Source organism: Panthera pardus, unplaced genomic scaffold, assembly GCF_024362965.1.
Source record: "Panthera pardus isolate Hobbes unplaced genomic scaffold, ASM2436296v1 HiC_scaffold_27, whole genome shotgun sequence".
NCBI lineage: Eukaryota > Metazoa > Chordata > Mammalia > Carnivora > Felidae > Panthera > Panthera pardus.
In genome coordinates, this window is record NW_026526843.1 from 80803659 (window position 1) to 80875747 (window position 72089).

Sequence of the window (72089 nt, forward strand, 5' to 3'; positions counted from 1 at the left end):
GGTGTGCCACGCTTTGCGTGTCCCGAATCGCAATTCCTCTGCTACTCCCAAATAACCCCATTTTGCTGATAAACGAACTGGCTGTTTGACCTTTAAGGTGGACAAACCCGTTGAAGAAATAGAACGGCATGCTATGACTCAGCAAAGATTAGGTACTGTTTTGCCAGGAATACTGAGGGTCATTTAGACAACCCTGGGCCCTCCTAAAACGTAAGGAGGTACCATTTGTTATGGACAGTGATGATGCCCTTTACCTTATCGCGGGTAAAATAAGTGCACGTGTTTCATGCAACCTGCTGGACAGGGTGAGGAGAAACGTCTGGCCGCGCCACGGCCAAGTTCGACTCAAAAGGCACACGTGGAAACGATCCCGGCCCAAGTCACGGTGCAGGGATTGGCGAACCGAAGTCCCGCTGGCAGGAGATTCCCAGCCCGCGAGGTGCGGGGCGCCTGCGCAGTGGGCCCCCGGCGCCGCCGCGCGCGCTGCGGGAGCCACGAGACCCCCGCCCCCGCCCCTCGCCCTCCAACGTGAACGCGCACGTGAATGGGGACACGGACGCGCACGCGAATGCGCCTCACCTCGCTCAACCCCTGCCCGGCGGCTGAGGAGGGAGGGGGGCGCGCGCGGGAGTCGCGGGTGGGCTCTGTGCGGAGTGGCGGACCCGCTGGCGGCGGCGCGGGGCCGGGGTCGCGGGCTCCGGCTCCGGCGCGGGCGCGGGCGCGGGGGCGGCGGCGCCTCGTCCAGTCAGGCGGCGGCGCTCGGGACCCTCTGGCCGCACGGGGGGACGAACTGACTGACGTATCTCGCCCGCCCCCGTCCCCGCCCCCGCCCCTGCCTCATCTACCCGGGGCTCCTGGCCAGAGCGCTTTCTCTCGCTGCTCCTCTCTTCGGCCCTTTCTCTCTCTGGCACCTCGGGCGGCTGCGGTGGCGGCGGCGACAGCGATCCCAGCAGCAGCGAGCGGCGGGAGCGGGCGGCCGTGACGATGAAGTGCAAGCCCAACCAGACGCGCACCTACGACCCGGAGGGGTTCAAGAAGCGGGCGGCGTGCCTGTGCTTCCGGAGCGAGCGCGAGGACGAGGTGCTGTTAGTGAGTAGCAGTCGGTACCCGGACCGCTGGATCGTGCCGGGCGGGGGCATGGAGCCCGAGGAGGAGCCGGGCAGTGCGGCTGTCCGAGAGGTGTTCGAAGAGGCGGGAGTCAAGGGGAAGTTAGGCCGGCTCCTGGGCATTTTCGAACAGAACCAAGACCGCAAGCACAGAACGTACGTGTACGTACTGACCGTCACCGAGATTCTGGAGGATTGGGAAGATTCGGTTAGCATTGGAAGGAAGCGAGAGTGGTTCAAAATCGAAGATGCGATCAAGGTTCTCCAGTGCCACAAGCCCGTGCATGCCGAATATCTGGAGAAACTAAAGCTGGGCGGCTCCCCAACCAATGGAAACTCGGTGGCCCCGTCTCTGCCACAGAGCGATCCCTAGTATGTACCGCTCCTGCACAGACTTCTGCTTTCCGCCTACTTTAGAATAAATAGTGCCCGGAGCACCTCTGCTGCCTAGTGCGGTCTCTCGGGGAGGAGGGGGGCTTCTTTTGTTTCCTTGGCAGACCTCTGAATCACGCTTGCAAACTGTCTCAGTTGCCAGGCACTGTTTTCAGACAATTTGCACGTTTTTCAGATGCCTTGAAAATCGCTGCTTCGTAGGACTGTAACAGATTTCGGTAAGCCTAAACCACGTGGGTTTGTTTGTTTGTTTGTTTTTTTTAAAGGTGCCTTAACTGCTTGCTCAGCTCTTAGTGTGTGTGTGTGTACAAGTGTGTTCACGCTGTGGGTTGTTCTTTTCTTTTACGTTTCCACACACGTGTGTATGTGCACGTGTGCATTTTTGGTACCATAGCCTTGCGGTTTGTTTTGTAGTGAAGGCCTTTTAAATCTGAACATCTTGGTGGTGTGGCATCTTTAATTTTTTTTTTTTTTCTTAACCTCCTTTCTCATTCACAGCATTAACGCCAGCCCTTCTGTGATGGCAATTGGTTTAAAGATCATTGATGGATTTTTTTTTTAAATATTTAAGAAATTTCACATCTTGTGGTCTTTCCTTACTGGGCAATAATTTTGTGTTCAGTGATGTGATCTAATTTGGCCTTTTCAGAAGTTTCTTTACTCATAGGTACATAATTTGATTTTCAAAAAAATTTCACCAGTGGTAATTTTTTGCTGCTTATTTGAAGTGGCCATTTCCCATACAGCCCAAATGTACTTTAACAAATATTACTTTAGACAGTGAATGTCTTCTTGGATAAGTATTGTTAACCAAACACATCCTGATGTGTACATGTTACCATGAAAACTGTGTCCGTAGGGAGTGATTTCGTGTTCAACTTGCAATTTCATTGCCCATTTCTTAATACCCTAGAATAACCATGGTTCTCCCAATATTAACTAGTTTTTGAAAGAAAGTTATTTCACGTATTTGAATTGAGTGGACATTCCAGTTAACCTTCCTGACTACCAATAACCATAGGCATGGAATTTATATGGTTATTACATTCCAATCCAGTGATGTACCTTTCTTGATACTTGGCTGGTACAGACTTCTTAAACCGTCAGGACACCTGAACAATCTCTATTAAAGATTTAGGATAAATGTTTTCTGTCACAAGACAAACTCTTTTGGGTGCCAAACTAAAAACTCATACATTTGCCTTGTTAACTTGCCTAGGACCACGACTCTCAGCTAATTTGGGGGGGATCACTTTTATGTACTCTGTATTAAAAAATTTTGAAAGTCTTGATTCTTCTTAGAACTCCTTATCTTCTCTTAGGAAGGTTGAGAAAAAGTCTATATTGTGAAGAGAGTATAGGTGGGTGATATCTTTTTACATATAATAATTAACAACTAGAAAATATTCTATAGGCTAGTAATAAATATAAGTGGGTAATAACTATAATTCAAATATTTTGTTATTTTGCATAGTAACATTTTAAAAAGAATACAAATGCTGGGTGGTAGTATTGACTATTGTTATATTTTTTAAAACTTTGATGCAATTGTTTTTTTTTAAATCTTTGCCATATATAAATATGTCTGAATAAAGCACATATTTAAGAAAAATTAATATTATCAAAGAATGAGTAGAAAACCAATGGCTTTTAAAAAAACAATTATATAGTTTCATATTGTAAATTATGCAGATCATCTGTTTTTCAAAAATATATTTCTTTATACAGAAAGACATAATTTAAAAAAATCTTTCTAAATCCTACCTCTTGGCCTTTTATTACAATAGTCCAAATCAACTAATAGATATTCCTGGTAACTCGAGATTTTTCAATGTATACACTAATAGCAAAGGAACTGGATCATTGCTTTACACCTGTTTCGTACATAAGACTGCCCTCATCTAAAATGCTGCCACAGGGGCACCTGGGTGGCTCAGTCGGTTGAGCATCCTACTTCAGCTTAGGTCATGCTCTCATGGTTTGTGGGTTCAAGCCCTGCGTTGGGCTCTGTGCTGACAGCTCAGAGCCTGGAGCCTGCTTCGAATTCTGTGTCTCCTCCTCTCTCTGCCCCTCCCATGCTCATGCTCTGCCTCTCTCTGTCTCTTAATAATAAATAAATGTTTAAAAAAAAAAATAAATAAAAATACTGCCACAAATACCTGGGTATAACCTATACATGGAATTCTTAGAATAATGCACAATCTCATGTTTTGACTTTTGAACTATGTATTTGGCAAATGTAGATAGTATAGTGTTGATATTAATCAAATCTTAAGAATTGTTAGCCTGTAAATATTTGCTGTATTTTATTTAGAAACATTTGGATTGAGGTCTATCACTTGCTAGAATTTTCTTCACTGCCAAGGTCTTTAATTTATGTAATTTGTAAAACTTCCAAGGCTTGCACTTCTTTTCTTTTAATGTTTATTTATGAGAGAGAGAGAGTGAGAGTGAAGGAGGGGCAGAGAGAAGCTGGAGACACAGAATCCAAAGTAGGCTACAAGCTGTCAGCACAGAGGCCGACGTGGGGCTCGAACCCACAAACCAGGAGCTCATGACCTGAGCCAAAGTACAACACTTAACTGACTGAGCCATCCAGGTGCCCCCCAAGGCTTGCATTTCTAAGTTGTAGCAGAACATTTTACAGTTATCACAATAAGTTAAGCTTTCAGATTCACATAGGCAGTTCTTGTTATATATGCTTCTGGAGTTCAGTCTAGAAAAATTTAAGTGAAAGAACCCAAGCCTTTCATTTTTTTTTTAATTTTTAAAGGTTTATTTATTTACTTTTTAGAGAGAGACTGTGAGCTGGGAAGGGGCAGAGAGAGGGAGAGAGAGAGAGAATCCCAAGCAGACTACACATTGCCAGCAGGGAGCCCAATGCGGGGCTCAAACTCATGAACCGTGAGATCATGGCTTGAGATCTAGAGTCAGATGCTTAAGTGACTAAGCCACCCGGGCGCCCAAAGAACCCAAAAAGCCTTTCATTTTAAAAGAGAAATCTAAACAATTCAGGCCAAAACAGTTGACACAGAGCTAACAAACCTAATCGTGTCAATGACTTACATCCTCTAAGAGTTTGATGCACAGTTGAAATTTTTTCCCTGGAGAGTCAGTATATAGCACCCATATTATTTATGTGATGATTTCACAAAAAAATGAACAGATGAATCTTTCTGCTCATACCTCCCCCCCAATAAACAGAGCATTGATCAAAGATAATTAAGACTTTCAAATATGAGGTAGAATTTGTTTCTAGCATGTTTTTGTAAAGGCTGGGTTTCCCGCCCCTCCCCCCCAACTGGACAAGTACCTATTATCTTTTTAAAAACATTTTTAAAAGACATGCTGGGAGTAAAGGTAATATCGATATGCTTGATATATAAATTTCCCTGGATGTATAAAGTATTATATTTTCTAAGAAACCTATTTTTTGTGTATCAAATCACTGTTGGAAGAACTAACTCTGAAAGGGATGGGGGTAGCTATAAATATGAATTCCTTTGTAGGGTTTCATAAGAGAATTGTAAAGATTTCAACATTTTTGTATTAAGAAACATCAAATAAGAAAGAGTGTGTGTGTGTGTGTGTGTTTAAGAGCAGGAACAGGCAGTTTTTAAGGTAGCAACATTAGAGGGCCTTTCTGGGACAGATGGTTTAAAGGGCTCTGAAACTGGAGCTGCTCCTCTCACTTCCCATTAAATGGAGTCCAATTGTAAGAAAGACAATTCCTTTATCAAAAGTTGTTAACTGGGAAAAGTGAGGTGAAAAATCTGCCTTAGAGCCTAAGTACGAACAGCTGGCTAGAGTTTTCTTTTTCAGGGTCCCTTTTGTGGAAGCACCAAGAGAAAGAGGAAATATTTTCAGGACCATTCTAATATTGTACTCATCTTTCTGAATGATTGTTGGCCTGTTAGACTACGAACTCTTTGAGGTGTAGGACCCAGCCTGAATCCTGTCCATATTCTCAGAGCCTAGAAGAGTGGCCAGAGTTTGGAGACATTTGTCACTGAACCACAGATTAGAAATGTCTACTACTAGTGTATTCTTGATTTCTTAGCTTCATGTTTTATCTGGACAGTCTCTTATTTTCACCTGGCCTCAGAGTGGAACTGCATTGGATAATTCACTGAAAGCTTTTACAAGAGTCTCAATAAATATTTGTTGACTGGAGGAATTGATGAACCAATAAAACTATTAATAAGATTTTTTTTTAGGTGAATGGCACAGATGTGATTCAGATGTACTTTGAAAGAAATATGTGCACCCAATGATGAATGGAATTGTGAAACACAGATGAGCTCTTTCACACTCCCGAGGACAAGCTCATCCTATGCTTTTGAACACTTCTCTGTTTATTGCAATGACCGTTCTCCAGATTGTTGCACTACCACTATCTCTGTATGGACTTCTAATTTGGCGCCTATGGCCTTTTTTTGTGCTTTTATGATTATCTGTATTTCCCACCAGCTTGGTTATAGTGCAAGGACCTTGTTTCCTTAGTCTTTTTATGTATCTAGCATACAAGACATCACTTGAAATATGGTAGATATTACTGAAGATTTGTCTAAATAATATTTTGTAATGATACAGAGTATCATGTAAAGCATTCACCTTCTAATCTGGTGTTAGCACACTAAATTGCTGTCTAGCATATACATGTTTTTTGTATATTAGGTGTCACATACCGTTTCTAGGCTGTGAAATATTAGAAAGCAAAACTTCTTACTTCTATGTCTCTATCATCCCAGACATGTGCCTCCTAATGGTAGTATACTACACCACCTATGAAATATATTTGCCACAATTTTGAACCTAAATCAACCTGTGCCTCTAGACATTCCTGATCTATAGAAAATACAGGAAATAGAGAAACATTACAGCCCAGAGTTGATGTCTGCAGAATCCAGGCTGTAGGAAACTGTAGGACAAATGATCCAGTTTCTTCAGTAAACGGATCGCCAGGATGAAAGAAAGAAATGGAAGAAGAACCTATAGATTAAAATGGACTTGAGACCTATAAATCAATTGTAATATATGGATATTTTTGGGATCCTGATTTGACCAAACTGTAAAATAAATACATTTATGAGACAATCCAGATAATTATAAAATTGACTTGATATTTGATATTCATTGGGATAATGGAGATTATGTCAAAAACAAGAGTCCTTAACTTTTAGAGATCCATTCTTAAATATTTATGGTTGAAATGATATCTGGAATTTGCTTCATAATAAGTGGATGTTAAGTGCATTAGATCAATATAACAAGATTGGCCTTGACTTGATTTAAAGCTGGGTGATGGTTAAATGATGGTTAATTATATATATATTCTTCTCTACTTTTGTATGTTTGACATTTTCCATAATAAAAAGTTAATGAAAATAGTTTTCAGAGTTCTTGTTAAAGCTAGTATATAAGGCACAGAGAAAAAAGAGGAGGAAGAAAAATTTTAGATTGTGTAGAGAATGTTTGCTCTGAGGTGCCTCTTCTAGGCCAGGAAGTCAAATGCCCAAAAAGAGAGGGCTGACAAACTCTGGAGTGGCTAGTGTTTATCTTGCTACAGACCACTGTCAGGAGGTTTTTTCCCTCTTAATTTGGCTCATTTAAATAGGAAGAGTTAAATTCTTATTTATTGGAAAATGGGAATGGATTCTCCTATTGAGCAGGATATTTGACACAGTGTAGTTCATATCACTGTGAAAGAGCAAAGGGATGGAGTCTCCAGGGAACAAATTTATGGAATTTTATAAAAATCAATAAAATGCCATTTTCAAATAGTATTTTTTTAGGAGAATAGTGGCTGTAAACTTGTTAGTTGCATACTCATTAACTGTATATTTGAAGGTAGGTGACACAGGAAAGTAAGCACACACTCCTGACTGCAGATATTCCTTCTGCTTTGCACTGTGTTTAGAATTCCTGTAAAAGCTAAAGCCTGCTAAGCCAGAGTTAGTGAAGCTGTGCTGAAATCAACAGACACGTGGTCTGTCCCAACTTTTGTGGGTAAAGAAGGAGCAGACAGGAAGAAAAACATTGAAGGTCCCTTCTAAGAAAGATGAATACCTTTGTACGTGTGAAGAACTGTAAAGCTGAAGCTGCTCATTCTGCTGCTCTCAAAGTGTTTCAATTCCAAGAGCAAGCAGTTCCCCAGAAACAGCTGTTTCCTGGAAAAGGAGAGATAAAGGTTTACCTTAGAGTGCACCTTACTCCCCCCACAGCTGGACAGAGCTTTCCCTTCTAGGATTCCTCTGCTAAAAGGAACGGAAAAATTCCATAAAACTTTTCATCCATATTTTCCTGGAAGTCGTTTCTTGAGTTTACTCTGATTTTAGCAGGTTTTTAAAGTTTGGAGGCAGAAAGCACCAGGGGAATGGAACTGTTGGTGGTGGTTGTAAATTAAAACAAACAGTGGCTTGGAATCCAATAGGCCATGGCTCAAAACCGGTTGTGTGCCCTCTTCCAAGTTACTTTACCTCTGTAATCTTCAATTTTCCCTTCCATAAAATGGGGGCAATCATAGATCCTACCTTTGGAAACAGCACTGCTTCTGAGAAGCCCTTCTTGATCTCTTGGGGGTACAGTATATTACTGTGTTTCCAGGTACCCCACTACTTTGTTATTTCATAGTTCTTACCAAAATTACATTATACTTCTTAGCCTAAATGTTTCTGCCTTCTGAACTCTGAAGTCCCCTGGCTTTGGGACTGAGACTAGATTGTCTCTGTGTCCACAGTCTGGCACAGAGCCTGGAACATGGTATCCCACAGGTGCTCATAACACATTTGTTATATAAATGATTGTCATACCTCCTACTTGTCAAAAATATATTGGTGTTATTTTACCAGTTATTTGCTGGAAAATGTGAAAATTGAGATGCCATAAGACTGGTCTATACTCAAATTTCTCTTACTGGGAAAAAAAATTTGTCTATCAATCATGGTTCCATTTTTCAGAATCTTCCAGTAACAATTATTCCTAACTTCTTAGCTTCATAAAGTACTATGGGATAATACAAATGTTTGAAAGACATGGTAAGCCCTTGGTATTTATTCAGCTTAGTAACTATTAAATGAATATAATTATGCCAATTATTTTATGGATAAAAGATAGCAATTAGGATTATATGGTAACAAATTCACATATACAAGACAAGGCAAGTCCAAGGCCTGACTGATTCTACTGGTAAAGATGTAATGAGCTACTTTAAGATTTAGTGTATTACTTAAATATACAATGCAAAGAAGAATGAGCAAATGGTGCCAGCTCCCCAGGTTCTTGTCCCACATACCCTAAATGAAAACAAAGAAATAAAAGGGATTGTATGTGAATAGAAATTTTTCCAAAGAAGACCTACAGATGGCTAACAGACAAATGAAAATATGTTCAACATCACTCATCATCAGGGAAATATAAATCAAAACTACAATGAGATATTACCTCACACCTGTCAGAATGACTAAAATTAACAACACAGGAAACAACAGGTGTAGGCAAGAATGCAGAGAAAAGGGAACCCTCTTGCATGGTTGGTGGGAATGCAAACTGGTGCAGCCACTCTGGAAAAATAGTATGGTTCCTCAAAAAGTTAAAAGTAGAACTATTCTACGGCCCAGCAATTGTACTACTAAGTATTTGCCCAAAGGATACAAAAATATGATTCGAAAGGGTACATGCACCCCAATGTTTATAGCAGCCTTATCAACAATAGCCAAACTATGGAAAAAGCCCACATGTCCATCAACTGGTGAATGGATAAAGATTATATATATGTATGTATATATACATATGTGTGTATATATATATATATATATATATATATATATATATACACATACATCAAACAGAACTTGACTCAGCCATAAAAAACAATGAAATCTTGCCATTTGCAACAATGTGGAGGGAGCTAGAGAGTATTATGCTAAGTGAAATAAGTCATACAAATACTATATGATTTGACCCATATTCAGAATTTAAGAACCAAAACAAATGGGGAAAAAAGAGGCAAACCAAGAAACAGACTCTTAGCTATTGAGAACAAACAGATGGTCACTGGAGGGGAAGTGGGTGGGGGGATGGATTATATAGGTGATAGGTATTAAGGAGTACACCTGTTTTGATGAGCATTGGGTGTTGTATGGAAGTGATGAATCACTAAATTCTATACCAGAAACTAATATTGCACTGTGTTAACAAGCTGGAATTTAAATAAAAACTTGGGGAAAAAAGAGGGGGGTGCGATATGACTGTGTTCTGGGAGGCCACAGGGCATTTAACTTAGATTAGCTGCAGTTCAAACCTATATGAATACATGCAAGTGTGCCAGACACCATGGAGATTCCACAATTCCACTTTCCTTTCACATATCCCACTAGGAATTCTGTCTATAAACAGGCCACCAGTTGTGACTACTCTGCAGATACAGAATGGGCCCCACCCCTATCCAAAATTTAGTTCAGATGTTTAGACTGATGATGTCACTTACACACCAAGAGGATATTCGAAGGTTTATTACTCACATAATGAGGCTTTACAGGGAACGCAGAACAGGCTTCCAAAGCTGGTGTGAAAATGTCTTGAGAAAACAAGGAAAGGAGATTGGCTTGGATTTTTGTTGTGGCTAGAGGGTGACACCGAGGTGAAGGCTCTAATACACAGCCAGGGGCATGAATGGTTTGAAACTCTCTGCCATCAAAGGAGAGCGCACCCAGGGTTTTTATTAGCTTGCCCAGATGTATAGCTGAAAGGGAAGAGTGAGGTGTGATGTTTCAGAGCTGTCAGCAAACATCAAAATAAAATGGAGACATACTTTATTAAAATTCATCCCTGATGTTTTATGACTAAAATGTATTGTTTCTTTAATTGAATCTGAGCAGGTTTAATAAGCCATTAAGGTATTCTGTGAGGTCTGGAGCCTGAGGCCTGTAAGGACAATGAAACGTCTGTCAAATGTCTTGCCCAGCTTGTGTATTCTGAGAAATGAAATGAATACCTTGGTCATAGTCAGCAATGCCAAGAACTCTGAAGGGGATAAGGACTCTATTGATGAGGGCTTGTATTATAGCTTCAGTATATGTAGAGATGTGTGTGGATGTTAATTTATATTTTCTTATTTGTGAAGCAAGAGATTCCCAGAGTCTTTACCCCAAAAGGGACTTTTTTTTCTTTTTTTCCTTTTTTTAAATTTATTTTTTTTAACTTACACCCAAGTTAGTTAGCATAGAGTGCAATAATGATTTCACGAGTAAAATCCAGTGACTCATCCCCTACATATAACACCGAGTGCTCATCCCAACAAGTGTCCTCCTTAATGCCTCTTGCCCATTTAGCCAATCCCCTCACTCACAACCCCTCCAGCAACCCTCACGTTGCTCTCTATATTTAAGACTCTTTTACGTTTTGTCCCCCTCCCTGTTTTTATATTATTTTTTGCTTCCCTTCCCTTATGTTCATCTGTTTTGTATCTTAAATTCCACATATGAGTGAAATCATATGATATTTTTCTTTCTCTGACTAATCTTGCTTAGCATAATACACTCTAGTTCCATCCACATTGTTGCAAATGGCAAGATTTCATTTTGTTTGCCAAGTAATACTCCATTACACACACACACACACACACACACACACACACACACACGCACACACACCACATCTTCCAAAAGGGACAATCTTGAATAAAAAAAAATTATGTTGCTGCCATTGGCCAAACCAGATAACCAGGCCATTGAAAATGGCCTAGGGGTCTAAAAATTTGCAGAAGTGAGGCACCTGGGTGGCTCAGTCAGTAAAGACTCTGACTCTTGATCTCAGCTCAGGTCATGATCTCATGGTTCGTGGGATTAAGCCCCATATTAGGCTCCGTGCTGACAGCATGGAGCCTGCTTGGGATTTTCTCTCTCTCTCTCTCTCTCTCTCTCTCCCCTCTCCTGTTCCCTCTTCCCCCTAGCTCAAAATAAATTAAATAAACATTTTTTTTAAATATTTAAAATTTTCAGAAGGGGCCAATTATTGCCCAGGGCATCCAGTGCTAAAACAACTGCCTGAAGTTTGGCTAATTGTGCTGATCTTTGAGTCTAGTACTTTGTCAGATACATATGGGTTAAGAGATGAAAAGCAGCAATAATCCACTTAGTTCCATCATGTTTGATTATGACAGTATATCCATAAAGTGTACAAACTCCCACAGCTATCCACTACATTGATCCCAAGATGATCTTCAGGTAACCAAGGGGTGACATCTTCCAGTACCATGACATCTGGCAAGAGACTGAAGACAGGGAAGACCATTGCCATGTGCAAGTGTGATATGCTAGAGGACTCAGGTTTGGCCCCATATCATAGCAAAGAGGCTTTGGTGACTGATGAGTCTGCAGGGCACCTCTTCCAAGGCCTAAGGCATAATTAGCTGGATATGGAGGGTCACAAACTCAGGGCCTGTGGGAGCCTCTACTTCCAGGAGATCCCAGTATTCAGCCAGCAATTGCATTCTAATGATACATAGCATGGGAGCTAGTAGTGCAGTTTCTTGTGTCAAAATGCCACAGGCAATTTATGGCTATCATGGTTGGTGCAGAGATTCTAAGATGCTTAAGAGTAGGTTGCTAAGCCTTAAAGTGAAAGTCTCTGGGAGACACTAATAGGAGTGCCAATATTTGTTAGGGGGTGGGGATGCCATTCAAGTTGAACCTATTTGCAGAAAACAGCATAAATAGGCTAAAATAACATTTGAGGAATATGTTACCTCCAGAACCCAAAAAGGATTAAAAGATTTTGGGCCTGTTTTAATGTGAGTGCTGAGAGGGTGAGTTGTGCTTTTTTGGCAGTGTCAAGAATTGGAAGCTCTCAGATTACTAATTTTCAGGAACTTATCTGAAATGGTGAGACATTGCACTTAAGTGTGGGTCAATGGCCCCCACACTTTTTTGTGAACACCTTTTTGAATATTTGAATATCCTGAACGAGTGTTTCTAAGGAATCCCCTCAGAAGAGAATGGCATCAATGCAATGGCATCAATGGCATATTTGTGCCCCTGGAGAAAGCTGTGTTCAGTTAAGGTCTTGCCTGCGAAGACTGTGTGAGATAGAAGAACTGTCGAGGTACCCTATGGGTAGCCAGGTAAATGTGTATCATTTCCCTTTGAAAGGGAAGGAAAACTGGGGTGAGAAGCATTTGAAATAGGCACTAAGCAGAACATATTGGCCAAATCTATAATAGAAAAATATTTATCACTTGCTGATTGTACAAGGTCAGTAAGTTCCATAATATTAATTATGGGGGCTTTTAATGGGTGGTACTATGGCATTAAGACTAGTAATCCATTGTGAAGTCCCATTTGTTCTTCCCAAGTGAAGAACAGGCCAAATTAGGCTGTTAAATGAAGAAGTAGTAAGGCTCAGGGTGCCTGAGTGGCTCAGTAGGTTGAGCATCCGACTTCAGCTAAGGTCATGATCTCGTAGTTGATGAGTTCAAGACCCGCGTTGGGCTCTGTGCTGACAGCTCAGAGCCTGGAACCTGCTTCCGATTCTGTGTCTTCCTCTCTCTCTCTGCCTCTCCCCTGCTCATGCTCTGTCTCTCTCTGTCTCAAAAATAAACATTAAAAAAATTTTTTTAAAGGTAGTGAGGCTCAACCCTTCTCCAAATAGGTCTTGTATAATGGTTTTAAATCCTTGAAAGGCTATGTTTTAATTTACATTGGGACATATTAAGTAGAAAAAGGTGTGGAGGATATCCACAACATTCTGTTTCTTCAAACCAGTTTGCACGTGCCAAAGACTTAATTTAATTTTGGTTTATTAATGGGTCAGAGTGTCCATGCCCACTATTGGATATTTAAAGGCAATGGGTACTATTACCACGGGGAATTTAGTCAAGGAAACAATTATGATGGTTAAAATAAGGCATACCTGTTTTTACTCTATTTAATATTAAGTAACTACTGTAGCCACGCACTGAAGAAAAAGTCCTCAGACACTTAAAATGAGCGGATGTGTAAGGCTGCCTCTGCCAGTGAGACAGCAGCAGCAGCAAACTGCACATAGACTTTATTTCATGTACGCCAGGTATAAATATTGAGGAATGTCAAAGCATGGGAGGAAAACACAAAGAGCCTCCAAACATAGACCAAACACACATCTGATGTTTATGGGAAAGCATGCAGGGAAGATGTGCAGTTTCAAGGACTGCTAGGCAATTGTAGTGGGTCTGTTCCCTACCTGGCTCCTGGAGGATCATGGGGCTCTGGATCTCATAATGCTATCACGTTTGACAGCCTTGAGACCAGAACATCACTGATGTTTCAGCAATTACCCCATTCAATTTCCCAGGGCTTACACTACACTCTCTAGAAATAACTCTACAAACTACCCTAAGATTATAGGCCTTACCATATTTACTGGTCAAGGTTCTCCAGAGAAGCAGCCAGTAGGATATATATACATTTAGAAGGAGACTTACTATACAGAATTGACTTCCAAGATTATGGAGACTAGTAAATCCAAAATTTGCAGTGTGGGCTGACAGCCAAATGAAGAAGAGCTAATGGTGCAGTTCCAACCTGAAGGCTGGTATTACATTATGATGTTTGAATGACATTTGTTGGAGAATTCCCTCTTGCTCAAGGAAGTCAGTCTTGTCCTATTCAGGCTTCAACTGATTAAATGAGGCCCACTCACATCATGGAAGGCAATCTTAAACAAAGTTCACTAATTAAAGTGTTAATCCATCCAAAAACCACCTCCAAATTGACACAAAAAAATTAAGCATCACAGGTCTATGTCTTGTCAATCTGACACCCATACACATATCTTTAAGCCATACTTAATTTCCAAATGAGGTCAATAGCAAGATCATCCTTCCACCTAACATGATACAATGGTCCTGCATATAACCAAAAACACATTAACCCCTTCCCTAGAAGAGGAGGTAAAGTCCTTGAATGATGTTTACTCTTCTCCTTGATATCCCATAACTTAAATACAATAGTTAAATAGTAGGATATAAAGTCTAATATATCTTATATGATAAGGCATTAAAACAGGGAAGAAATATGAGTATTAAATATACACACCCAAACACAAAAACATATTCATAACAAGGAAGAAATACTCATGATAATTAAAGTTCTCATTTCTGTAATAGACCACATGATTATAAATGGTATTTATAAATACCTTCTTCCTCTAACCATCCCATATTTCCTTTGCCTTCAACAAGCACCTCAGCTGGTTGTGGTTCTTTATTTGGGGTTGGAAGATAGTGACCCAAACCTTCTGGACTTTCTGGACTATTAGTGATCCTGCCTGGATTGGGTTGTTGTCGTTTTCCACTGATTTTAATCACAGGGCATAGTAATACTAAGACACTCCCTGAAGGGACCTCCTGTATTCCAAACATGATCTTCCTTACCTCTGTTGTGGAGTAGCAGTCCAATTTCCCCTTGATAGTCAGGATCAGACACCCCAGCCAACACAGTAACTCGTTTTTTTCCTATTGATACAGTGGGATGAGTCCAAAAGGGACAGGTTGCAGTCTTAGTTTCTAGTTCAATGGAATTATTGTTGTGCTTCCTAGAAGAAAAAGAAATCAATTTTTTTGGAACTAAGACCTCTAGGCCAGCAGAGCATAAGGTTGCATGAAGAAGAAGCTAAAGTTTTGCTAGTGGATCACCAGGAGTATAGTGAGTAGTACCACTACCATTCAACCCCTTGATTCCTGGACCTATGAATCCTGGCTATGGGAGAATCAGCATCATATATTGGATGCTGATTCAGAGCATACACAGCCTGTTGGAGAATCTTTCCTAGCTCTTCAAGGTATTACCACCTAGTTTGTGCTATAACTGAATATTCAAAAAGCCATTCCACAGTTTTATCAAGCCAGCTGCTTTAAGATGGTGGGGACCATTTTAAACCAGTGAATTCCATGAGCATGGGCCCATTGCTGCATCTCATTTGCTGTGAAGTGAGTTCCTTGATCAGACACAATACTATATGGAATACAATGATGGTGGTAAAGCATTCTGTAAATCATGGATGATGATTTTGGCAGAAACAACGCATGCAGAGAAGGCAAGTCTATATCCAGAGTAAGTGTCTATTCCAATAAGAACAAAAATACTGCCTATTCCATATGGAAGCTGCCCAGTATAATCAAACTGCCATGAAGTAGCTGGCTAATTGATAACCCTAAGGAATGGTGCCATATCAGGGGCTTAGTGTTGGTCTGTGCTGCTGGCACATTGGGAACTCAGTAGTGATCATAGCCAGGTCAGCTTTGGTGAATGGAACTTCATATTGCAGAGCCCACACATAACCTCCATTCTTGCCACCTTGGCTACTTTGTTCATGAGTGCTTTGCTCATGAGACAGGGATTGGCTGGGGAAAAAGGCTGACTGGTATCTATAGAATGGGCCATCCTCTGCACCTGATTATTAAATTCTCCTCTACCAAGGTCACCCCTTGGTAAGAATTCACATAAGACACAAATATCTTCACTTTTTTTTCCTATAAGAAGGGATATTTCAACATTCCCCATACTATTGGACCCTGAGAAATTTCACTGATGTAGAAAACCTTTTAATTTTTGTCAGATTTATTTCCCATTCCATGGCATGCGAATGTCTTACCAATAAATCTAGAGTAGTTGCTACTTCTTGCTTACTGGGTCCAATCCATACAATGTCATAAATATAAAGGACCAGTGTGATATTTATTGGAAGAGAGAGTTGAACAAGATCCAAGGTAACTAAATTATGACATAGAGCTGAAGAGTTGATATAGTCTTGAGGTAGAACAGTGAAGGTGTATTTCCGGCCTTTCCAACTGAAAGCAAACTGAATCTGGTGAACCTTAGACTGGTATGGAGAAAAAGACTTTTGTAAGATTAATAGCTGGGTACCAGATACCAAGGGATGTGTTAATTTGCTTAAACAATGAAACCACATTTAATACAGCAGCTGCTATTGGAACTACCATCTGGTTAAGCTTATGATAATCAACTGTCATTCTCCAAGATCCATCTGTCCTATGCATAGGCCAAGTGTAGAGTTGAATAAGGATGTGTGGAGAATCACCACCCCTGCATCTTTCAATTCCTTGATGGTGGGACTAAACTCTGCAATACTTCACAAATGCAGTTTTGCTTTTGGTTTACTATTTTCCTAGGTGGAGGTAGTTGTAGTGTCATACACTAGGCCCTTCTCACCATGATAGCCCTCACTCCACAGGTCAGGGAACCAATGTAGGGATTCTGCCAGCTGCAATCCGATTATTTATTCCAGAACTGGCAAAATAACCACAGGATTCTTTTGGAGGCCAACTAGGCCCACTGTGAGACAGACCTGAGCTAAAACTCCACTGATCACCTGACCCCCATAAGCCCTTACTCTCACTGGTGGGTCACAGTGACATTTCAGGTCTCCTGGAATCAGTGTCAGTTCAGAGCCAATGGCCAGTAAATCCTGAAAGATCTAATTTTTTTTTCTTCTTCAATGTTCAGTTACCCTTCAGGTCTCTTTGGAAGCATGGGGAGAAATAGTAACAGTATAATTTATCAGTAGCATACCAGGGTCCTTACTCAAAGGGTCTCAGTCTCCCTGTTGGAAAATGAATAGTTTTACACCATAAGATGGCCAATGGGACTAAAACAAGCTCTGGTCTCTAGCTTAGAGACACCTCTTCCGGGTTCTTCTTGACCCATTTGCCACGTGTGCAAAAACCTGCCACAGATATGGAAGCTGATAACTATAAATTACCCTTCCCCCCTTAATTTGGGGCTCAGATCTTTGGAGAAATGGTCTCCTCTGAACCTGCCGGTGTTACATAAATCTCTGATCCACCAAGATCTCTGAATGCTGCTTGGTTTTTTCGCCAGTGCTCCAGCCTGGTTCTGTAACATATTTGGTTCCCTGACCAGGAAACCCAACCGTGCTGGCCCATTGTTGTCACTGGTTTGGGAGAATGGTGAAGAGGTGATAGAACAAGGAATCACAAGGGAGAAGGCGCGCCCTGCCTGAATTTTGACAGTCTCCCGCTCGGTCGCCTCAGGCTGGCCCCGCTCCTCCGTTCCTGCTGGACTCAAGGAGACTTGGCAGGTGAGGACCTGGACCCAACATTGGAACCGGTAAGGTTAGGGCCCAATCTAGTCAGGCCCACTCACAAGAGTGGAAGGGGGACCTGATCACTCCCCGGAGACCTCAAAGGTCTCACAGGTAGGAATTCTGTGGGAGGGAATGTAATAACTCTGGTATGTATGTGAGTGTGAATGTGCAACTTGGTCTAGCTTGCCTGCCAAGTTTGATTCTGTGTCTCCACAGGTGGGCAACTGTAAGGTCCCCAAAAGCCCACAGAGCCTGAGTGGGCCCGTCTGTGATTCCATGATGAATGGCATACAGTCTATGGTGGCATCGGAATAGTTTCCAATCATAAGTCACAAAGCTCAGACCGCTACAGCTAAGCCTCACCTAAGTTCCTTCAGGACACGGTGAGACGGGCATCTGACTGGTCTCCTCATTAGAGGGGGCACCCCTATCCCTCTGTCTGTCTTTGCAACTCTGCCTCAAGGGAACATTATGGGGTCAGGACAGAGCAAAGAAGGGGTTTTGGGGAGACTATGGAATTAAGATAACCCCCGGCAAGTTAAGGACCCTATGTGAGTTATAATGGCCCACTTTTGGTGTAGGAGGACCCTCTGAGGGAATGTCCCAATGGTCCGTTGCATCTGGCATGTTGTCTCCAGAGACCCAGGTCACACTGATCAATTTCCATACATCAACTCCTGGCTTGAAATTGCCCGAAATCCTCTGCCTTGGGTGCAATTCATCTATAGCAAGCAGAATCAGGCAAAGGTTTTAGCCGCCTTATCTGGAGACTCACCCAGGGAACCAAAGAAGCAACACACTGCTTCCCTAATGTTTGCAGGAGACCCGGCAGAAGAGCCTGTCTTTCCTCCACCTTATGACCCACCGGGCTCCCTCCCCACTGCCCCTGAGCTTGAAACTCCTCCCCTGTCTGTCACTCCTCTGGCCCTGGACGCTGCCCATCTCTCCTCCCCTCCTGGACCCGGAGAACCCTCCCCCACAAGGACCAGTGGCCAGATTGCGCCCTCGGCCAGGTGCAGACGCTCTCCAGATGCCGGTCCATATTTTCTGGTCCCAAGAGGATTTCCTCCAGGGGATCAGAACAGGGGCTGAGAAGCCCATGAATATGCCCAGCAGCGAGGGGATTCCCCCAGGGATTATTATGAGAGGCTATGCAAGGCTTATACCCTGTTTGCTCCAGAGGCACAAGAGAGCCACAACAAAAGGACGGGGAAGGTCTAGCCACCAAGAGGGGGGAGGCCCAGAACCTCCTTAGCAAGGGGTCAGTGAACCTACTGCAAGGAGAAAGGACATTAAAAGAATAAATGTCCCAACCAGGGAAAGTCCCAGAAACCCAACCGATACCAGGAGGAACCTTGAGAAGGGGACCTTATTGGTCTGGCCGAGATAGAATCAGACTGAAGGGGACACTGACTCCCTCTCCCTGTTCCTCTGCCTAACAGATGTGAGGAATTCTCCTTCATTTCCCAGGTTAACAGCTCTAATTGGAGCCAACTGTGGTTAGTCTACCTTGGGATGGGGACTTTAAGGAACATTCCCAAGCAGATGCTGAAACTCCATTTGTTTCGGGGAAATTCCCTGTCTTCTTTGGCCTGATGTGGACTCCATATTTCCACTTTGGTGAAAAAAAAAAAACATGATGTCTGCTCCTCTGAGTTAAGGTTTTGAATTAGGTTTTCCTTCTCAGCCTTCTACTGGCACCTTGCTTCTTCTGCCTTCCCCTCCCCCTGATGTTTCTGCACCAACTTGAGTGTGGTCTACATAACTGGTTCCTATACCCTCCTCACTGCCTCAGGCACCATTGGCTCCTCCTCCCATCCTCAAGGTCAAGGAGTAAAGTGGACATCTAGGTCTTTTTCAAATAGAATGAATTGCTAAAGCTTTGATTACTGAACATAGGTTTGTGTTTTTAACTTCTTATTGCAGAGAAATTAAGGCTATTTGGATCTATTGGAAAACATGCTTTGTACTTAATTGGCTCATGAATTTACTATCTAAAAAATTCTTATGTAAACACCTTTCAGTGGGTTACTAAGTCCTCAACTGGAGACTAAGGTTGAGATGAATGGAATTTTTTTTCAATATATGAAGTTTATTGTCAAATTGGCTTCCATACAACACCCAGTGCTCATCCCAAAAGGTGCCCTCCTCAATACCCATCACCCACCCTCTCCGCCCTCCCACTCCCCATCAACCCTCAGTTTGTTCTCAGTTTTTTTTTTTAATTTTTTTTAAACGTTTATTTATTTTTGAGACAGAGAGAGACAGAGCATGAACGGGGGAGGGTCAGAGAGAGGGAGACACAGAATCTGAAACAGGCTCCAGGCTCTGAGCGGTCAGCACAGAGCCCGACGCGGAGCTCGAACTCACGGACCGCGAGATCATGACCTGAGCCGAAGTCGGCCGCTTAACCGATTGAGCCACCCAGGCGCCCCTGTTATCAGTTTTTAAGAGTCTCTTATGCTTTGGCTCTGGAAAACAGTGTGGAGGTTCCTCAAAAAATTAAAAATAGACCTACCCTATGACCCAGCAATAGCACTCCTAGGAATTTACCCAAGGGATACAGGAGTGCTGATGCATAGGGGCACTTGTACCCCAATGTTTATAGCAGCACTCTCAACGATAGCCAAATTATGGAGAGATGAATGGAATTTTAAAAGTACACTGGTATAAGGTTGAAATTCTGCTTTTCTCTCTGCTCAAATGAAAAAGTTTTCTTGGACTGTTGATCTGCTCTTGATAAGACAATGCAAACAAAGGTTTGTCTTTGTGGAAAACCAAAGTTTTAGGTTTCATCTTTAAAAAATTTTTTTAATGTTTTTATTTATTTTTGAGACAGAGAGAGACAGAGCATGAGCAGGGGAGGGGCAGAGAGAGAGACACAGAATCAGAAGTAGGATCCAGGCTCTGAGCTGTCAGCAGAGCCCAACACGGGGCTCGAACTCACAGACTGAGAGATCATGACCTGAGCCGAAGTCAGACTCTTAACCATCTGAGCCACCCAGGCACCCCAGTTTTAGGTTTCATCTTTATCAGGTCTTTGATTCCTTAGTTAAAACTTCTCAATGTTAAAGGAGCTAGGTTTTGGTAAGAACTATATAATGCTATACATTCACCTTTAGTATCTTTTATTGCCACCTTGGTTGAATAAATAAAATTTTAAGATTTGTAATGATCTGTAATCCTATTTAGGATGTACTTTAACTTCCTAAGGTTTTAACAAACTTCCCAGGATTTAAAGGTAAATGAAATCTTTTTGACCAATTAGGTCCTTTTATTTGGGATGCTAAGTTACTTGGAAAGGCACTGTCGTACAATGGTAAACCTTAGGTTGTACTGCACAGGTAAATGCTATAACTGCCCAAATATATATGCAATTCCTAAAGTTTTAATGTTTTGGTATAAGGTCATCACTTAATATTCTGATTACTTGAAGTGTTATGTGTCACAGAAATAACCGAATTTCTTTGTCAATTGCATCATAATGAATTCTCATCAGATCTTTAACAATGTCTATTTATGAGATTTTGTCATTTATAATTGTTCTTATTCTCTCACAAAACGTGTTTATTCTTCAAGGAAATTTATAAAAAGGACTTTGGGGACAAATACAGGTATTTGACATCTTTAAGATTAATACTAAAATGGGTAGGAATTTCCAGAACTAAAAAGCTGCATTCAAATTGAACAAGAATTAGGAACATGGGATTAAATGAACTGGGGAAATACTGGTTATTTTACCAAGGCTTTGACTGGAATGTCATATTTGAGAGTGACATTCATAGACTCCGATATGGCCAGGCAGCTTTAAGGAACTAAGGTTGGCTTTATGAAACATGGAGCCATAAAGCCCCTTGGAAATGTTGGCCTGATACCTTGCTTACAGAGTTCCCAGCAGCCTCACCAGGTGAGTAAAGAAGGTCACTTCCTGGCAGGTGCAGGAACCTCAGGATATCTTGGGGATCTCATGAAGAGGAATTCGCCCAATTCCACAGGTATTGCAGGCCTGTCTGATGGCAAGTATTTGGCGTGGCTTCTGGCCTGGAGAGGCTACTAAAAGTTCAACCCAGAGATTCCTTATAAAAGGTTCCAGCAAAGCAAACTTTAAAGGATCCTCATGGTCAATCACTATTCTTGCTGAGCTTATGTTAATAATTAGGCCAGGTTTGTTAAGACTGGACTTGTTCTACAAATGCATTCGTCTCAATTTGGCTATCTCTGGAAAGGGGGGGAGGTTTAGAGAAAACAACTATGTTTCAACAATGCACCATTATGGATGTTAAATTCTAGTTATGGTTGCCTTTAAATGTTTGTTGTTTGCCTAAACTAGACAACTTGAGGTAAACTTCAGAAAAATTGTCACAGTATTTCATGTATAGACAATCTTCTGTGCTTGTTATTCTGTGGGGATAATAATAAGACCCCATGGGCATATGGTTATTTAAACAACTGGAAAACGGATGGATCTCTAAATATGCAAACCATATCTTCCCTAAACCTGATCTGACAGTTACCAGAAACCCACCCCTTTCAAAGACTTGGAGGTGGACTTTACAGACATACAATCAAATAGAGGATTCATTTTCAGGTATCACCCCATGGGTCCATCACTCCAGAGTTAAGAAGGCCATCTCAGAGGAACCCTCAACCTGGAGAAGTGATCCAGATCCAGTCAACCTGCCTAAACTGACCCTCAAAAAGTTACTGGCCCCTAATATCTCCAGCCCTGCTCCAGCCACACCCTGGAAGCCGGCTGGCCTGCACATGGCAGAAGCTTGAGGAATCAATGTGTGGACCGATCCCAGGGGTCCAGATGCAACTCTGCCAGCCCTTGCCCCTTACAGGTGTCATAGCCCTGATCTTGCTTCTTGCTGTTGGGCTAATAGAGACTGCACCAACAAACTAGGACATGGAACCGATGGCAGACTCCCTGGTAACCTGACAAAGCCAACTAAACTCCCTGGCAGCTGTATCCCTCCAAAATAGTGAGCCCTCGATCTCCTCACTTCAGAAAAAGGAGGGACTTGTATTTTTTTTTGGGGGGGGGGAGGAATGTTGCTATTTTGTAAACCAAACTAGGAATAGTCAGGACTAAGGTTAAGGAACTCAAGGAAAGAATTCAACATAGACAACAGGAAAATATCAGTTAATGAAGAGGATGGCATCTCACAGACTGGGCATCCTGGCTCCCTGCCCTGGCAGGGCCCCTCCTTTCCATAATTTTACTTGTGACCATCAGCCCCTATATACTGAAACCCTGGTACATTTTATTGAAAACACTGTTGGTCGCCAAACTACAGCATGTATCTTAGCCCTCCGAGGGTACCAACCCCTAGAGCTATAAAGTAATGCCTAAAAAAGATTTTTAAAAAGTCATCAAAGGGGGGAATGTTGGGGAAATGAATAAAGTTTTACACCATAAGATGGCCGATGGGACTAAAACAAGCTCTGGTATCTAGCTTAGAGACACCTCTTCCGGGTTCTTCTTGACCCATTTGCCACGTGTGCAAAAACCTGCCACAGATATGGAAGCTGACAACTATAAATTACCCTTCCTCCCTTCATTCAGAGCTCAGATCTTTGGAGAAATGGCCTCCTCTGAGCCCACCGGTGTTAAATAAATCTCCGATTGACCAAGATCTCTGAGTGCTGCTTGGTTTTTCCGCCAGCATCCAGCCTGGTTCTGTAACATCCCCTTCATTCAAGGAATTCTAGGCCTGTAAACTGGAAATTGAGGAGTTATGAGTCTCTCTCTCTCTTATGATTCAGAATAAACTTTTGTTCTTTTGATCTAAAAAATTTCTGTTTATACAGATCAAGTAAAAATTTAGTAGGTTTCCTATCAATTTCACTGGTAGGAATACAATGACCACCTAGCCAGTGGCATGTCTGAATGAGTCAGACTATTCTGATTGCTGCTTTGTCTCTGCCATCCATTACGGTAACCACACTCACTTTACCTTTGGTGGATGAATGGTACCACCTGGCCCATGACACTCCTGGATCCCATTATTCCAATTGCATTAAGTTTCCCAATTCAATGACTGCAGTTTCTACTGTGAGATCTGACCTAAAGAAAAGAGTATTCACAGAGCTCTTCAAGGTGCTGGAGATTTTCTCAAAAATGTATTTCTCATAGTATTGGTAAAAGGTATGGCTTCAGGACTCTCCCAGTGTGGGTGAGTAGGTCTTAAATGATTCTAACGTTTCAATCTCCCTAAGCCTTTGAACACTTTCCTCTACATTAAACTGTTATGGAACTAGACTGGAACGCTGGTAGAAAAACCAAGCGGCACTTGGAGATCTTGGTGGATCAGAGATTTAGTTAACACTGGCGGGTTCAGAGGAGACCTTTTCTCCAAAGATCTGAGCACCGAATGCAAGTGGAGAGGGTAATTTATAGTTGTCAGTTTCCATATTTGTGTGGGTTTTCGCACGCACAGCAAATAAAGGAAGAAGGACACAGAGGAGGGGTCTCTAAGCTAGAGACCAGAGTTTGTTTTAGCCCCATGGCCATCTTTGGCGTACTTTATTCACTTCTCCAACAAAACCAAGGCAGGTCAGGAATTCCCATTTTATTCACTTTGGGCCACTTAAAGTCCATGCTTCAGCCAACAGACCAAACAAATTGCTTGAGTTCTTCCTAACTCTTTGAGCTGTAACAATAAATGTGAAATCTTTGCTTAGTGGCCTATATCAATAAATTCAGCCTGAGCCAACTTTAAGTTCATTTCACTGTTATTCCATATTCCATGGATATTCTTAGCATCCATTCCCACACATTTTCCTCAGATTTCTGTCTGTATAAATTAAAAACTCAAGTAGTTCTTTTGCAACGTAGCACACCTCCTCATGGGTCACATAGTGCCTCACCTTAAGGGGCTTTCTGGGGATGCGAGTCTAGTTACAGGTCTAAAAGCAAAGAAGAGCAATGCAAGTAAGTCCTGAGGAGACTCAACATTGTAATGCATGGAAACTGCCTCAGGGGAGGCCCTTACTATTTGCTCTGGCAATGCAGGGTTAATAGCCTCAGACACAGGTTAAAAGGTCATACTACTGTGAGTAGGGAGGCTACCACTGGGGGTGGGAAGACCAATTCCACTGGAGATGGGGAGATATCATCTACTGGCATATAAGACTCATCAGAATTTAGAGGCTCAATGTACACAGCTTCATCACGGCCTTCCCACACATTCCCATTCCAATTTACAGTCTCCTTTTCTTTCCCAATCTCCTTCACTTCATCAGTAGACACCCTGCAGGCTAGGGCTTCAGCTTCCATTGTAATTCAGCCAAGGATAAGATTCTGCATTTGATTTTTAGCAATTTCGACTGTGTGTCTACAGGAGATAAGGCACTGCTTCAGGACACAACTAGAAAATCTTAAGTCATTTATACTCAGAACTCAAATTCTTCACTTCATCTTTTTCTTTTACTACTTTGTCCAGGGACATTTGGAGAAACCAACCAATTATATTTCTTAGTTTTCAAAAAATGTTCTAAAGTATCATATACAGAGTCACTTATTTCCTCACTCCTTATATGTGGCTAATTAGGAGTATCCAATGCAGACATTTTGCATATCTCTATAAAGAGTTTCTGAACAATCTCTCTTTACTACCAGAAATAGAGTCATTAACTTTAAATCCAATAATACTAGACAGTCAATATCAGAAACTCAAGAATCAATTCAGAAAACTCATCCATAAAATTCATTTCCTCTAAGACCATTCTCAGTACCAGAATGTGCATTAGTCAGTGCTCTCCAGAGATACAGAACCAATAGGATATAGATAGATATAGATAAATACAAAAGCATATTTATTATAGGAATTGGCTCATGTGATTGTGAGGCTAGAAGTCTCACAGTTTGCTGTCTGCAAGGCTGGAGAAAAAGGAAAGAGTGCTATGATTCAGTACGAGTATGAAAGCTTAAGAATCTTAGGGCTGATGGTGTAAGTCGCAGTCCAAGTCTGAAAGCCTAAGAACCAGGAACATTGATGTCTGAGGGCAAAAGATGGATGTCTCAGATCAAGCAGAGTAAATTCTCATTCTACCTTTTTGTTTTCTTTAGGACCACAACAAATTGGATGATGCCTATCTTCATTGATAAGGGCAATCTTCTTTACTCAGTCTACTGATTCAAATGTTAATCTCCTCTGGAAACACTGTTACAGGCAAACCCAGAAATAATGTTATACAAGCTACCTGGGAATACCTTACCCAAGTCAAGTTGACACATAAAATGAACCATCACACCAGTGAAGCCACAAGAGCCTTAAATTTTATTTGAAGAAAAGACTTTTGATTTGTTGTTTTGTTTTATTTCTTTGTTGTCCTTAGAAAATTACTACAAGGGGCTCCTGGGTGGTTAATTGCTTGAGTGTCCAAGTCTTGATTTTGGCTCAGGTCATGATCTTGTGGTCATGGGATCAAGCCCCTTTTTGGGCTCTGTGCTGATAGGGTGAAGCCTGCTTGGGATTCTCTGTCTCTCTCTGTCTCTCTCTCTCTCTCTGAAAGAAAGAAAGAAAGAAAGAAAGAAAGAAAGAAAGAAAGAAAGAAAGAAAGAAGGAAAATTCCTTTAATACATATAAGATATTCATGTTATCTGTTTCTTCTTCTTAAGGGGCAGCAGGTGCCTGTAGCTTCTTGTTCTCTTGGTGTCTTGTGAAGACTGTGCTTGGGCTGGGACATAGCTGAAGGTTAAGCATTGCTGGGCTGTATCAAAAGGATCCCATATCCTACTATGCTCCCATCTTATGAGGCAAGTATGAGAGTTGCATTTCACATGATAAGTAATACATAAGTTGACCTCAACCACCAAGCAGTATGAGCTTAGATGCCAGCTCTTTATACCAACTCAGAAAATGGTAGCTGCCCTGAATCTGTAGAACTTGCTCGATGTCCCACTCTCACCCTTGGTCCTGTTGAAATTTAAATTGTTTTCTAGATCCTCTTGTTTGAAAGAAAGGAAGTTCTTGTCATGTGGGAAACTGCAGCACTCCCACAGGTAGAACAGCTGCCGGCAGTCCTAAATCTTAACTCCTTGCTTAGCAGCCCAGAGAGAGTTCCTGGAGTCATGCATGAGACAATTCTTGTTTTTATAATGTCTTTCTTTTTTTAATGTTTATTTATTTATTTAGTTAGTTATTTTAAAAGAGAGCATGTGCACATGCAAGCAGGGGTGGGGCAGAGAGAGATGGAGAGAGAGAGAATGCCAAGCAGGCTCCATCCATGCTGGCAGTGCAGAGCCTGATGTGGGGCTCAAACTCACAAACTGTGAGATCATGACCTGAGCTGAAATCAAGAGTGGGACACTTAACCAACTGAGCCACCCAGGTGCCCCTACAATGTCTTTTGTACATTCTGCTACTTCCTGTGTGTCACCAGAGCTGCTTCACAACTAGCTTTCATCCAAATCCAATTATGGCCCTCAAATAAGTTGGGAAACAGTTATCTCCCACAAGAATGGTAGGAGAAGGCTGAAGATTGGCATCAGACAGAAATCTGCCCTTTGAAGTGGACTGGAACAATTCAGAAATAATCAAAGTCCAGGTCCTCATGAACCATAGCTATCTAGCCATCTGATGGCATGAATTTGACTATTTGCTGGTTAGGTGCTCACAGAAGTCTAAATCCAGAAATCACTATCTCCCATTCTTTGAGCATGCAAGTGCACTGCATTAATAACTAGTGTTAAGAGAAAAAAAAGCAAGTAAAATTCAGTAATGATAGTGGCCTTGCTAAGAAGATCAAAAAAATATAAAAGATAAAAGATAAATGAAAGACCAAGGATTATGATTAGATTCTCTTAAAATTTTTTTTTGAAGAAATGCAATTCCTATTCAACCTGCTTTTTAGGGGGAGAGAGAGAGAGACTAAGAAACCTCCCTTACACCACTCAAGGTATTTCCTTAAAAGAAACCTACCTGGGTGGAATACTTAAGAGTCAGTTCAACAACATATCCTAATTTATTTTCAAAACGCTACTTTCTGATTAGGGCCCCCTTCTTGTCCTTTCCTTTCATATACTACTTCTCACAGGAAACTGGTAAGTTATACAAAAGTAATAAGAAAGGAAATCTGCACACAGCTCCCTGTTTATGGAGTTCATACTCCACTGGATTCCTCAACATAACTTCACTAATCCAGGAATCTCTTGCCTAAGAAGATAAAAATTGTAAATAACTCTTATTCATTCCAGGAACTACCTACAAGACCCATTGACTCTTCAGTAAAAAGTGCCAAGTGACATTTTTCAACCTTATGACTCTTTGAATCATTTGTCTTAAAACTCTTGCCTCACTGTGTTCACTAAACCCAAACCATTCTATTATGATTGTTAACCAATCCTAACTACACCCTCCCCTGACATTTGAAGACCTGCTCTACACCAACTTCATATCTGAATAAATATCTGTCCTGCTCTGCCACCTCAAGACTCTGCTAAGGCTCTGTCCAGGTAGTGCTCTCCCTGACAGTGTTATGCAATAATGTCAGTTTCACTTAGCAAACTGGTTGATATTTTGGAAGTACAGTATATGAGGAGCATAGTTATGCTGCTTTATGCCATGTGACAGTGGAAAACACTGCCACAGTGTATTCAGATAGTGACTGAAAACCCAGAAGCATAGAAGAAAATGATTAATCTAAGCATGTATAAAAATAAATAGTAAGATACTTAATACTTATTTCTGTCACGTTTTTCTAAGAAACATTCTTCACTAAGGGTAACCTGGGGCTGTCTGTCCCCAAATTTTCTGGATGCATAAGAAAAATTGGGTAGGAAGAAAAAAACACTCTTCAGGCCTCTTTCTCCTTCTCAGGGGACCCTGTAGTTCTGAGTCTCAGTGGCAACCTCTAGCAAACCTCAACCCACACTTCACGTGCCCCAATCAGTGCGCATGACACTTGCTGTGCATGTCAGTTGCCGCACATGCACCTTGCTACCCGCGTTCTGTGAGTGGAGCTGAGGCGGAGGTGGTCCTGTTCCTTCTTTCTTGATTGTTTGTCACTATCTCACGCTCTACTGGTAAGCCCACAAATCTTTCTAGGAATTTAAGCGTGAGTGAATTTAAGCATGAGTGAGTGTGAGGAGAGAGCCAGTGGGCCTCAGGAAAGTCCCCGTGGCACATTCTGTGGCCTCCCAAGAAGGAAGTTTCTGGAGGTGGTCATCCTTCTCCTCACAGGCATTGTGACCGCCATGGCCTGGTTATGGTGGGGGATAGGGGGGTGGGACAAGGGAGGACCGTGGGCTGGAGGGAAGGAGTCAGATAAAAGATAGGGGTGCGACTTGGGGTATTATTTGAGGTATCTGAGTCCCAGAAGTACCTGGAACTGCCGGCAGAGCACGGAAGCTGGGTTCCTCACTGGAGCCCTGGGGAGGGAGCCAGGTGTGCAGTAAAAAATAGGTCTAGATACGGGGAACGCTGTGGAGTTGTAACTGCATCTCCGAGACTTGTGATGTACCGTGCAAAGTGCAAAGGAGGACAGGACCCTTTGGTCTATATTGCAGTTAGACATCTCAGCCCTCCTAGTGTGAAGACAGCCAGCCATATATCCTGGGAATTATTTTGAAAGTATTCTCAAAGTTAAAAAAGTAAATAAAAGAAAGCATTTAGCCATGGTAGTGGTATAGCTATTCTCTTGCATACATTTTCCAAATAGCAATATTCTACTTTCAGAGTGAAATATGAGTAGGCATGTAAGATCAAGATCCAAATCTATGCAAAGAGATGATCTAGAGTCTAACCAGCAAGCTGCACCTGTGATTGTGAGCACTTCAATATTTGATGTTTTCATTAACTAGAAATTTATTTTTCTGAAAATTTTGTTGAACTACTGTAGATACAGTGATAAGTTTTCTCAGGTGATAATGGGAGGGAAACATTGATCCAGGAGAATTCCAATCTGGTGTTGCCTATGGAAATACACCCTGTGACTTCTTCCCCCACGTTTTAAAAAAATGGATTGCATGCATCTATTCTAGCATAGTTTAAAATAGCCTCCAACTCTTAAATATAGACAACAGAGGGTTGCTGGAGAGGTTGTGGTGGGGGATGGGCTAAATGAGTAAGGGGCATTAAGGAAGACACTTGTTGGGATGAGCACTGGGTGTTATACATAGGGGATGAATCACTAGAATCTACTCCTGAAATCATTGTTGCACTATATCCTAACTAACTTGGATGTAAATAAATAAATAAGTAATAAAATAGCCTCCAAAGTTCTTGTGGGTACCTCTTCTTCAGTAGTCATTCTATGGGAAGAATAACTTCAGTAAGAATAAGTATATAGAATCTGGTTTTTAAAATGCCCTTATGGGTGCCTGGGTGGCTCAGTCCATCAAGCCTCAGACTTTCGCTCAGGACATGATCTCATGGTTCATGGATTTGAGCCCTGCGTCGGGCTCTGTGCTGACAGCTCAGAGCCTGGAGACTGCTTCGGATTCTGTGTCTCTCTCTCTCTCTCTCTTCCCCTCCCCTGCTCGTGCTCTGTCTCTTTCTCTCAAAAATAAACACACATTAAAAAATTTTAAATGCCTTTATACTTATTTATGACTAGATATATCTATGTATTATGTGATTTATATTGTTGGCATGTATTAACAACACAACTTTTTATTTGCGCGCGCGCACACACACACACACACACACACACACCCCTAGGTAGCCTAGTGATGAGCAACCTCAACAAGAGAAGACACCAACTGAGAGCCAGGATATTATACCCAATCACAAGGAAGAAAATGAAGGAGCACCTGTGGTTCAAGGTGAAGGGAAAGGGAGGAAGAATTCTATGGGAACAGGGAGCATATGTGAGCATCATGCATTATGACATAACAACAGGAGGAAAGAAATTACAGATTACCAATTACTGAAAATTGGCTGAAAATGTGAAGAGACTATACTTAGCAGCTTTGGGTAATCCTTCACTCTAATGAATTTGCCTTTTTTCTATAAGATTGGTTTTTTGTGTGCTTGAAAATACAGACCTTGCTAAATCCAAGGAAACTGTAAAAAAATGCACATTATTTCAGTAGCTTTATATGTTCTTCTCAGAACATTGTGTGACCTTTTTAGTCATTGTATCAAAAGTGTAAGTAACTTAAAAAAAGTGTAAGCAACTTTTACCAACATGTGCAAAGTGCCAAGTCAGCATAGCATATAACACCTGGAATAAAGGCCATTTGTATAGGGATGGTAGTCTCATTTCATGAGAAAGCCTCAGGGATTCTGGTTTGCCAAAGAGCATTTAACTCATGGGGGCATAATTCACATTTCATTCCAACGTTTATGTTATTCTTATCATCTGTGTTGTTGTACAAAAAGTGAATGAAATCTTGCCATTTGCAATGATGTGGATGGAGCTAGAGAATATTATGCTAAGCACAATAAGGCAGTCAGAGAAAGAGAAATACCATATGATTTCACTCATATGTGGAATTTAAGAAACAAAACAGATGAACATAGGGGGAAAAAGAGAGGTAAACCAGGAAACAGACTCTTAACTATAGAGAACAAACTGAGGGTTACTGAAAGGGAGGTGGGCAGGGGAATGGGTTAAATAAGTGATGAGTATTAAGGAGCGCACTTGTTATGATGAGCACTGGGTGTTGTGTGTAAGTGATCAATCACTAGATTCTACACCTGAAACTAATATTACACTGTATGTTAACTAACTGGAATTTAGGTAAAAACCTGAAGAAAAAAATAAAAACAGTGAATGGTTTTGTATAAAATGCTTAATATTCAAATGTGTCTGTACCATAAAGTAGCTTAGTACTGGCTCAGGAATAAATGCAGTTTAGTGGAGCAGGAGAGAAAATCCAGAAAAGAGTTCAATGAATGATAGCCACTATTTCCTTTTATTGATGGTTCGATATGGCAACTATGGTAATAGCTAGATAATTTAGAATACTGACATATACCTAACTATATTAGTATGGTTTTTAAAGTGGCTTTAGAAAATGTCTAAACACTTGTGTTATTAGGAAACTCAAAAGTACCTTGTAATTATCAAACAACCAGTTATTTTTGATACTTTGTTCTAAATAGGGCTTATTTATGGAAAGTTACATATAGGGTCTTTGCACTTTAATATAGCTAATTTTAACAACATAATTCAGGTTACCACAAAAGGGGATGTATGTCACTTCTAAAAGATTTGTCATAGGCCCACAAATGCACATGGTTAATCCTTCAGAAATTACATTTTAATTGTAATTAAAATACTATCCATGGTGTAAGCTTCAGATTTCTTAGATAGCTGATGCTCTCTCCTCTTAGCACAGTATGGTAATATATGATGGAAATGTAGATGTAGTGTGGTTTATCTTTAGATTGTCATTTAAAATAGTTTCATAATACAGGAAAACAAAGATGTGAAGTCCATTGTTCCATCATATTTATTATCACACTAGCCTAAGGATTTTATTTCATATATCTAAAGGAATAAATTTTTTTTCCTTATTTATATGTCATGTTCATTGCTTAAATTGTTAACTTTTTTTTCAAGGGCCTGATCTGGGAGCTGATCTCCAGAAACTGGCTCCACCAAAGACTTGCAGTAAGGGTAGAGCTGGTCCAAATGTCAAGAGGGCAAGTTTACTAAATTTAGAGCCCATTAAAATGCCAGAAGCAGGTATGTTATCCATTAAGAATGCAAAGTATGTGGTTTAGTTTTATAGAATATTATATCATTGATAATATATATGTAATGTTATTTTTACTTTAATAAAAACAGTTGCATTTTAAATCCTTTCCCTAATGAAACCTCAAATGACTAATAAAATGCCAAGGGATAGTCAAGTGTATTACTGTTCACAAAATAAAGATTATTTGAAAGGTAATTCAGACCCTAAATGCCTGACTGCCTTACTTTAAAGACTATCAGATCTAGAAGCAAATTGGGTCAAAACCATTTTGAGCTATGAAATATAAACATTTTCTTCCTTTTAAGTACTTTAACCAATAGGTATTAATTTTCAGATTCTTTATAATTTCTGCATTTGTAATAAATGCAGCTTGTGGGAAATATGCTGAGGCACTAAAGTAGGTTCTACTACCAGCTCTAACATAATTTGTGTGATTCTGGGAGAATCCCCTAACTTCTAAATCTACCTTTACTGCTATATAATTAGTGAATTCAAGTCAGATATATTAAAGTAATTTTTAATGCTTGTTTTTACATTCTCTAGTTCTGTTGTATAGCATGCATAGAATACAAAAATGTTCTGTTTTGCATGAATTATTGTGTTAAATCATCTTGGGTCAAATTATAACATCTGCAGTGATATTTCATTGCTACTAAGATAATGAATAAACACTGCTTGATGATTGTTTTTCTATATGGAGACCTGAATAGCTATAAGTAGGCTCTGTCTAATTCTGAATTCTCCTGGCTCTTAAAAAACAATTGTGTTTTAGATCCTTTTTCCCAATGAAGCCTCAAATGACTAAATAATAAAATGGCAAGAGAAAGTCAACTTTCTGGTATCTGTGGCTGGTCAAGTAGACAGAGTGCATGTAGTCACTGATGCTTAAGATGGGTGTAAAATATCTGTGCTTCATGAGCTACTGCCCCTAATAAAAATGTGAACACTGTGATACAATCGCTGATAGCTGTATCAAACATGGCATTTTGTAAGTTTCTGTCTTGAGACATAAATTGATAAGATTGGAAATTTAAAGTCTGTAACTTTAATAATTACTGATTAATCAACTTATGTTTTATGTATGTGTTTTCCAAATTGATGACCATTATGAAGAGCTTCTGGATTTATTTTTTAAGTTTATTTATTTCTTAGAGAAAGCGAGTGAGTGAGCACAAATGGGCACGAGCATGAGCAGGGGAGGGGCAGAGAGTGAAGAGACAGAGAATCCCAAGTAGGCTCTGCATTGCCAGTGCAGAGACCGATGCGGGGCTCGAACTCACAAGCCTCGAGATCATGACCTGGGCCAAAATCAAAAGTTGGATGCCTACCCACCTGAGCCACTAGGCACGCCCCTCAAGCTTGTCCTTTAAATTCAGAAGCTTGGGACACCTGGGTGGCTCAGTCATTTAAGAGTCTGACTCTTGGTTTCAATTCAGGTCATGATCTCACTGTGGATTCAGGCCCTGCGTCCATCTTTGCACTGACAGTGCGGAGCCTGCTTGGGATTCTCTCTCTCTCCCTCTCTCTCTGCTCCTCTCCTGCTCACACACTCTCTCTCAAAATAAATTAAAAAAAATAAAACTGCCTTTTAATAAGTGTCATTCATTTAGTGTGTTTTGAACTTGAACAGCCTTTTTGTTTCCTCGTACCAATAGAGTGATGTGTTTTAATAAGTGTCATTCATTTAGTGTGTTTTGAACTTGAACAGCCTTTTTGTTTCCTTGTACCAATAGAAAGAGTGATGTGTTTAAAAATATTGGTTAGGGGTGCCTGGGTGGCTCAGTTGGTTAAGCGTCTGACTTCAGCTCAGGTCATGATCTTGCGGTTTGTGGCTTTGTGCCCCACATTGGGCTCTGGGCTGACAGCTCAGAGCCTGAAGCCTGCTTCAGATTCTGTGTCTCCCTCTCTCTCTGCCCCTCCCCTGCTGATGCTCTGTCTCTTTTGGTCTCTCAAAAATAAATAAATGTGTTCCCTAATAATTGCTTGTATTTCTGAGGGATTGGTTGTAAATTCCATTTTCATTCATGATTTCATCTATTTGGGTCATCTCTCTTTTTGAGAAGCCTGGCTAGAGGTTTATCAATTTTATTTTTTCAAAAAACCAACTCTTGGTTTCATTGATCTGCTCTACAGTATTTTTAGATTCTATATTGTTTATTTCTGCTCTGATCTTTATTATTTCTCTTCCTCTGCTGGGTTTGGGGTTTCTTTGCTGTTCTGCTTCTATTTCCTTTAGGTGTGCTGTTAGATTTTGTATTTGGAATTTTTCTTGTTTCTGGAGATAGGCCTGGATTTCAATGCATTTTCCTCTCAGGACTGCCTTTGCTGCATCCCAAAGAGTATGGATTGTTGTATTTTCATCTTCATTTGTTTCCATATATTTTTAAATTTCTTCTCTAATTGCCTGGTTGACCCATTCATTCTTTAGTAGGGTGTTCTTTAACCTCCATGCTTTTGGAGGTTTCCCAGACTTTTCCCTGTGGTTGATTTCAAGTTTCATAGCATTGTGGTCTGAAAGTGTGCATGGTAGGATATCAATTCTTTTCTACTTATGAAGGTCTGTTTTGTGACCCAGTATGTGATCTACCTTGGAGAATGTTCCATGTGCACTCGAGAAGAAAGTATATTCTGTTGCTTTGGGATGCAGAGTTCTAAATATATCTGTCAAGTCCTTCTGATCCAATGTATCCTTCAGGGAGAACTGGGAGAACTGGACAGCAACATGCAGAAGAATGAAACTAGACCACTTTCTTATACCATTCACAAAAATAAACTCAAAATGGATAAAGGAACTGAATGTGAGACAGGAAACCATCAAAACCCTAGAGGAGAAAGCAGGAAAAAAACCTCTCTGACCTCAGCCGCAGCAATTTCTTACTTGACACATCTCCAAAGATAAGGGAATTAAAAGCAAAAATTAACTATTGGGACCTCATCAAGATAAAAAGCTTCTGCACTGCACAGGAAACAATCCACAAAACTAAAAGGCAACCAACGGAATGGGAAGAGATATTTGCAAATGACATATTCGACAAAGGGCTAGTATCCAAAATCTATAAAGAACTCACCAAACTCCACACCCAAAAAACCAATAATCCAGTGAAGAAATGGGCAGAAAATGTGAATACACACTTCTCTAAAGAAGACATCCAGATGGCCAACAGGCACATGAAAAGATGCTCAACGTCACTCCTCATCAGGGAAATACAAATCAAAACCACACTGAGATACCACCTCATGCCAGTCAGAGTGGCTAAAATGAACAAATCAGGAGACTATAGATGCTGGCGAGGATATGGAGAAACGGGAACCCTCTTGCACTGTTGGTGGGAATGCAAACTGGTGCAGCCGCTCTGGAAAACAGTGTGGAGGTTCCAAAAGATTAAAAATAGAGGTACCCTATGACCCAGCAATAGCACTGCTAGGAATTTACCCAAGGGATACAGGAGTGCTGATGCTGAGGGGCACTTGTACCGCAGTGTTTATAGCAACACTTTCAACAATAGTCAAATTATGGAAAGAGCCTAAATGTCCATCAACTGATGAATGGATAAAGAAATTGTGGTTTATATACACAATGGAATACTACTTGGCAATGAGAAAGAATGAAATATGGCCTTTTGTCTCAACGTGGATGGAACTGGAGAGTGTTATGCTAAGTGAAATAAGTCATAGAGAGAAAGACAGATACCATATGTTTTCACTCTTATGTGGATCATGAGAAACTTAACAGAAGACCACGGGGGAAGGGAAGGAAAACAAAGTTAGAGAGGGAGGGAGCCAAACCATAAGAGACTCTTAAAAACTGAGAATAAACTGAGGGTTGATGGGGAGGGGGGCGTGGGTGATGGGCATTGAGGAGGGCACCTTTTGGAAGGAGCACTGGGTGTTGTATGGAAACCAATTTGACAATAAATTTCATATAAAAATAAATAAAGCAAAAAAAAAGTAAAGATAAATGTAAAAAAAAATTTAAATATCGGTTAAATATATGCCTGGAAATCGATCTTATAAATCCAAAACAGTAGTAGTTATTGTATACCTTTAATATGATATAAATAAAATTCTGCTAAGTAATGTTCTTAACTGTTTTGCTTACCTTACAGGTGAAGGACAATCACAGGTTTAAAGGAAGACCAGCTGAACCCATCCATGTTGGATGGATATTTCACTGTTAAAATTCTCTCAATAAAGTTTTATAACTTTCTCCACAGAATCATGCCAATGTTTTGTTAAACTTATTTCTAAGCATTTGATGCTATTGGAAATTATATCATTATTTCATTTATTTATTGTCCCGAGAGAGAGAGTATTTATTAGCATCTGCTTTGTAATTTTAATGTCTTTTTTATTCAAGTATAATTAACATTCAGTGTTATATTAGTTTCAAGTGTACAGTATAATGATTCAACAGTTCCATATATCACCTGGTACTCAGTAAGATAAGTCTACTCTTAATCCCCTTTACCTATTTCCCCCATCCCCCCACCCACATCTGCCCTGACAACCATCACTTTGTTCTCTGTATATGAGTCTGTTTTTTATTTGTCTCCTTTTTCTTTGTTGGTTTTGTTCATTTTACATTTTACATTGTGATTTATTTGGTATCTACAGATATATTTGTAAATTGATGTTCTCTCCAGCAACTTTGCTGAATATGCATTTTAATTTCAAAAGTCTATGTCTAGCTCTTTTTTGGTTTTCTAAATACACGATCATATAATCATTGAATACTAACAGTTGGTTTCTTCTCTTTCAAATATTATGACCTTTTTTTTTTCCTTCTCTCATTATACAACACTGGACAGATGCACCCAGTACAATGTTGAATAGAATTGTAATAATGGACACCCTTGTCTTATTCCTGATAAGAAATGGAAATTTGTAAAGTTAGCCATGTTTACTGTGTAGTAAAGAAAGCTTCATTCTAATCCTAGTTTGCTAAGAATATTTATCTTTGATATATGTCGACTTTCAACAAATACTTGTAGTGCATTTATTGAGATGATCATGGATTTTTTTCTCCTTTAATCTGTTAATGTGGTGAATTAAATAGGTAAACTCCTGTTTTAACCAACCATACATTACTAGGGGAAAAATGGTCACGAGATATTTTTTCTGAATAAGTCTTAATAATTTGTTGAGAATTTTTTTGTATGTCCTCATGAGTGACATTAATCTATATTTTTGTTTTTATGTACTCTCTTGGACTTTGGTATCAAGGTAACACTAGCTTCATAAAATGAGTTGGTATGTAAAACCTCTTTTCTAGTCCCTGGAACTGAAGACTCTGAAAGGCTGTGAGTAATACGGAGGCAGACTTTCCCATGTTTATCTGGTTTTTTTTAATTTTTCTTTTTGGTATATTATTTCATTCATTCATTCATTCATTCATTCATCCATTCACTTGTTTATTCATTCAACATAGACATGCATGTTCATTTCACATAAAGTGCTAATATTGTCTGTTTGTAGGGGGTGGAATTTAGGATGCAGGGTAGAGGAGGTAGAAGAGGGAACTCAGAATGCAGGTATAAAGATGCCTCTTGTGGGGTGATGGTCAGCATCTGTAATGCAGAGCCACAATTGCCACATGTGGTTGAATAACTCCAATAGTATCCATGATGCCAGTTCAGAGGTGTTTTCCATGTTAGCTGAATTTCATCCCCTTTTTATTACTGTACCCTTGTCTGAAGGGAAGCTACAGGTTCCTATCTTTTCAAGCTTTGCAAGGTGCCCATCCTTCCTGCAAGATACCTCTAATGATGCTGTTACCACGCAAGCTACCTGCTCCTGTTTCAATGCTGATACTAATCTATACCCAGAAAGTTAAATGTCATGGCTCTGTTAACTTGCCTAGATAATTTTGACCTGTGCTGTATGGTTGTGAATGGCCAACCAACCCAGAGTTGTGTACAGTTATGACAGTAACTCTATTTATTGAGTTTTTTTAATGTTTGTTTATTTTTGAGAGAGAGAGAGAAACAGAATGTAGTGGGGAAGGGGCAGAGAGAATGGAGACACAGAATCTGAAGCAAGCTCCAGGCTCTGAGCTGTCAGCACAGAGCCTGATGTGGGACGCGGACCCACAAACCATGGGATCATGACCTGAGCTGAAGTCAGACACTCAACCGACTGAGCCACCCAGGTGCCACTTGAGTTCTTTAATAATAACAGGGGTTCTTATAAAAACTCATATTTGTAAGATGTGTACTAAGTTAGCTACCTTTTTGTCCTAAGTTTCATACATTTATGACCTCATTTAAACCTCACAAAAAGGCAGGTTAGAGTGGGCCAAACTTCTGACTCCAGTAAGCAGCAGATTTGGGGATTCAAGTTCTCTCAGTGAGAAGCCTTGCTATTTCTCAAAGTAAATATTTCTGAATATGTTGAATCCAGGAAAGCCGACAGTGTACATGATGACTCTCATGGTAATCTGATGTTTTCATAAAAATTTATAGTATTTTTTTCACCATTTGACATAAAAGATTTTGTTCTTCTCCATTAAAAATATTTTAATAATAGCATAAATTACTATGCTATAGAGAAAGAGAACTAGAATACTAAAGCCATTTGGGATGGTTTGTATGGAGAAAGAGAAACGAACTGATGTCACAAGCCTCTATGGCAGAAGACCACAACATCTGCAAAATTTCTGACCTCTCTTCAAAAGTTATTTAAAAGCAGGGAGGGAAAAGGCACAAATCTCTTTTTCCCCCTAAATACATCTCCATCAGCCTAACAATCATCACATCTCAGAAGTGCCTCCAGAGGCTAGTTCTATTACTCAGCACAATACAAGATTAAATAACAATAGCCAAATTATGGAAGAAGCCTAAATGTCCATCAACTGATGAATGGATAAAGAAATTGTGGTTTATATACACAATGGAATACTACGTGGCAATGAGAAGGAATGAAATATGGTCTTTTGTAGCATTGTGGATGGAACTGGAGAGTGTTATGCTAAGTGAAATAAGTCACACAGAGAAAGACAGATACCATATGTTTTCACTCTTATGTGGATCCTGAGAAATTTAACAGAAGACCATGGGAGAGGGGAAGGAAAAAAAAAAGAGGGAGGGAGCCAAAACATAAGAGACTCTTAAAAACTGAGAACAAACTGAGGGTTGATGGGGGGTAGGAGGGGGGGGGTGGGTGATGGGTATTGAGGAGGGCACCTGTTGGGGGATGAGCACTGGGTGTTGTGTGGAAACCAATCTGACAATAAATTTCATATTAAGAATAAATTAAATAAATAAATAAATAGATAGATTTAAAAAAATAAATCACTGAGCCCCCATTTGCATCCTCATACCTCCAAAAACTACTGCAACTAAGGACACAATTCAAATTCACCTCATTTAGGGAATGGCAGGGAATTACAAGCAACAATCTTTTCCCCACTTTACAGAGGATGAAAAATATTTCCTGATCAAAAAGTAAAATCCAAATTCAAATTAAAAGTGAGACTAATGGTAGGGTGTCACACTTTGCCAGAAACAATATGCGAGGTCCCTAGATTGTGGAGTTGGGTTTAAAAAATGAGGGCCTGGGGCTCCTGGGTAGTTCCTTCAGTTAAGCATCCGACTTCAGTTAAGCATCACGAGGTCATAATCTCAGAGTTTGTGATTTCCAGCCCTGCATAGGGCTCTGCGCTGGTAGGGCAGAGCCTGCTTCGGATCCTGTCTCCCTCTCTCTCTCTCAAAAATAAACATTTAAAAAAAAATGAGGGCCTAGGGGCGCCTGGGTGGCTCAGTCAATTGAATGTCCAACTTCAGCTCAGGTCATGATCTCTTGGTTAATGAATTTCAGCCCCGCATGGGGCTCTGTACTGACAGCTCAGAGCCTGGAGCCTGCTTTTAGATTATCTCTCCCTTTCTCTCTGCCCCTCCCCCATTTATGCTTTGTTTCTCTCTGTCTCTCAAAAATGAATAAACCTCTAAAAAAATTTTTTTAATGAGGGCCTAAGTAAACGAGAAAGGGTGACTGGCTGGGGCAAATTAACTTGGTTCCTACCTATTCTGTCTCCATATAGGCTATGGCATGAAATAGCCATAGATTTCAATCCTGGCTCTGACAAACACTGTATGTGTGATGGTAGGAAAAACATTTATATCCATTTGATCTGTTTGATGATAGGAAAAGCATTTATATCCATTGGATCTGTTTCATTTCTAAAACAGAAATTATGGGATGCCTGGGTGTCTCAGTCATTAAGCATCTGATTTCATCTCAGATCATGATCTCACAGTTCGTGAGTTCGAGCCCCACAACGGGTGAGTTTGTGCCCCACTTGGGGTGAGCAGGAGCCCCGCATCAGGTGAGCATGAACCCCACTTCAGGTGAGCTCGAGCCCTGCATCAGCTGAGCATAAGCCCCCCGCCCTGCATCAAGTGAGCATTAAGTCCCCCATGGATGAGCTCCTGGCTTGCTTTCGGTAAAACACAAGCCCCACTTTGGGTGAGCCCTACTTCTCTCTCTCTCCCTCTCTCTCTCTCCCTCTCTCTCTCTCTGTCCCTTACTCACTTGTGCACCCTCTCTCTCTCCAAAAAAATTAAAATAAAATAAACAAAATAGAAATTATAGTATTTACAATAAATGATCGCTATGAAGAATAAATGAAATAACATATGTGAAGTAGGCAGTACATTGCAAATGGATTTGGCTTATTCCTTTTTTTTTCATTCAAACTTTCAAATGTTTTTTTTTTTTCCAGAATCATTTTTTATTTCATTTACCATCACAATTACATCTCTATCAAGTGATATTGAGTTTTTAATTTCGAGTAGGGATATAAAGCCAACTTTTTAAATGATATGAGTTTAGAAACTTATTTGATTTGAATAAGTTTATTGATTGAAACAACACTGAAGCTGATGTCAGACATGGCATCCATTCTAAAGTCGGTTTGTAAATATCTGAGGTCTGACAAGGCTGTTCTAAGTCATGGTATGTGCTGAAAACTGTGTTCCTTGCTGTGTGTGATGCCAAAGAAAATAAGTCAATATTTTGGTCATGCAACCCACACAACTCAACACCAGAGTCTGACTGTCAAGTGGTTCTTAAGTAGCAGTGCAGAAGCCAATAGGACCACATGGTTAACCACAGCAGCTGTTATTTTGGCTTATTACACTTCCACAGATTTGACCAGTCAGGAGACAGCAAACCCAAATGGATTCAAACAATTTATTACTTACAGACACAACAAAAGCATCAGCTTGGCATCACCTCCCTGCGCCAGTAGTCCCACAGGGACTGACACTGAGTGGGAGATGTTCAGTGACACCACAGGTGGTGGGTCTCTCTGCCAATGAGAAGTCCACAGCAGTACCCTGAGGCGGGGAGCGTTTTTGTGGACCACAGCTGTATTCTTAGGTGAGGCAAGGAGAAATGTTCTGTACCCATCTGAAACCAGAGATAGATGAGTATTGACCTCATGTCAGTTTCTAGCTAGATAGGGAGGCAGATGAGAAACTACTTTGTGGCAGCTTCTCAGCAGGCTGCTTACCTCCCCCTGTTCTAAGAGGAATCACAAGGTATTCTGCCAAGAGTTGGGTGCCTGCAGTCTAGTTTTGCCTACATGACCTGGGTGGGAACATGCAAATTCATCAGGACACCAAGGTGGGGCTGGTCCCCTGCAGTATCTGGTACCCAACAAAAGGTCATATGTAGGGGTGCCTTGGTGGCTCAGTTGGTTAAGCGTCCTGCTTCAGCTCAGGTCATGATCTCACTGTTTTGGGGTTCGAGCCCCACATCGAGCTCTCTGCTGTCAGTGCAGAGCCTGGAGCCTGCTTCAGATTCTGTGTCTCCCTCTCTCTCTGCACCTCCCCTGCTTACACTCTGTCGCTCTCTCTCTCAAAAATAAATAAACATTAAAACAAGGTCATATGTATGGTGCCAACAAATATAAAATCTATAATGCTGACCCCTAAATGGAGTAGATGCTTTTCCTATTGGGGGTCTTACAAAACATCAATTCAATATACATGCATTGTTTTTTTAGCTTGTTTCAGGAAATATCTGGGATGCCAGAAATGAAAAGACCAATGACATATGGTGCTCACTATAAGGGATATCACACTGGTGGGGCAGACAGACACATAAAGAGAAAAGCAGTTGAAATGCAAAGGAGAAACACAGAAAGGGACACAGAAAACAAAACAAAACCAACAACAAAACAAAACAAAAAAACAGTGAATGGAGCAGCCAAGAAGCAGGAAGAAAACCAGGAGAGGATACTTATTGTCAGAGTAAAAGAGGCCACCTAGATTCCCACATCCACTGGTCACTGGGCTTGCATATGTGGTCCTGCTGATATGAGACTGGGTGACATCTCTGTTTCACACTTAAAAGTAAAATAACTGATCAACTTCACACTTAAAATCTAAGTACAGTTGATCCTTGAACAACACGGAGTTTCAGTGCATGATCCCCCTACACAGTCCAAAATCCGTGTATAACATGGAATCTCCAAAAAGACTGGAGTAAATTAACACCTATTTTATATGTTGTATATATTATATACTGTATTCTTACAATAAGATAAGCTAGAGAAAAGATGTTATTAAGAAAATCATAAGAGGGGCACCTGGGTGGCTTAGTTGGTTAAGCCTCTGACTCTTGGCTTCAGCTCAGGTCATGATCTCAGTTTGTGAGCTCAAGCCCCACAGTGGGCTCCGCACTGATGGTGCAGAGCCTTCTTGGGATTTTCTCCCTCTTCCTCTCTCTCTGCTTCTCCCCTGCTCATACTCCCTCTCTCTCTAAATAAAAAAAAAAGAAAATCATAAGAGAAAGTACATTTACAGTATCCTACTGTATTTATTGAAAAAATCTACATATAAGTGGACCTGCATAATTCAAATCCACATTGATTAAGAGTTAACTATAATCAGAATGGCCAATTTTCATTAAAAAATATATCTACCTGCTCAGTTTTCTCCATTTTATTAAGTAAATAACTGAGGATTGGGGCACCGGGGTGGCTCAGTCAGTTGACCATCCGACTCTTGATTTTGGCTCAGACCATGATCTCACAGTTCATGATATCAAGCCCCATGCTGGGTTCTGCACTGACAGTGTGGAGCCTGCTTGGGATTCTCTCTCCCACTCTGCCCCTCCCCCACTCACACTCACTCTCTCAAAAATAAATAAATAAACATTAAAGACAGGAAGTAACTGAGGATAAGAAAAATGTCTTATTCAAGGTCACCACATTAGTCCTTTTAACTTCTTTGGTCAGTATTTTATGGTTTTTACTATACAGTCTTTTGCTCCTTTGGTTAAATGTATTCCTAAGAATTTTATTCTTTTTGATGCTATTGTGAATAGAATTTTAAAAGTTTTCTTATCAGTGGTTCATTATTAGTGTATAGAAATAAAACTGGCTTCTGTATGTCTAGTTTATATCCTGCAATTTCACTGAAATTATTGATTAGTTCTAAAATATTTTTGGTTGAGTCTTCAGGGTTTTCTATATGCAAAATCATATCATCTCCAAATAGTAACAGTTATACTTCTTCCTTTCTGATGTTTATATTTTTTGTTGGTTTATTTGTTTTGTTTCTGAATTGCTCTAGGTAGGAATTAAAGTGCTGTATTGACTAACACTGGTAAGAGGGGGCATCCTTGTCTTGTTCCTGATCTTAGAGGAAAAGCTTTCAATTTTTCTCCTTTGAGGATAATGTTAGCTGCAGGTTTGTTGCATATGGTCTTTATTATGTTGTGGTATGTTTCTTCTATTCCCAGTGTGTTGAAGGATTTTATTGTGAAAAGATGTTGAATATTGTCAAATGCATTTTGCATCTATCATGATGATCATGTAATTTTTTAGAATTTTATTTTGGGGCACCTGGGTGGCTCAGTCGGTTAAACGTCCAACTTTGGCTCAGGTCATAATCTCACAGTTTGTGAGTTCGAGCCCCGCATTGGGCTCTGTGCTGACAGCTCAAAGCCTGGAGCCTGCTTTGGATTCTGTGTCTCCCTCTCTCTGTGCCCCTTCCCCACCTGTTCTCTCTCTCTCTCTCTCTCTCTCTCTCTCTCTCTCTCTCTCTCTCAAAAATAAATAAATGTAAAAAAAATTTAATTTTAATTCCAGTGTTAACATACAGTGTTATATTAAGTTTCAGGTGTACAATATAGTGATTCAGCAATTCCATATATTACTCAGTGCTCATAAAGATAAGTGCACTCTTAATTCCCTTCACCCATTTTATCCATACCCTCACCCAAACTCCCACCCTGTAACCACCAGTTTTTTTTCTATAGTTAAGAGTCTGTTTTTTTTTTTTTTTCGTTTTTCTCTTTTTTTCCCCTTTGTTCATTTGTTTTGTTTCTTAATTTCCGCATCTGATTGAAATCATATGGTATTTGTCTTTCACTGACTGGCTTATTTTGCTTAGCATTCTATTTTATAGTTCCATCTATGTTGCTGCAAATGGCACAATTTCATTCTTTTTTTATAGCTGAATAATCCGGTGTGTGTGTGTGTGTGTGTGTGTGTGTGTGTGTGTGTGTATTTCTTCTTTATCCATTCATCTATCAATGGACACTTCCATAATTTGACTATTGTAAATAATGCTGCAATAAACATACAGTGTGCATATACTGTTTCAAATTAGCATTTTCATATTCTTTGATTAAACACCTAGTAGTGCAGAGTGCCTGGGTTGCTCAGTCAGTTAAGCATCCAACTCTTGATTTCAGCTCAGGTCATCATCTCACAGTTTGTGATATCAAGTCCCGTGTCAGGCTCTGCACTGACAGGGTGGAGCCTGCTTGGGATTCTCTCTCTCTCTCTCTCTCTCTCTCTCTCTCTGCCCCTCCCCTGCTCACACTTTCTGTCTCTTTTAAAATAATTAAACTTAAAAAAATATCTAGTAGTGCAATTCACTAGATCATATGGTAATTCTATTATTAATTTTTTGAGAAACTTCCATACTGTCTTCTATAGTGGCTGCACCAGTTTGGATTACCACCAACAGTGCACAAGCTTTTCTTTCTTCTCCACATCCTTGCCAATACTTACTGTTTCTTGTGTTTCTGATTTTAGCCATTCTGACAGGTGTGAAGTGATATCTTATTGTGGTTTTGATTTGCATTTCCCTGATGATAAGTAATGTTGAGCACCTTTTCATGTGTCTGTTGGCTATCTGTATTCTTCTTTGGAGTAATGTCTGTTCATGTCTTCTGCCTATTTTTAATTGGATTATTTGTTTTTTGGTCGTTGAGTTATATACATTCTTTATATATTTTGTGTACTAACTGTTTATTGGATATGTCACTTGCAAATGTCTTCTCCCATTCAGTAAGTTGTCTTTTAGTTTTGTTAGTTGTTTCCTTTGTTGTGAAGAAGCCTTTTATTTTGATGCAGTCTCAATAGTTTATTTTTGCTTTTGTTTCCCTTGCCTCAGGAGACATATGTAGAAAGAATTTGTTATTGCTGATGTCAGAGAAATTACTCCTTGTGATCTCCACTAGCATTTTACTGTTTCAGGTCTCACATTTAAGTCCTTAATCCACTTTGAGCTTATTTTTTTGTGTATGGTGTAAGAAAGTGGTCCAGTTTCATTCTTTCACATGTAGCTGTCCAGTTTTCACAACACCATTTGTTGAAAATACTGTCTTCTTGGCCCCGAATAGCCAAAGTAATTTTGAAGAAGACCAAAGCAGGATGCATCACAATCCCAGACTTTAGCCTCTACTACAAAGATATAATCCTCAAGACAGCATGGTTTTGGCACAAAAACAGACTTATAGACCAATGGAATAGAATAGAAACCCCAGAATTAGAGCCACAAACGTATGGCCAACTAATCTTTGACAAAGCAGGAAAGAATATCCAATGGAAAAAAGACAGTCTCTTTAACAAATGGTGCTGGGAGAATTGGACAGCAACATGCAGAAGAATGAAACTAGACCACTTTCTTACACCATTCACAAAAATAAACTCAAAATGGATAAAGGACCTGAATGTGAGACAGGAAACCATCGAAACCTTAGAGGAGAAAGCAGGAAAAGACCTCTCTGACCTCAGCCGCAGCAATTTCTTACTTGACACATCCCCAAAGGCAAGGGAATTAAAAGCAAAAATGAACTATTGGGACCTCATGAAGATAAAAAGCTTCTGCACAGCAAAGGAAACAACCAACAAAACTAAAAGGCAACCAACGGAATGAGAAAAGATATTTGCAAATGACATATTAGACAAAGGGCTAGTATCCAAAATCTATAAAGAGCACACCAAACTCCACACCCGAAAAACAAATAATCCAATGAAGAAATGGGCAGAAAACATGAATAGACACTTCTCTAAAGAAGACATCCAGATGGCCAACAGGCACATGAAAAGATGCTCAACGTCGCTCCTCATCAGGGAAATACAAATCAAAACCACACTGAGATATCACCTCACGCCAGTCAGAGTGGCTAAAATGAACAAATCAGGAGACTATTGATGCTGGCGAGGATGTGGAGAAACGGGAACCCTCTTGCACTGTTGGTGGGAATGCAAACTGGTGCAGCCACTCTGGAAAGTGGTGTGGAGGTTCCTCAAAAGATTAATATATGTACCCTATGACCCAGCAGTAGCACTACTAGGAATTTATCCAAGGGATACAGGAGTACTGATGCATTGGGGCACTTGTACCCCAATGTTTATAGCAGCACTCTCAACAATAGCCAAATTGTGGAAAGAGCCTAAATGTCCATCAACTGATGAATGGATAAAGAAATTGTGGTTTATATACACAATGGAATACTACTTGGCAATGAGAAGGAATGAAATATGGCCTTTTGTAGCAATGTGGGTGGAACTGGAGAGTGTTATGCTAAGTGAAATAAGTCATACAGAGAAAGACAGATACCATATGTTTTAACTCTTATGTGTATCCTGAGAAACTTAACAGAAGACCATGGGGGAGGGGAAGGAAAAAAAATGTTAGAGAGGGAGGGAGCCAAACCATAAGAGACTCTTAAGAACTGAGGACAAACTGAGGGTTGATGCAGGGTGGGAGGGAAGGGAGGGTGGGTGATGGGTATTGAGGAGGGCACCTGTTGGGATGTGCACTGGGTGTTGTATGGAAACCAATTTGGCAATAAATTTCATATTAAAATAAATAAATAAATAAATAAATAAATAAATAAATAAATACTTTTTAAAGGAATCTTCAAAATATAAATAAATAATAAAAACAAAATAATTTTTCCCAACAAAATACATAAAGAACCACGTTCTTGCTGACATTTGTATTTTAAGTGCCGAGAATACGAGTAATGTTCAAAATGAGTCAAATGTTCAAAGGCAGTTGATAAAACTTGTACAAGGGCTTGGCTCATGTGATTTAGCAGCAAGTAAAGTAAGAGTAAAGACTCCATTGAAGATGTAGTTGGGTTAATCCTCTACTTCTCATTGTCCCAGTCTCCTTACTACCAGCCATAGGATATAAGCATGCATCCTTGTTGTGACATTAAAAAATCAAATCATCTCCATTTTTAAGTGGCTATTCAACTTACATACACAGTCAGAGTTCTTTCTCTGCCAGATGATAGGATAACAGTGAACATTAGCAGGTGTCAAATTCTTTGGGAATAAAGAACTAACTCCTTCAGCAAACTCAATTACTTTCCTGTTCTTTTTTTAATATGCCATGTAAATCCTTTTAACTACTGTACCTGTTTACTAATTATGATTGTTATGTATGTCAAGGTAATTTTCCCCAGGCATACCTGATCTATTTCTATTTCCTAATGACAGAGTATACTTGCTTTACTTAGGGCCATGGGTTTTTTTTTTCTCTTTTTCTTGTTCTGTCTTTCTCTTTCTCTTTTCTCTTTTCATACTTTGTTAGTCATCATGGCAGATCATACATAGTGATCAAAAAGAGAAACTGGCAAACCCTAAAGCACATACTTCTTAACCTGAGTAACAGGTGAAACGTAAGACTATAATTACATTTTCCATTGCAACTTCAGCTTCGGTGCTTTTGCAAGAACTTCTAATGTCTATTTCTAACATAAATCCTTTTCCTCAATACACATGTATTCTCAAAAGAAAACATGTCACAGAAACTAATGCTTTCCCATATGCTAATGTAATACAATTTTATAAGACTGAAACTTTCGAGTAAACTGAAGTTATGTTTAACAACAAAATAAATACTGCATATGTGGCTAAGTTTTAAATTTCTTAGTGTAAAGGCAGCAGTAAATTTGCATCCTGAAACTAATCTGCACATCCAGTTGCTTTTTTTCTGAAATCTGATAGACATGGTGTCTCACAAAATCATGAAGCACAGTGCTAATGATGCCAGTTTTTTGGCATTAGTCTATGCAAATTTCTCTGATGAAATATTTCCCCAAATGGCATAGGATTTTTTTAACTTTTCCAGAAAAATAAGAAGATTTTTATCAACCACTCTTCTTAACAAAAGTTATATTACTACCAATTGCTCTTCTAATTATGCTTCAGAAGATTTTTCAAAAGTTAAGACATATCTGATGTTTTTGAATTGCACACCCAAAGAAGATAACTCAATAAAACACACCAGACGGAAAGATTAATCTTAGTATCAGAGCTATTTGGCACATCCTTAATTTCTAGAAGAAAATCAGTACAAGTGAAACTAATATAATTTTCAAAGAATTCATACAAGCCACTCTCAGGACAAGGAGTTTCTAAATGCACAAATGAGGGGCATCTGCTCATTGTACTAGTTATATGCCCTTTTCCTCATTGAGTAGCTGATGCTTTCAGGTTTATTTGTGGAACTTTTGTTTGCTTGTAAGAAAGCATAGACATAGGGCCTGATCTTGTTTGTTTCTGTTCCAGAGAATTTTTCCAACACCCCCCCCCTTTCTGGTAAAATTCTAGGACTGGCTCTGTTTGGACTTCGTAAGCCTTAAGTCTCTTGACAGTTGACTCTGGCTTATCATCCTCACACTGAATGAGAGGCTCTCCACTCCGGTCATCAATGCTCACAGTCTTGGGAGGGTTGAAATCGATGTTGTAGACTCAGCCTCTGGCTAGATGAATCCACCAAGCAGTGAGACATTGCTTAATGACCTCAAAGGCCACGTTCAGATGTACTGCTGTGTCTACTTGATAAGCTCCATCCAGGGCTTCTGCCTGTGGAAGTGTCCTTGGAAAACCATACAATAGCCAGCTAAATTGGGTGAGGATTTTTAGCTCATGAAGGTCCAGCCAAGGCATGTCATCATCTGGCATGAGCTTCCCTTGGTCAATGAAAGTGTTGGATAACACACCAACTTCTGTGCCCCAAAGCATGTTGTCTTGGAGCAGGTCCCTGCTGGAGAAGTAATTCAGCACCAAGTGTTTTGTGGTGCGCAACAGCACGGTGCTGTTGTTGGATCCAGGTGCTGCCATGATCACTGTGCATATCAACCTCTACCATCAGGGCCCCAGGGAGAGGTTCCAGGCCTGGCTACCCCTGCTCTGCAGTGGGGAAGGCTGCTGAACGTTTAATATCATCCCAAAACACCCTCCAATTTGAAACATAAAATTATCTATCCCACCATGCATAAATTTAGTGAGATCCAAATTATAACTGCAAGTGGAGCCCCAGAATTAAGGCCATGAAGTTTTGCCAATTTTGCATTTCAGCAGCTGTTAAAATTAATTCAGTACCTATGCTATAGATGCACAAATGCCAGTTAGTGCCCCTTTACCTTTTTCTTGTATGAATTCATTTAGTAAGTGTTGGTTTTACAACTGGGTCAGATTCTGGACCTTTGTTTCTTTTTCTTCTTTCTATATCCACCTTTTCCCTTCTTCTTTTTCTCCTCCTCCTTTGTCTCCTCCTCCTTCTTCTTCCTCTCCTCTTCTCTTTTTTTTAAGTTTTTTGTTTTAATTCCAGTATAGTTAACACAGTGTGATATTAGTTTCAGGTGTACAATACAGTGGTTGAACAATTCCATACAACACCTGGTACTCATCACAAGAGCACTCCTTAATCCTCACTTCTCTCCCTCTCTCCCTCCCTCCCTCCACTCCTCCCCCCACTCGCTCTCTTTTTCTCTCTCCATATATTTGGAGACATTATCCCTACCCTATTTATTTATAAACTTATTTCTGCAGAGAGCCTCAAATTGGTATCATGAGGGTTAGGGGCCTCCCACATCACAATAGTTTTTTTTGTTTTTGTTTTTGTTTTGTTTTTTAGGGTTTAAGGACCATGAGCTTAAGTTGGGTTTGAATTAATCTCTTGGTATGCTACAAGAGTGTCATTGTCATTTTGTCCATGATTATCCTCAGGATGAGGATCTTTTTTGGTAACAGGCATAGGCAGCAGCAGGAACTAAAGTATCCTGTGTAGTCCTAGTGAGCCATCTGCATTTAGGGTTGTGGGCCTCAATAATTCAAATCTTCAAATAGCAACTAATCCTCAAATAGTGACTGTTCTTCCTCTACACAAGTGACCACCTGACCCATTCATATATTGCATATGTTTCACAGGGTATAGCTTTTCCCATGAATGCTCTATAGAAAGGGGAACCAATGCCTGGTTGAGATACACAACTGATTGATCACAAGGTAAAAGTTATACCCCTGAGCCTAGTGTTAGTAACAGCTAATTCTGAATTTGAAACAAATCATTCATTATAAGACACATAGATGGGTCTGGGCCATGACAAATATCCCAGGGATACTTTAAAGAGAACAACAATCCCTTATTCCAGTCCACAAATCCCAATTATTTATCAAAACTTCCAGCTTAGAAACTTGGTAGAACACAGCATATGCAACACAAAGCAGGACAGCTCAAAAGGCAAGCCAGCCAGTAAGTAACAGCTCAAATTACATACTTTTCATCAGATAGCAGAGCAAGTTATCAAGCCAAAGCAAGAGAAAAAAAAAGACCCCCAATGGTGGTGGTCATCATCTAGACTACACTAGTCACATTGCCAATAGTTGTGCCCACTCTGAAGGCACAGGATAGACCCCTCACCCCAAATAAGGTTCAGATGATGCCACATATGCACCAAGAACATATTCAAAGGTTTAACATTCACATAATGAGGATTTTGAGGGAGAACAGGGTAGGCTTCCCAAACAGATCTGAAAATGTCATGACGAAGCAAGAAAAGGAAACTGGCTTGGAGTTTTTATTGTGGTTAGGGGGTGGGGCTACGGCAAGTGTCCCTATGCATAATTAGGGTCTTGCATGATTTGAAACCCTCATTATCACCAATGAAGGGTGCACTTTGGTTTTTTATCAGCTTTCCCAAATGTGGGTAGATGAACAAGAGGGAGAGGTGAGGCTTAAAAGCTGTCAGAAGTCTACAATAATACAAAAATGGAGTCAGACTATTGCACCACCCAGATAGGTCAATTAATTGTAACATTAGGGGATTGTACCAAATCTGTTCTGTTTGACTTAGGCAACATTGGATAAGATTGACAACTGTAACTCCTAGTAGAATGATGGGAACCATCTGGAGGAGAGACCTTAGTCAGTTGCAGTCAAACCAGTTAAATATGTAAGCAGAGAAAAGAGTCCAGCAATAACAACATAAAGCTAAAGAGAATCATATCAGTGTCTAGAATGTTAATCTTTGTTCTTTCTGGAGTCATTGGATGTTGGGAGGTTTCTGAGAGTTCTTAAACTAAGATTTGTTCTTGGTCAGCAATTGAGTTATGGGTAATAGTGGCACTCAGTGTTAAATTGACCAGATGTACTATGGATAAGAACTGAGGGAGGGAGACAGAAATTAATACTCTCCACCCTTGTCCACCCAAGGTCAAAGATTTTCTCTTCACACCAGCCAGGGCTGTTATTCTCTTTCCACAGCCACATGATTGGTATGACTGGTTCCTGAAGCAGTTACTTCACCATTTTTTCCAATCCTCCCAATGTGTTACTCAAACATATCCTTTGTTTTGTATCTATGTGGCTCAGAAATTTATCTGTATTTCTTGTACCATTTGAGATGCTCTCCCACCCTCTGACACGTGGGCTATGCCCAGACCACCTTAGAAGTTATTACCTCATAATAATAACTATCATCAATATCCACAATTGCCCAAATTCAGTGAGCATAGCCAGACAATGGCTATGAAGAAGCATCAGATTAGTCTCCCATCCCCACGATCTTGCTTCTTCCAAGTTCTAGTAGCCTGATTTCCCAGGAGTATGTGTGGAAGCAACAAACAATAGAGTGAGAAGAGTGAATTAAGTGGTTTGGATTTTCTTACAGCCCATCTTGGCTTCCTCCCCCACTCCCCAACCTCATAATTAGGCATTTTATTTAGATGGAAGGTAACCTTCTGAGGAATTACCACACTTAGAGCCCAAACTGCCTATTATAAGTGTGTGTTCCACTGGGAGCTTAGCCTTGGTTATTCAGTTATCTTTTTCATTTTCTCCTTTAAGAGTTTATTTTATCTTTCAATCCATCTACTGCCTGGGAATGATACAGGGCATAAAATGTCCATAGAATGCCTATGTAACTTCCCACTATTTGTTATTTTTTGCTATAAAGACAGTACCAATGTCTAATCACATGTTTAGAGAATCAAAATATGCAACATAACCCACCTAAGAGGCATTAAATAGTATGGTCTCCATTTGCTAAGTGGACAGGGTTGGCAATGCCATACCCTGAAAAGGTGTCTATGAAGCCAATGCCATATGGCACTCTCAAGAGGAGAGTAGGGGGCTATTATAGTGTACTTGTCAGGACCAGCTAGATCTAGTACCTCTGGATATGTGCCCCAAAGCTCCCTTTGCCACTTGAATGTGTAGCTAGCAGTCTGGGCACATTTGCCAGGCTTCTTGGCCTCATGTACTAGGTCTTGCTTTTTGTGTTGAGCCCTGGAATTAGTAGGTCTAGCTTTTGGAGTTCAACCCTGGATTATAGATGAATTACCATACCCCGTGCAATGCTATATTCAGATGGATGCTGTATCCAGGTATCATTTTCTGGATGCTGCAGATTTGATCAGTATGATGGTTACTTTTACGTATCAACTTGATTGGATCACAGGATGTCCAGATATTTGAAATATTATTTCTGGTGTGTTTGTGGTGATATTTCTGAATAAGATTAACAATTGAATTGGTAGACTGAGTAAAGCAGATTGCTCTTCCCAATGTGGGTGGGCATCATTCAATCTGTTGAGGGCCTGAATAGAACAAAAAAGCAGAAGGGAGAAGTTGTCCCCTTTCTGTCATACTGTTTGAGCTGGCACACCAGTCTTCTGCCCTGAGACTGAGACTCATACCATCAGGTCCTCCCGGTTCTCAGGCCTTCAGAGCTTTCCTGGGTCTCTGGCTTCCAGGCGTCAGACTCTGGGACTTCTTAGCCTCCATAATCACTTGAGCCAATTCTTCATAATAAATAAATGAATACATTAATTAGCATCCAATTGGTTTTGTTTTCTGGAGAGAACCCTGATTAATACAGATTTTGGTACTGACAGTGGTTCTAGAGGAATAGATGTTAAGAATAAGTTTTCTGAACTGTTTCAGGGTTACTGGAATTGACTCTTCATACTTACTAGATTTAAAGATGCTCATGACTATTTCTAGTAGTAAAGAGAGCAATGATAGAACATGGCAGGATCTGGCAATACAGATATGCAAAATATCTGTATTGTATATTCCTAATCAATCACTTGATTGATAAGAAGCAAGGAGCTGGGTGACTGCATATATGATGGTTTTGGATATTTTTGGGAAATTGGTAAATATAATGATATTGGTCCATTAGGAGGTTGCTCCTAATGTCACTGGACAAAGTAGTGGGAAAAAAAGGGTGGGCTCAGGGATTTGAATGTCCAGCTCAAGCACCACATAAATTATCTGAAAGCTTCTATGTGTGCCCTGAAGAAGACCCTTCTCTCCTACAGCTTCAGGGCTGAGATTGCTAAAAATAAAACACAGAATTTCATCCAGCAATTACCAGAATTACAACACAAGTTGAACTCCCAGCCTCACAGGGTATGTACTGTTAAAGTCAGGGCATTGATTAGGAAAGAATGGGATATTATAAGTTGGGATGGGAACATATGGGAAGACCTTGATGAAGTTCAGGATATGAAGCCTCTAAATTCTGCTGAGTCTATTTTGCCAATGAAAATGACCTCCCCACCCCCAGTAGTAGCAGCTTTCCCACTCCCAGAGTTAGCAGCCCCTCCACCTCCATCTGAGATTAGCCCTGCATCACCTGAGGAAACTGTAATGTCTTCACCCAGGCAGTGAGTCATGCAAGACAATGCTGATTCTCCTCAAGACTCACTCCCACCACCCATTTGCCTCTAGACCTGTAACTAGATTCACATCTCAGCAGATCCCTAAAGGTAAGGTACAAAGCATGACCCATGAAGAGATGTGCTACACTCCAAAAGAACTGAACTGCAACTGGAGGCACCACCAGGTTAAACTTACAATGATCCACTGTTATTCTCCAAGATCCATCTGTCTTCCACATAGGACAAACAGTCAAGTTGATATGTGTGTGTGTGTGTGCAGGTCACCAACAGGGGTTGTGGGTCTTGTGCACTTTGCTGCCTTACAATGTTATCTCTACAGAGGCTGAGACTTAATCATCTAGTAGCCATCCTCCTCACAGGTACAACACTGCCAGCTTTTTATAGCTTTTGCCCATAAGTCAGTGAACACACAATAAGGTGTATTCTCAGGGGGTGTTTTCCAGGGCAAACACCATGGAAATACACTTTTGAACAGAGTTCCCTTTTTCATGTATCACTATAGTACAGTTTTCTTTGGAGCTGCACAGAAGCAGGGACCTAGTACACCTCAATTGGCTTTGAATTCAGCTGATCTATCTGTGAACCAGGCCCAGGCATCCTCAGGAACCTCAAGGGTACTAAAGCCCCCAAGAGGCCCAAGGTGCTGGAACAGGCCCCATATATGAGACAGCCTCACCTGGAGGGTGACAAGACACTTTTTTATGTACTGTGAGATGAGATGCCATAATACCTATCTTACTTTTTCTCTGAATATACTACTTCCAGTTAATAATGGATGCTTTTGTATAATATTTATTTTGTTGGTGTTCTCATTTCTGACCCATTCCATGGTGGGAATATCAGGGTGTAACAACATTTCTGTTGCTTTGTTAGTCTCTCAGAGTCCACCAACACCCAATAACAAGCCACTAATAGTCTCTCAAATGTGATCACCCACTGCCGGGTGGTGGTTGCGGGGGGGGGGGGGGGTGCTGTCCAAAACCCCAGGGAGCACCATTGTCTAGTAGTCAGATCTTTTTGTCACAAACTCCAGTCTGCATAATTGTCAATTACTGACACTTGTAGCTGAAAGGGCTCCTTTACTGCTGAGTGGCCTAAGTGCAAGTCTCCACAGCTTGCTAGATAGTTTCTAGGGCCTGTTGCTGATCAGGACCACATTAAAATATGGCTACTTTTTCCTCATATGAAGTATGATGAACTTCAAATACTGAACAAGTCTGTCAGATATTGTGTCCCCCTTTTGTTTGATGGAGTTTTTAAGGTAATCAGGTTTTATTTATCAGGTTTAGGAATTGTTCTCTGCATTGTTTATAAAAGTTCAAAGTGAAATGTCAAATACCATTGGCTTTTTTCACCAGACACAGAGAAATAAATTATCATATAGTTTCTTTAAGAATCTCTGCTTCAACTAGTTCTTGATTACCACCCTGGTATCTTTATTGCTTTACAGTAACTACATGACTAGAATCAGGAAGCCAGGAACACTCCTGGTTTTCCATTCACATCACTACCACTATTCTAACTGTGGTATTTCTCAAAAGGGGGATACCCTTAAAATCAAGAAAAGTATATTACAACCACTTTAGTGGGTATTGGCTCCAAAAGGCCCACATATAAGGTTTTATAAGTCCATTGTCCAATCTGAGATTTATTTCCAAATCTAATTAATTTGAGGCTGTGTAATTTTCCTATTGTGCTGTAACAAATTTTCACAAACTCAGTGGCTCAAAACAACACAATTTTATTATTTTACAGTTCTGGAGGTCAGAATTCTAAAATTAAAGTGTTAGCAGGGCTAACTTTAAGTTTCCTTTTGGAAACTTCAGAGGAGAATCCATTACCTTGCCTTTTCCATATTCTGGAGGCTATCTGAACTCGTTGACTTGTGGCCCCTTCTTCCATCTTCAATACCAGCAGCATAGAGTCTTCTCTCCTCTGACCTTCTGCCTTCCTCTTATAAGGACTATAATGATTCTTATGATCACATTGGGCTCACCTGGATAATCCAGCATAAACTCCCCATCTCAAGATTATTAATTTAATCACACTTGCTTAGTTCCCTTTGCCCTGAAACATATTCACAGGTGCTGGGGATTAGGAGGTGAACATTTTGGGGGCAGGCATCATTTAGCATACCTTACTGGCCATGCTTATGCGTGCTGCCCAGCACCATAGTCTTTGTGTTCCAGTGTCCAAAAGGGTTGACAAGGTTTGGCAACCTTTATTTCCACCATGTTCCCAACACGCTGACCAGTGCACAAGTCCTTCAGACCCTCTTAGGGAAGGAAGGACCCTGACCTTTGTTCTAATCTTGTTTGTCTTGAAAGTGGTAAGGTCTGGATAAAGAGGTGGTGTTGGATCAACAGTAACTTGAACAGCATAAACTTCAGCAAGATCCTCTTGGTCCTCCTCCTGTTTGTCCACAGTAAATGCTGAAGCTGGCAAGGGATCATTCCCTACTACAGCCAGGATATTTAAGTTCTGTAGTTCTCTTATGTTCTGATAGTGAGAGAGTTTCATGGGTGCAATGAACTGAATGTTTATGTGCTCCCAACACTCATATGTTTAAAACCTAATCCCCAATATGATGGCATTTGGAAGTACAGGCTTCAGGATGTGATTAGCTTATGAGAATGGAGCCTTCATGAATGTGACTAGTGTGTTTATAAGAGAGACCCTAGAGAGCTCCCTTGACCCTTCTGTCATGTGAGGCCACAGCAAGAATATGGCAGTCTATAAACCAAGAAAGAGGCTCTCACACCAAACACCAAATATGCTTGCACCTTGACCTTGGACTTCCCAGGCCCTAGAACTGTGAGAAATAAATGTCTGTTGTTTAAGCCACTTAGTCTATAGTGCTTTATTATAGCAGCATGAATAGACTAATACAATGGGCAAATTATCACTTTCTTCCCTGGAGTTCCTCTGGCATAATAGCCTGGTCCACATGGTCCTATGGTCTAGAACTTCAATTATTGTGGTTTTGTTTTTTTTTTTTTTTGTCTTCATTATCCTAAAAGACATTTTTTAGTCTTGTGTCCAGGATTCCATTCTGATAGTTTGTTGGACAGAATCTGGAGGCAATCTCCAGGGCACAAGGGAAGATTTTATTGTTCCTGATAGCCTGGTACTTCCAACTGAACAAATCAGTCAATCTGACCCTGGATGAATGTCTCATCTGAACACTCATGTTCTCCGTTACAAATCTAGGCTCAGGTTACAGTGACCATAAGGGAAGTTATAGCTTTCCCTGTTCTCATCCCTGTGTGTTTATCAGATGACAGAAACTCATCTCAGGTAGGCCACCATTTTATCATGTGAAGACACACTGCATCAAGCCCTGATTGGTCTTTACATGTTTTTCCATGCTCATGTCATCAGCCAAGGTGCATGTGACTTCAAGCATGGGGTCAGTCTTTGGGTAACCTAGTGATTTCTATCCCCTCACCCATCAAAACTAGTATGACTAGTAAAATTCCCTCACCTGCTAGTCAAAGGGGCCAAGCCTCTGTACTTTAATCAGGCTTTTGCTCCAACCTACCTCTAATTTCCCATATTTCCTAGTCATTGTAAGAGTGGACCTTAGCACATCTGTGAGTATCTGACAACTCTTGATTACCAGGGAATACTTTACCTGTGCCTATAGCTAATGATCAGAGGGAAGTAGTTTTACTTTCCCAGTAGCACAGGAGGGTGAGTAACAACCATGGAATACTTTTTAGCTTTATGAGGCCCCCTCCTCTTATCTCTAACTGTAACTACTAATGCAAATCATTAGGGTTCTCATCATCATGATGGTCAAGCACCAGTTGTCTACCTTTCCCTGAGCAGTTCAGTAACTAGGTCTGCTATTGCCCACCAAGCTCCTGTTCCATATCTGGCTAATCAACCAGAGGAGTCTCACCTATCCTTTGTTCTAAAAGGGCATTTAACCCTTATAGGCCTCTAAGAGGAGGGAGTTAAAAGTCTAAATGGAGTCAATCTGCCAGGAGCAGGGCAGGGGGACCAAAGTTCCCTGTGGTATCAACTTCTCTGACTGTAAGAGTTACAAATTTTCTATCAGGAACATACCAATTTTTAGTTTGCAACTGACAGCAGTTTTTCCTTGACTTTCAGAGGGATTCAATGTTGTGAAGCTGCTATTGTTTCAAGAAACTTTTCCCGGCAAGCAGACCTTGAATTTTGTTGGGGCTTATCAGTCACTCCTGCTAGCAGGCAGTCAAGGCCACTGAGAATGAGATCTTTAATTTGCCAACCAACAAAACGTTCATATATAGTGAAAACTCTGGATATCAGAGGAATTTTCTAATACTTTATAAGCATTCAAATTTCAAACACGTATCACATTTCAATCCAAGTACACATTTTTACAATGGTACACACTATGAACCATCCTGAACCTTACTCACAAACTTTTTTTACATCTCTCCATGCCAAGTTTCCCCATAATTAGGTGCTTTCTTTTCTTTTCTTTTTTCTTTTTGTTTTTTTTAACAGAAACACAGAACAAAGAGCTTTAAAATAGGCACTTCTGGATTTACACTATAGCCAAAAGCTCAAGGAGTAAGGGAAAAGGGTGGCACAATAAACATATCCTTGCATTTACTTTTGGTTTTAAGGTCTCAACAAATGCACTTTTAATAAAAACAAAACACCAATTGAGCAGCTGGTTTTGATCTTACTTCTAGCCACTTGACCTCCAAACATTTATCAACAGGTAACATTACTGAATCCCTGAGTGTCCTATCTCCTAACTGGGCTCACACAGCCCCTGTGGGAAGACCCTGACTCCTCTCCCTTGCCCACTTCTTAGGCCAAGGGCTGAACTACCTGAACACAAGATGTCTTATCCTTCCTAACATGTTCCGTATAATCCCTTAGTAGAGGAACCTTACTTTCCCTTTTGTGCACTACATAGGTGAGAACATGAGCTACCAGATGCCAGGAAATCTTTAATTTTTATTTTTTAATGTTTATTTATTTTGGGGAGAGAGAGAGACAGAGTGTGAGCAGGGGAGGAGCAGAGAGAGATGGAGACACAGAATCTGAAGCAGGCTCCAGGCTCCAAGCTGTCAGCACAGAGCCTAAGGTGGGGCTGGAACTCACGGACCACAGGATTATGGCCTGAATGGAAGTCAGACGCTTAACTGACTGAGCCACCCAGGTGCCCCCAGGAAATCTATCTTACCTCTAACCTGGCCTGTGTGGCCCCATGTTTTCTAAAGGGACAATTTAAATTTACCACCCCTACAATGACAGAATTTGTCAAGCTCACTAATAAAAACAAGGCAAGGCCAAAGTCAAGGCCTGATTACTCTGACCTGAAAAGATGTAATGAGACACTTTTAGATTTAGACAGTTTATTACTTATGTAGATAGTGAAAGAAAGTTTAGCCAAAGGTGCCAGTAACCTGTGGTCTTTGTTCCACGCATCAAAAAGGATAACAGAAATAAATGGGCCAGGAGACTACAACACAAGTTGTAGGGGGAGCCAAATCTAGACAGCAGCTAAGTGACTTTATATTCCCCAGCTCTGAGGAACACAGGACAGAAAGCTTCCTATCTCCTCAATCAGGGAGGAGAGGAGAAATTGTCCCCTGACATCCTCCTAGGGGAGATAGGAATGTGAGTAAAGGTCCTTGTAGCAGCTCCCATGGCCTCCCATTCTCTTGTGTTCTGAGAAGATCACAAGATGTTCTTCTAGAACTCAGATTAGCTGTGGTTTAGGCCTTTGCCTATATGGATACATGAAAGGGCACAAGGACACCATGATAGAGCCATTCCCCTATGAGTAAGAATCAAAGATGTGACCCCAGTGGCTGATAAAATTACAAAGTATATTTAGAACTTTCACATTCATAATGAGACATATTCCCTCATTTTCCTTCTCCTTTGCCCACTCATTCAATTTATTTCACTGTCTCCCCTTTCTCTTATCCCTCCCTTTTCATCACTCCATATAGACTTCAAATTCAGTAGCTATAGTCCTTTGTTATGCTATTCTGTTAGTGCGAGATTGTGAGACCCAGACTATGAGAACTTTGAGAGGAAGGACCCCATTCCAGTGGCCTTTTCATATTTAGTAGATGGCACGCTGCATGAAATATGGTAGACCTATTTGTTTAATTAAAATTAATTTTGGTGTTAATACTGATAGGAAAAATATCCCTTCTAATGTATAGTAGAGATTTTTTTTTTCCTCTGTAGATGTCTTGCTTGTGTATCAGGTTCCTTAGTGTATTAGGTGCTATATAAATTCTCTTAGGCAGCTCTGAGGTGTTTGAGGACCAGAAACTGGACTCGTTTTTTTATTCCTATCTACATAGGGACCAGCTCAGTGCTCAACACATAATATGACATTAAGAAGCATTTCAGCCATTTTAATAACCCATGCCATCTTCATGGTTTTTGTTCTCATCTACATATGGCCTGTACTTAATATTTTTAATTAAACCAAGGTAACTCTAAAAATAAATAGTCTGGGGATTAAATTATATAATGATGTAAAATTTGAAAAGTTAATATATCTACACCTACACCAGCCCCAGAATGTCCTCAAAGAATATACCCTCCAACTCTATGGATTCTTCAAGTGTTCACCTACCAGTGCCAGGCCCATTTAGGGATTAGTACTCCCAGTCCTAAGGCCTCCTTAGGGGATGCTCCTGATAGAGCCACTAGAGAAATCAGAAAGAACTGTTTCTGAAGCTAGAAAAGAACTTAGCACTTCCTTACCTTGATCTCAGAATTTTTCTGAGTTTGGTCAGGCAGTGCAGGTGGAGGATAAGGAAGAGAACAAGGAAGTCATCTTGGCTTACTCTCCTTGAGGGTGAAGACATTCAACTTTATGTCTCTAAGGTTCTAAGAAAGATCAGCCTGGTAGCTGCTTCTAAAAAAAAGAGGCATTTGCAAGTTAAAATTCACAACTCTGAAGAGAACCTGCCAAATTCCAAGCTCCCCTCTACACACCTTCCCCAGAGAAATTACCCAACCGGGTCCTCAAGGATAGAGGAGTGACACCAAGAGATTATATATGCTAGAAGGAAGATAGATCCAAGATTCCTTTCTAGACTCTAAGCCAGAATAGTGTCTAAAAACCTAGCATTAACAGAAAGAAGAACAGAAGACTTGTGAGAGAAAAGAAAGCTTGAAGGTAGAAAATGAGTCAGTCAATAAACCTCACTTTTTTAAAGTACAAAACTGTGGCTTTAGTGACTTCAAAAAGCAGAAGCATCTGTAGACACATTGCATAGAAACTTGAGCACACATACACACACCACCTCACACATTCAAGGAATGTACAGAAATCCGTATTAACATACAACTAATCTTGTGATATTTAAAAAAAAAAGGAACAAATTTTTCTCTTTGGCTAAAATAGATAATACAGTGAATGCATGTAATGATTTCCAATATACTAAGCACTTAATGTATATTCTCTCTTTTATTCCTCACAAAAAAGTTTTAAAGAAAATATTATTATCCCATTTTATAAGTGAGAAACTGAGACCGATAAATGTTCAATGGCTTGTTCCAGTCAAATCCATAGCTATTTTATTTAAGAGTTACAAGAATACAGTCTCTCATTTAATTGAGGTTGACTTTGGCACAAAAACAGACACATAGACCAATGGAATAGAATAGAAACCCCAGAACTAGACCCACAAACGTATGGCCAACTCATCTTTGACAAAGCAGGAAAGAACATCCAATGGAAAAAAGAGTCTCTTTAACAAATGGTGCTGGGACAACTGGACAGCAACATGCAGAAGGTTGAAACTAGACCACTTTCTCACACCATTCACAAAAATAAACTCAAAATGGATAAAGGACCTGAATATGAGACAGGAAACCATCAAAACCCTAGAGGAGAAAGCAGGAAAAGACCTCTCTGACCTCAGCCGTAGCAATTTCTTACTTGACACATCCCCAAAGGCAAGGGAATTAAAAGCAAAAATGAACTACTGGGACCTCATGAAGATAAAAAGCTTCTGCACAGCAAAGGAAACAACCAACAAAACTAAAAGGCAACCAACTGAATGAGAAAAGATATTTGCAAATGACATATCGGACAAAGGGCTAGTCTCCAAAATCTATAAAGAGCTCATCAAACTCCACACCCAAGAAACAAATAATCCAGTGAAGAAATGGGCAGAAAACATGAATAGACACTTCTGTAAAGAAGACATCCGGATGGCCAATAGGCACATGAAAAGATGCTCAACGTCGCTCTTCATCAGGGAAATACAAATCAAAACCATACTCAGATTATCACCTCACGTCAGTCAGAGTGGCTAAAATGAACAAATCAGGAGACTATAGATGCTGGAGAGGATGTGGAGAAACGGGAACCCTTTGCACTGTTGGTGGGAATGCAAATTGGTGCAGCCACTCTGGAAAACAGTGTGGAGGTTCCTCAAAAGATTAAAAATAGACCTACCCTATGACCCAGCAGTAGCACTGCTAGGAATTTACCCAAGGGATACAGGAGTACTGATGCATAGGGGCACTTGTACCCCAATGTTTATAGCAGCACTCTCAACAATAGTCAAATTGTGGAAAGAGCCTAAATGTGTATCAACTGATGAATGGATAAAGAAATTGTGGTTTATATACACAATGGAATACTACGTGGCAATGAGAAAGAATGAAATATGGCCCTTTGTAGCAACGTGGATGGAACTGGAGAGTGTGATGCTAAGTGAAATAAGCCATACTGAGAAAGACAGATACCATATGTGTTCACTCTTATGTGGATCCTGAGAAACTTAACAGAAACCCATGGGGGAGGGGAAGGAAAAAAAAAAAAGAGGTTAGAGTGGGAGAGAGCCAAAGCATAAGAGACTCTTAAAAACTGAGAACTAAGGGTTGATGGGGGGTGGGAAGGACGGGAGGGTGGGTGATGGGTATTGAGGAGGGCACATTTTGGGATGAGCACTGGGTGTTGTATGGAAACCAATTTGACAATAAATTTCATATATTGAAAAAAATAATAAATGGCTATACAGTTAAAAAAAATTAAGGTTGACTAATTTTCCCTGGTTTCTTTTCTTTTTAAAACTGATATAGCTGTAAATCCTTTTCATCCTATCTCCTCATGTTTTTTAGCCAGTTATTCCCAGATCTACCCCTAAGATCTCTGCAAATATACCAGTAAGTCTCAGAAAAAATAATAAATATTTTTAAATATTTTAAAGAGAGAAATAATTATTTTAATTTCATGATGCCTTGTAATTAAAGTACAGATAGAAGAGGGAACTTTATTAACAATTGGCTGCTGCAGCAGCTAAGACTATAAATAATGGGTTGTCAGCTAAAGTATTGCAACTTTTTCCATTACTTCCTCATTATACTTCCTAATCCAATTGTTTGAATGGATCCTGCTTCTTTATTTCTCAACAGTCCCCCATGCTTTCATAATCCATCCTTCATCTGGTCATACTAAATGTTTCTATATTCTTTGAAACCATATGCTTTCATTCACTTCCACACCTCCATACCCACACCTCATCACCCTCCTCCCTTTACTCTTTTTCTTTTTTTTCAGCTTTACTTAGGTATAAATGATATTAAACATTGTTAAGATATTCAAAATGTACAGCATGATGATTTATGTATACACTGTAAAAGGATTCTCCCCCTATCCCCCATCGAGTTAATGAATACCTCACATAAATCCATCAGCTCACACTTTTACTCCCTTTTTGGAGAGAACATTTAAGTTCTACTTTCTTAGAAATTTCAGTTATACAATACAGTGTTATCAACTCTAGTCATCATGCTATACATTAGATCTTTAGACCTTATTGATCTTATAAATGAAAGTGTGTACCCTCTTACCAAACTCTCCCTATTTCCCCTACCCAAAGCCAACTTTTATATTCTGTTTCTATGAGTTATAATTTCTTTTTTCTTTTTCTTTTCTATTTTCAAAAATTCCACACATAAGTAACACCATGTAGTGTTTGTTTTTCTCTGTCTGGCTTATTTCACTTAGCATAATGCCCTCCAGGGTCAACCATGGTGTCACAAATGGCAAGATTTCCTCCTTTTTAAGGCTGAATAATACTCCATTGTATATATACATGATCCCACATTTGCTTGATCCATTCATCCACAGACAGACACTTAGGTTGTTTCTATACATTGGCCATGGCTGCAATGAACACGGGAGTACAGATACCTCTTTAAGATACTTGGTTTTATTTCCTATGGATGTATACCTAGAAGTAGGATTGCTGGATCATAGGGTAGTTCTTGAGGAATCTCCATAGTGTTTTCCATAGTGACTGTTCCAATTTAAATTCCCACCAACACTGTGCAAGATTTCTCTTTTATCTACATTCTCACTAGTTTCTGATCTGTTGTCTCTTTGATAATAGCCATCCTAACAGGTCTGAGGTTATATCACATTGTGGTTTTGTCTTTTATTTCCCTGATAATTTGTGATGTTGGGCACCTTTTCATGTACACACTCTAGCCATTTGTATGTCTTCTTTGAAAAAATGTCTATTCCAATCTTTTGCCCAATTTTTGGGGAGTTATTTATTTGATTTCTATTCAGTTGTAGGAGTTCCTTATATTTTGGATATTAACCCTTTATCAAGTAGTTTGCAAATATTATTTCTCATTCCATTGGTTGCATTTTCATTTTATTGACAGTTTCTTTTGCTAAGCAGAAGCGTTTTACTTTGATGTACTCCCACTTATTTTTGCATTTGTGGCCTTCACTTTTGGTGTCAAATTAAAAAAAAAAAACATCATTGCTAAAACCAATGTCAAAGAATTGACCCCATATGTTTTCTTATAAGTGTATTTTAACTTCAGGTATTAGATTTAAGTCTTTCATCCACTTGAGATTTTTGTTTATAGTGTAAGATGGGTCCAGTTTCTTTCTTTCTTTCTTTCTTTCTTTCTTTCTTTCTTTCTTTCTTTCTTTCTTTCTTTTTTTGCATGGGACTATCCAGTTTACCAACACCATTTATTAAAGAGACTATCCTTTCCCCATTGTATGTTCTTGGGTCCTGTTGTAAATTAATTGACCACATATGTGTGGGTTGATTTCTGGGCTCTCTACTCCATTAATCTATATGTCTGTTTTTATGACAACAGCATACTGTTTTTAGTACTACAGTTTCATAAAATAATTTGAAATCAGGCATTGTGATGCCTCCAGGTTTATTCTTCATTCTCAAGATTGTTTTGACTATGTAGGTTTTTTTTTTTTTGTAGTTCCATACAAATTTTAGGATTTTTTTTCTATTTCTGTGAATAACATTGGAATTTTGATAGATATGCTCTGAATCTGGAGACGCTTGATTAATTCCTAAGTATTTTATTCTTTTTGATACAATTGCAAATGAGATTACTTCACTTTCTCTATCCTATTGTTTGTTGCTACTATATAGAAATGCAACTGATTTTTGTATACTGATTTTGTATCCTGCAACTTTACTGAATTCATAGAGTAGTTCTCACAAAGTTTTGGTGGAGTTTTAGGGTTTTCTATATATAATATGTCACCTGCAAAAATAGATAATTTTATTTCTTCCTTTCTGATTTGGATGCCTTGTTTATTTTCATGTATCTATTTATTTTGCCTAATTATTATGGCTACGACTTTCAATACTATGTTGAAAATACTGGTGAGATTGGGCACTCTGATCTCAGAGGAAAAGCTTTCAGCTTTCCACCATTGAGTATGATGTTACATGTGGCCTTGTCATATATGTCCTTTAATATGTTGAGTTACATTTCTAGTATACATAATTTGTTGAGAGTTTTCATTACAAAAGAATGTCGGATTTTGTCAAAAATTCTTTCTGCATCTATTGAAATTATCATGTTTTTATTCTTTGTTAATGTGGTGTATCACACTTACTGATTTGCATATATTGAAACATCTTTGCATCCATGGATAAATTCCACTTGATCATTGTATACAATCTTTTTTAATGTGCTGTTGGATTCAATTTGATAACATTTTGTTGAGGATTTTTACATTTGTTTTGAACAGAGATACTAGCCTCTAATTATATTTTCTTGTTAGTGTCCTTGTATGGCTTTGGTATCAAGGTAATGCTGACTTTATAAAATGAGTCTGGAAGTGTTCCTTCCTCTTCTATTTTTGGAGTTTGAGAAGAATTAATGATGTCATAAGGTCCTGGACATTTCTTTCCTGGGATGTTTTTGATTGCTGATTTTATCTCTTTACTAATAATTGACCTGTTCAGATTATCTATTTCGTCATGATTCAGTATTTGTAGATTGTTTCTAATAATTTATCCACTTATATGTTGCCCAATTTGTTGGCATATAGTTACTCATAGTAGTCTCTTGTGATCCTTTGGTATGAGTTGTAATACCTTTCCTTTCATTTATAATTGTATTTATTTGAATCCTCTTTTTCTTTTATCTAAAGTTTTGTCAATTTTATCCTTTAAAAAAACAGCTCTTAATTGATCTTTTTATTTCTATTTATTTCTGCTTTGATATTTGTTATCATCTTTCTTCTACTAACTTTGGGCCTAGCTTGTTCTTTTTCTAGTTAACTGAGGTATCAAGTTAGGTTGTTTATTTGTGATCTTTCTTTTTTCTTAATGTAGACATTTATCATTATAAACTTCCCTTTCAGAATAGCTTTTGCTAAGTCCCATAAGTTTTAGTGTTTCCTTTTTTTTTTTTTTTTTTTTGGTCTGAAGATATTTTTTGATTTCTTTTTTTATTCCTTCCTAGACCTACTGGTTGTTCAGTAGCATGCTGTTTAGTTTCTACATACTTGTGAGTTTTCCTCTTGTAATTGATTTCTAGTTTCATACAATTGTGGTTGGAAAAGATGCTTGATATGATTACAATCTTCCTAATTTGATTAAGACTTGTTTCATGACACAATATACAGTCTATCCCGGGACTATGCCATGTGCACTTGAGAAGAATATGTATTCTGCTGCTGTTGGATAGAATGTTCTGTAAATGTATTTTAGGTATGTGAGAAGTAAGGGAGGTGACTCATTTTCAGAAATACCAAATAAAAGCTGTGATGTCTAGTTAACAATAGGTTTACAACCTATTGGAAATATGTACGAACCTCCCCCTCGCAACAATGGAGTTCCAAACCCTTAGACACTACCCTTCCTGGTTCTTCTTCCCCTCTCCATTTCATGGGCTTTGCAATGATTGTACACCAAATAACAAAGAGAAGAGGGACTGAAAGTCTCTGCTTTACCTCAGGGAATGTATATTTGTTCCAACCAGACTACTTTTTGTGTTACATGGGCATAGGCAGTGTCCAGGTAAGGCTGCAACCTCTATAATGCTCAGCCAATGAGGAATCAGGGGATGAACTTGCAAGATAGGAAATAAATTGTCTGCTGTAACTTCCCTGAGTGTGCCTGTCAGACACCCACTCTTGCAAGAACTTTGATTAAAGCCTCACTTCACTGTGCTCCAAGTCTCTGCATCCCTCTTTGATTGGGTTGATGGGCTTATTTCTAACAAATTTGGGGACTCATCTGAGGTTCACCTGGACTCATGGGTCTAGGTCCTCCTGTTAGAGGGGAGACATGTCCCACCCCACTTTGGGTGGCCTTTCCATGGGAGGGCCCCTTCCCCCTGCAGTATCCATGGAGCTGGAGACTTTTTACCTTTGGAGACAGAAGAAGTGATGGTGGGGAAAGGGCAAAAGACAGGCACCGTGGTGACCTGGTAACTCCATGCAAGGGCCAAGGTAGGAAAATTGAACTATAAGTACTGCCTTGGGGGTCGGGAAATCCTCAGAGGCTGAGTATGTGTGACTGAGATGATAGGAAGTGAATTCAGAGACTTGATTCACAGTTCCATTCTCCCACAAGGGAAACTGGTAGAGACAGATAAAATGGGTTCTGGAGAGTGCCAGAAACCTCCATTAATGGGAATTGAGTGCCCAGGGAAACTCAGGAGCAGTAACTAGCTTGGTTGAGGATGGGGAACAAAAATTCCAGGCCTAGGGGCAAGGGAAGAGACACCCAGAAAGATGTGGGATCTCTTTGGATTTCCCCAGATAGTCCGCTGGAGCTAAAGGCACAGTGCTGGGAGGATGCTTTTGGTCTACTGGTTTGAATCCAAATCTCATGAGGGAACTGGAACAACGTGAAAAACATAGAGAACTTCCCTCTTCTCTCTACAGGCTTGGGAAAGGGTTCTAAGTTATTCCCATCTAGGGAGGTCCCATTGGGACAGGGAAAAATTGGCTTTGTCAATGCTTCCCCCGCAGCAGTACAGAGGTGAAGAATTTCAAGAAGGAAATAAAACCACTGTTGGAAGATCTATTGGGTTTGGCAGACCAGGACGATCAGTTTTGGGGACCTAATATTTATTCTTGGGCTGAGCTGATGTCTATCATGAATATTCTATTTACTGGAGAGGGAAGGGGAATGATCAGGAGGGCTGCAATGCCTATTTGGGAGAAGGAACACCCACCCAGCCAGAGTGTTCAGCCAGCCGAACAGAAGTTTCCCAGTGTAGACCTTGATTGGGACAATAATGATCCTGGGGTCAGGGTTAGGATGCAGGATTTAAAAGAGCTAATAATCAAAGGGATCAGGGAATCATCTCTAAGATATGAGAATGCCGCCAAGGCTTTTGAGATATGGCAGGAGAAGGAGGAAACTCCAACTGCTTTCTTACAGAGACTTATGGATCAAATGAGGAAATATTCAGGTCTAGATCTGGAGGCTCCAGTGGGGCAGGGTCTCCTGAAGATGAATTTTGTCACTAGAAGTTGGCCTAATATTGCCAGAAAATTACAGAAGATGGATGAGTGACTACTAAAGAATGAATGGGTTAACCAGACAATTAGAGAAGAAATTTAAAAAATATATATGGAAACAAATGAAGATGAAAATACAACAATCCAAATGCTTTGGGATGCAGCAAAGGCAGTCCTGAGAGGAAAATACATTGCAATCCAGGCCTATCTCAAGAAACAAGAAAAATCCCAAATACAAAATCTAACAGCACACCTAAAGGAAATAGAAGCAGAACAGCAAAGACACCCCAAACCCAGTAGAAGAAGACAAATAATAAAGATCAGAGCAGAAATAAACAATATAGAATCTAAAAAAAAAAAAAAACTGTAGAGCAGATCAATGAAACCCAGAGTTGTTTTTTTTTTTTTTTTTTTTTAAATAAACAAAATTGATGAACCTCTAGCCAGGCTTCTCAAAAAGAAAAGGGAGATGACCCAAATCGATAAAATCATGAATTAAAATGGAATTATTACAACCAATCCCTCAGAAATACAAACAATTATCAGGGAATACTATGAAAGATTATATGCCAACAAACTGAACAGCCTGGAAGAAATGGACAAATTCCTAAGCACCCACACACTTCCAAAACTCAAACAGGAAGAAATAGAAAACTTGAACAGACCCATAAACAGTGAAGAAATTGAATCAGTTATCAAAAATCTCCCAACAAATAAGAGTCCAGGACCAGATGGCTTCCCTGGGGAATTCTACCAGACTTTTAAAGCAGAGATAATACCTATTCTTCTCAAGCTGTTCCAAAAAATCGAAAGGGAAGGAAAACTTCCAGACTCATTCTATGAAGCCAGTATTACTTTGATTCCTAAACCAGACAGAGACCCGGCAAAAAAAAAACAAAAAAAAAAAACCAAAAAAACAAAAAAACAAAAAAACACAAAACTACAGGCCAATATCCCTGATGAAAATGGATGCAAAAATTCACAATAAGATACTAGAAAATCAAATTCAACAGCATATAAAAAGAATTATTCACCATGATCAACTGGGATTCATTCCTGGGCTGCAGGGCTGGCTCAACATTCACAAATCAATCAATGTGATACATCACATTGATAAAAGAAAAGAACCATATGATCCTGTCAATTGATGCAGAAAAAAGCATTTGACAAAATTCATCATCATTTCTTAGTAAAAACCCTCGAGAAAGTCGAGATAGAAGGAACATACTTAAACATCATCAAAGCCACTTATGAAAAGCCCACAGTTAATATCATCCTCAATGGGGAAAAACTGAGAGCTTTCCCCCTGAGATCAGGGACGTGACAGGGATGTCCACTCTCACTGCTGTTGTTTCACATAGTGTTGGAAGTGCTAGCATCAGCAATCAGACAACAAAAGGAAATCAAAGGCAGCAAAAATGGCAAAGGTGAAGTCAAGCTTTCACTTTTTGCAGATGACATGATATTATACATGGAAAACCAGACAGACTCCACCAAAAGTCTGCTAGAACTGACACATGAATCCAGCAAAGTCGCAGGGTACAAAATCAATGTACAGAAATCAGTTGCATTCTTCTACACTAATAATGAAGCAACAGAAAGACAAATAAAGAAACTGATCCCATTCACAATTGCACCAAGAAGCATAAAATACCTAGGAATAAACCTAACCAAAGATATTAAAGATCTGTATACTGAAAACTATAGAAAGCTTATGAAGGAAATTGAAGAAGATATAAAGAAATGGAAAAACATTCCGTGCTCATGGATTGGAAGAATAAATATTGTTAAAATGTCAATACTACCCAAAGCTATCTACACATTCAATGCAATCCCAATCAAATTTGCACCAGCATTCTTCTTGAAGCTAGAACAAGCAATCCTAAAATTTGTATGGAACCACAAAAGACCCCGAATAGCCAAAGTAATTTTGAAGAAGAAGATCAAAGTGGGAGGTATCACAATCCCAGACTTTAGCCTCTACTACAAAGATGTAATCATCAAGACAGCATGGTATTGGCACAAAAACAGACACAGAGACCAATGGAATAGAATAGAGACTCCAGAATTGGACCCACAAAATTATGGCCAACTAGTCTTTGACAAAGCAGGAAAGAATACACGATGGAAAAAAGGCAGTCTCTTTAACAAATGGTGCTGGGAGAGCTGGACAGAAACAGGCAGAAGAACGAAACTAGACCACTTTCTTACACCATTCACAAAAATAAACTCAAAATGGATAAAGGAACTGAATGTGAGACAGGAAACCATCAAAACCCTAGAGGAGAAAGCAGGAAAAAAACCTCTGTGACCTCAGCCGTAGCAATCCCTTACTCGACACATCCCCAAAGGCAAGGGAATTAAAAGCAAAAATGAACTATTGGGACCTCATCAAGATAAAAACTTCTGCACTGGAAAGGAAACAATCGACAAAACTTAAAGGCAACCAACAGAATGAGAAAAGATATTTGCAAATGACATATCGGACAAAGGGCTAGTCTCCAAAATCTGTAAGGAACTCACCAAACTCCACACCCGAGAAACAAATAATCCAGTGAAGAAATGGGCAGAAAACATGAATAGACACTTCTCTAAAGAAGACATCCAGATGGCCAACAGGCACATGAAAAGATGCTCAACGTAGCTCCTCATCAGGAAATACAAATCAAAACCACACTGAGATACCACCTCACGTCAGTCAGAGTGGCTAAAATGAACAAATCAGGAGACTATAGATGCTGGTGAGGATGTGGAGAAATGGGAACCCTCTTGCACTGTTGGTGGGAATGCAAACTGGTGCAGCCGCTCTGGAAAATAGTGTGGAGGTTCCTCAAAAGATTAAAAACAGATGTA

The 72089-nt window shown here is 39.9% G+C and overlaps 2 protein-coding genes, 1 long non-coding RNA gene and 2 pseudogenes across 4 annotated transcripts in view; 2 read left to right on the forward strand and 3 right to left on the reverse strand.

Annotated features, from left to right (window-relative positions):
- Positions 1-747, reverse strand: part of LOC109261078 (uncharacterized) — an 8902-nt gene extending 8155 nt beyond the window's left edge. The window contains exon 1 of one of the 2 annotated variants that reach the window (XR_008418280.1): positions 580-747. This is a non-coding gene — a long non-coding RNA (uncharacterized LOC109261078). Of the gene's footprint in view, positions 1-254; positions 435-579 lie in introns of those variants that run through there. The other variant, XR_008418281.1, reaches the window with a different exon arrangement.
- A 94-nt stretch (positions 748-841) lies between these two features.
- Positions 842-6889, forward strand: LOC109261076 (diphosphoinositol polyphosphate phosphohydrolase 3-beta). Its single transcript, XM_053891617.1, has 2 exons — positions 842-1717; positions 5322-6889. The coding sequence occupies exon 1, from the start codon at positions 985-987 to the stop codon at positions 1477-1479; it is 495 nt and encodes a 164-aa protein (XP_053747592.1). The 5' UTR covers positions 842-984; the 3' UTR covers positions 1480-1717; positions 5322-6889.
- A 7763-nt stretch (positions 6890-14652) lies between these two features.
- On the reverse strand, positions 14653-17881 carry LOC109261072 (uncharacterized; annotated as a pseudogene).
- An 11414-nt stretch (positions 17882-29295) lies between these two features.
- LOC109261074 (putative G antigen family E member 3) lies at positions 29296-32284 on the forward strand. Its single transcript, XM_019439598.2, has 3 exons — positions 29296-29376; positions 30276-30375; positions 32121-32284. The coding sequence occupies exons 1-3, from the start codon at positions 29296-29298 to the stop codon at positions 32282-32284; spliced, it is 345 nt and encodes a 114-aa protein (XP_019295143.1).
- Positions 32285-48988: 16704 nt separating this feature from the next.
- On the reverse strand, positions 48989-49657 carry LOC109261075 (GTP:AMP phosphotransferase AK3, mitochondrial-like; annotated as a pseudogene).
- Between the last annotated feature and the right edge of the window lie 22432 nt (positions 49658-72089).

Coding starts and splice junctions, on each gene's coding strand:
- LOC109261076 (XM_053891617.1), top strand. CDS start 985: ATGAAGTGCAAGCCCAACCAGACGCGCACCTACGACCCGGAGGGGTTC.
- LOC109261074 (XM_019439598.2), top strand. CDS start 29,296: ATGAGTAGGCATGTAAGATCAAGATCCAAATCTATGCAAAGAGATGAT. Junction 29,377..30,275: donor AGCAAGCTGCACCTGTGATT/GTGAGCACTTCA, acceptor ACCCCTAGGTAG/CCTAGTGATGAGCAACCTCA. Junction 30,376..32,120: donor AGGAGCACCTGTGGTTCAAG/GTGAAGGGAAAG, acceptor TTTTTTTTCAAG/GGCCTGATCTGGGAGCTGAT.